Source organism: Gigantopelta aegis, chromosome 15, assembly GCF_016097555.1.
Source record: "Gigantopelta aegis isolate Gae_Host chromosome 15, Gae_host_genome, whole genome shotgun sequence".
Classification (NCBI taxonomy): Eukaryota; Metazoa; Mollusca; class Gastropoda; order Neomphalida; family Peltospiridae; genus Gigantopelta; species Gigantopelta aegis.
In genome coordinates this window covers 9,425,713-9,497,801 of record NC_054713.1, presented here as the reverse complement: position 1 = coordinate 9,497,801, position 72,089 = coordinate 9,425,713, and the positions used below count along the sequence as shown (strand labels likewise).

Below are 72,089 nucleotides of genomic sequence, written 5' to 3'. Positions count from 1 at the left end.
ACCGACGTGATTCTCGATAATACAATTCATAATCGATTGTCGCCGAACTGTAGTTTAAATGGCGGGGGGGGGGGGGGGGGGGGGGGCGTTGCCCAGTTGTAAACCCTCCCTTCCCTGATGCGCGGTCGGCCTAGGATTGATCCCCGTCGGTGGTCCCATTGGGCTATTTCTCGTTCTAACAAAAAAACAGAAAGAAAGAAATGTTTTATTTAACGACGCACTCAACACATTTTATTTTTACGGTTATATGGCGTCAGACATATCGTTAAGGACCACACAGATTTTGAGAGGAAACCCGCTGTCGCCACTTCATGGGCTACTCTTTCCGATTAGCAGCAAGGGATCTTTAATCTGCGCTTCCCACAGACAGGATAGCACAAACCATGGCCTTTGTTGAACCAGTTATGAATCACTGGTCGGTGCAAGTGGTTTACACCTACCCATTGAGCCTTGCGGAGCACTCACTCACCCACGACGCCACCGAGGCCGGTCTCGTTCTAACAAGTGCATCACGACTGGTATATCAAAGGCCTTTGTATTCCTTTCTGTGGGATGGTGCACATAAAAGATTCCTTGCTACTAATGGAAAACTATATCGGGTTTACTCTCTGAGATTATATACCGGCCTCGTGGCGTCGTGGTTAGCCATCGGTCTACAGGCTGGTAGGTACTGGGTTCGGATCCCAGTCGAGGCATGGGTTTTTTAATCCAGATACCGACTCCAAACCCAACATTGAGATAGCACCTTTAATACCGGAAAAATAGATCACAAACTCCGAATTGTTCTTTACAGTTTTGCTGAAAAGTTACTTATAAATGACTTATAATTATGTTTTGGAGAGGGATATAGGGGTAAACCATCATCAGAAACAGTCCCTCACATATTGTACATAACAGCAATGAAATTGACACATGTTGACCAAAATATGTTATAGTCTCTTCCAATAAAGTGCACAAATGACCTGTTTACTGACATCTTTCTTTTAATTTCAAGAATAAACACCACCGTATACATCAATGAGAGCCCAAACAAGTAAATGCTAAATTAGGTAGAGTATCATTAAATAGATATTTACAAAATATTTACTTGTCAGTTTATTATATAAGAGATAATCGACGAAAATAATTTTTATTCTATTTCCGACAGTATTTCCGAACTGCGTGAATTTTGAATCTCTAATTGAAAAATACTCTAAAAATAAAATTATCCACATAAAATTTAGATCGTGTATTTTCACAAGATGCTGAGTGTAAAAAAAAAAAGAGTACATTTTTAAAAATATATATTTTATAGTAGTGTATACTGAAAGTGAGAAGAACGTTGTCCGGTCACCAATCTGCTGATGAAAACAGATTTTTGTGGGAAAGAAAGAAATGTTTTATTTAACGACGCACTCAACACATTTTATTTACGGTTATATGGCGTCAGACATATGGTTAAGAACCACACATATATTGAGAGAGGAAACCCGCTGTCGCCACTTCATGGGCTACTCTTTTCGATTAGCAACAGGGGATCTTTTATATGCACCACCCTAGAGACAGGGTAGTACATACCACGGCCTTTGACATACTAGTCGTGGTGCACTGGCTGAAACGAGAAATACCACGGACACATAACGAGTTGTGAGATAAATGGTATCTAACGGACACGAATATATTATTCCATTTCTTACATATCCTCGAAAACCAGGTTTTAAGCAAATTTTAACCTCTTTTTCGACTAAAAGATATTTACAACCCTTTGCACTTGTAGCTGCCTTACGCGTCATAACACATGATTGCCAGGTTAACTATACGTCACAGTGTCATCGTGCTGTTTTGTTTTATTGGACGTATGGCATTGGTGACCTGGGCCCGGTTGTTCGAAGCCTGGGTTAACTTAATCACTGATTAACACTCACTATGAGTTAAATTCCTTAACCCAGGGTTGGCTAATCACTGGTTAAAAAACCGTTGCTGAAACACACTTTTAACTCTGGGTTAGTAAACTCAGGATTAGTTTTCAATAACCCAGGGTTAGTCTTCAATAACTCAGGGTTAAGTGCAGTTAACCAATCAGTGTAAAGTAAATGTACTTCCTGTTGTCAACATTAAATTTGCCTGTCCGTACTGCTAGTGCTTCTGTAATTTTCAAAAATGAACAGCAATAAACAGGAAAGGTGAGCAATACGATTTGCTGATAATGTTAGATAACTGTAGATTATGATGCGTAAAATATTGAGACAATTGGTGAAAACAATGAAACAAAAACTAGCGGGAGAAGGCAGTTGCAAAAACATGCCACATTATATTACTAGAGTTGATGACAGGACATTGCGGCATCATCGTTTTGGTTTCGCACACAATAAATAAATCACATATTACTGTAATATTTTATATGTCATGTTTACAGCTTGTATAGTTTTTAGCTTTCATCATTTAAGCTTTTCTGTACATTATGAAAAAATATAAATATACTAAGTGTCCTTGTCTGATCAATGTGGAACAGACAATTGTTTTGACAGGGGGTGAAGATTACCTAGAAAGCTATGTCCCATCGTTCACACGTGTTTTAATTTCAATGACGTCAGTATTCGAATGACATCACTTTACATGTTCCTACAATAATAATAATAATAAACTAATCTAGATATTTCAATTTTTAAAAGGCTCAAAATCTTTCAGTGTAAAATTGCTTTTTGTTTGTGTGTTTAATAGTTATGAAAACATATGGCTGTAATTAAAAAGCTGCAATAATTTAGGAAATTATATCGTTTGGTGAAAATGGACCTTAAGTGAAATGTTTGATATTGTGTGTAAAAAAGGCTGACCGTGAGCTAGGAATGTCTGATATTTTACCCCCAAGTTAGTTCGCCCCATACCAGTTCGACCCAAACACATTACCAGTTAGCCCAGCAAAACAAAGTTCTGTTCGCCTCCATTTGGGGTTTGGTGTATCTGTTCTTGAACGACAATAAGAATAAACAAACATGAAACACACTACGTGTATTATACAACTAGGTAAAATAAGTTTAATGTCACGTAGAAAAACAAATCAAATTATATTTTGGTCCTTACTTTAAATAAAATGTATAATATTTATATATTAGTACACGTATATATGTAATGCAGATTTTAATAAGCTGGAATAAGAGATTGCCCATTACGGCCGTGACACGACAGGTGCTACTAAGTCAAAAGCCCTTCGATATACACCGACAAAACTGCCGTGCTGATAATTACTAGTTAACTGTAAATTAATCATTACATGCATTTCCTGATGGCGTTTATCTTCTTGATACTTAATTACTAATAACCGCAAATGACCCCATTCGTTAATCTCACTAGTAAGGAAAAGGCATAGAAATACAAATAAATTTTGCACTGTTAATTCTAAAACTGTTACTTGATCACGATGAGTATCTTTTCGTGACCCATAGCTAAATGGCCGATTATAAGCTTTGATTTTTACGTCAGTCAAATAATTACTCATTCGTGTAATTTTCTAGAAGCCCAGCGCCCTTTCTCATGATGAATAAATTCAACATATCAAGATGTCGAAATTATAAAATAATATTGGGTTACAGTTGAATCTCGTTGGCTCGAACCCCGTCGGTGCTCGAGAAAGTGTTCGACCCATCAGGTAGTTCGACCGAACCATTCGGTCAACATCGGATATTTCCGTAACATAAGTTAGAAAGTTGAATTAGATAGGTGTCAGGACGTGTTCGTGTATACAGATATCAATCTACTGATGAAAACAGATTTTTGTGGGAAAGAAAGAAATGTTTTATTTAACGACGCACTCAACACATTTTATTTACGGTTATATGGCGTCAGACATATGGTTAAGAACCACACATATATTGAGAGAGGAAACCCGCTGTCGCCACTTCACGGGCTACTCTTTTCGATTAGCAACAGGGGATATTTTATATGCACCACCCTAGAGACAGGGTAGTACATACCACGGCATTTGACATACTAGTCGTGGTGCACTGGCTGGAACGAGAAATACCACGGACACATAACGAGTTGTGAGATAAATGATATCTAACGGACACGAATATATTATTCTATTTCTTACATATCCTCGAAAACCAGGTTTTAAGCAAATTTTAACCTCTTTTTCGACTAAAAGATATTTACAACCCTTTGCACTTGTAGCTGCCTGACGCGTCATAACACATGATTGCCAGGTTAACTATACGTCACAGTGTCATCGTGCTGTTTTGTTTTATTGGACGTATGGCATTGGTGACCTGGGCCCGGTTGTTCGAAGCCTGGGTTAACTTAATCACTGATTAACACTTACTATGAGTTAAATTCCTTAACCCAGGGTTGGCTAATCACTGGTTAAAAAACCGTTGCTGAAACACACTTTTAACTCTGGGTTAGTAAACTCAGGATTAGTTTTCAATAACCCAGGGTTAGTCTTCAATAACTCAGGGTTAAGTGCAGTTAACCAATCAGTGTAAAGTAAATGTACTTCCTGTTGTCAACATTAAATTTGCCTGTCCGTACTGCTAGTGCTTCTGTAATTTTCAAAAATGAACAGCAATAAACAGGAAAGGTGAGCAATACGATTTGCTGATAATGTTAGATAACTGTAGATTATGATGCGTAAAATATTGAGACAATTGGTGAAAACAATGAAACAAGAACTAGCGGGAGAAGGCAGTTGCAAAAACATGCCACATTATATTACTAGAGTTGATGACAGGACATTGCGGCATCATCGTTTTGGTTTCGCACACAATAAATAAATCACATATTACTGTAATATTTTATATGTCATGTTTACAGCTTGTATAGTTTTTAGCTTTCATCATTTAAGCTTTTCTGTACATTATGAAAAAATATAAATATACTAAGTGTCCTTGTCTGATCAATGTGGAACAGACAATTGTTTTGACAGGGGGTGAAGATTACCTAGAAATCTATGTCCCATCGTTCACACGTGTTTTAATTTCAATGACGTCAGTATTCGAATGACATCACTTTACATGTTCCTACAATAATAATAATAATAAACTAATCTAGATATTTCAATTTTTAAAAGGCTCAAAATCTTTCAGTGTAAAATTGCTTTTTGTTTGTGTGTTTAATAGTTATGAAAACATATGGCTGTAATTAAAAAGCTGCAATAATTTAGGAAATTATATCGTTTGGTGAAAATGGACCTTAAGTGAAATGTTTGATATTGTGTGTAAAAAAGGCTGACCGTGAGCTAGGAATGTCTGATATTTTACCCCCAAGTTAGTTCGCCCCATACCAGTTCGACCCAAACACATTACCAGTTAGCCCAGCAAAACAAAGTTCTGTTCGCCTCCATTTGGGGTTTGGTGTATCTGTTCTTGAACGACAATAAGAATAAACAAACATGAAACACACTACGTGTATTATACAACTAGGTAAAATAAGTTTAATGTCACGTAGAAAAACAAATCAAATTATATTTTGGTCCTTACTTTAAATAAAATGTATAATATTTATATATTAGTACACGTATATATGTAATGCAGATTTTAATAAGCTGGAATAAGAGATTGCCCATTACGGCCGTGACACGACAGGTGCTACTAAGTCAAAAGCCCTTCGATATACACCGACAAAACTGCCGTGCTGATAATTACTAGTTAACTGTAAATTAATCATTACATGCATTTCCTGATGGCGTTTATCTTCTTGATACTTAATTACTAATAACCGCAAATGACCCCATTCGTTAATCTCACTAGTAAGGAAAAGGCATAGAAATACAAATAAATTTTGCACTGTTAATTCTAAAACTGTTACTTGATCACGATGAGTATCTTTTCGTGACCCATAGCTAAATGGCCGATTATAAGCTTTGATTTTTACGTCAGTCAAATAGTTACTCATTCGTGTAATTTTCTAGAAGCCCAGCGCCCTTTCTCATGATGAATAAATTCAACATATCAAGATGTCGAAATTATAAAATAATATTGGGTTACAGTTGAATCTCGTTGGCTCGAACCCCGTCGGTGCTCGAGAAAGTGTTCGACCCATCAGGTAGTTCGACCGAACCATTCGGTCAACATCGGATATTTCCGTAACATAAGTTAGAAAGTTGAATTAGATAGGTGTCAGGACGTGTTCGTGTATACAGATACATGCTGTAATTGGTATAGTAACACCGGTAATAATATAAATAAAATACAAATTTGTAACATTAATTGTCGAATAACATTCATTGCGCGCGCGCGCGCGCACACACATACGTGCGCGCGCATACATACAACAGGCCTACATGCATATTATACACCGTGACACGCACACACATACACATAAACATGTACGTCATCGCGTTCATGTAGAATATCACTGATAAATGATATGGTGATAAAATAAGGAAGCGAAACTTACGTTTAGTATGTTTAGACGTTCATGTTTGTATATTACGTTTTAACATTGTTTCACTAACGATTCAAGCGGTAGAGAGTGATACAAGACAGAACTTACCTAACCCACGATGCCATCACAAACAACTCAGACTAGGTTCAGGAATTGTGCATCCATGTGTTTTTGCTGTTTCTTTTAAATGCTAGAACACTGAGATGTGTGTCCAGGATAGCTTGGTTGAATTTTAATGGGATATAAGCACGAAAATAAAGTTGAACTGAACTGAACTAGAACATGTCTTAATGATGCTACTTTCAATTTACCTACCGGCATCAGTGGCGCAGTGGTTAAGCCATCGGTCTCCAGGCTGGTGGGTACTTGGTTCGGATCCCAGTCGAGGAATGGGATTTTTAATCCAGATACCGACTCCAAACCCTGAGTGAGTGCTCCGCATGGAAAACATTCTTTGTGATCGTACTTAATTTCTGTACATATGTAACCCCTACTGACGTCAAACATCAGTGGTTCCAATTCTAGCCACATGTAAAGCGCCCCTATTATGGGAAGGGTCTACATGGAAATATAATTAAATAGAACAAACGCAAAACAATTTATTGCAATTTATTAAATTGTATTTACGCAAACAAGAAAATCAGTTCATTTTTATTTTTGGATTATCAAAGCTAAATACAGTTTTGGTTGGTTTAACACTCGGATATTATGTTCAATTGAAAATAATAATAATAATCACAAAAAGAGAGAAAGAAAGAAAAAAAGAAAGAGAACGAGAGAAAGAAATTACAATACTTACGATAAAATTTAATAACAAAACACAAGTGACTGAATAATTTGATTTATAAAACAACAATAACCGGGGCCGAAACGTCTGGGGTCGAATGTGTAGCGGGGCCGAAACGTCTCGAAAGCATTAGATACATACTAGTATTATTCGAATCCGGGTCGTTTCGCCCTAAAACCATTTCGAACTCTGCGTTGTTTCGCCCTTAGTCCTATTCACCCAGAGTTGGTTCGCCCTAAATCTCATTCGTACCGAGTCGTTTAACCTCAGCTGGGTATGTAGTATATTTAATGAGAAACCACAGCACATAGTAGTATGCAGTGTGACTGTTCATAAATTAAAGGGACATTCCTGAGTTTGCTGCAACTTGTAATATTAAAGAGGCCGAGGCCAATTGTTTGATTGGTATCACGGTTCATCGAAAAGGCACCGTGACACTAGCTGTACTTGAAAGATTTTTACCGACAGCCGATGGCTGAACACACAACATGACAGGTATGGCAAAGAAAGGATTGCTTGGCTAGTGTCGCGATTCTCCGATCCATCTAAAACTCGTTCCGCCTAAATTATTATAATCCAAAGGTTGTAATAACCAACTGCGCAAGCGCGGCAATTGTTTGTCCTTTTCGGTGGTTTTCCATTTGATATTTGATGTATCACCAGTTTGAGGGAAATATAGTTAAATAACACAACACAGAAGGGACCGATAATTTAGTTCGAGCGAAGCCTTATAGTCGACTCTGGACGTATTCGACCCATCATCAGTTAATATACGGGTTTACCGGACAAAAAACTCGGGACTTCGTTTTTGGTTCGAGCGTTGCGGTGTGATCGACCCTTCTGAGGTGAGCAAACGAGTTTCTACTGTATTTTGTTGTTATGTTTAAGTGAAAAATAAATCAAGGCTCCCTCTTGTTAAAAAAATTCGCCCTCTCAAAATTTGTGAGAGAAGTGACTTCGCTCTATTTGGACCTCGCGTGAGGCATGCATAATAGTGTTATCATCAAAGCAGCAACCTAATTTCTTGATCCTCTTGGTGAAACGAACAAACAACTTTCACCAAAATCATCTTTATTTAATATTGGACATATTAACGGGGGAGGGGGTGGGGGCGAATTCAGAAATAGTTGAGACAGCAAAACATATATTAAAAATAAATCGGAGAATGGGTCTACTGAGGTGATTCGATCCTATGACGCAACTACCTCAGGCTAGCGCTCAACCGACTAAGCTAGATCCCGCCTGGGAAAACTGGGAGCGAACTGACTTGGGGCGAACTGGCTTGGGTACGAAACGTCTGGTACCTTTGACGAATGACTTGGATCATGTGTTTTAATTCTTCATACAATTTAATGATAAGAGACGGTTAATACAGATCGATGTGTTTCCCGATATTGACCACCCTCCACCCTCCCAATCCAAAATTAAAATCAATGAACCTGCTATTCTACGCTATTCATTATTTCAGGACAGTTTTACATTTAAAACGCATCTAAACATACAAATGGAATCAAATTCGCCACTCTTAATCACTGGTTAGACATTTAACCGCAGGTCACAGCTGCTTTAACTTTAACCCAGGGTTAGGGTATATTTAACTCATGGTTAGCGCTAACCAACGTTCGAACAACGCATTTTTCAATCGGTGATTAAATTTAACTCTGGGTTAGGCACTTAACCCAGGGTTAACGCTAACCCAGGTTTCGAACAACCGGGCCCAGGTCATCAATCCCCAGGAGCCAGTCAGTGGTAGGTCTTGAAATTGTTAACATACGTACGTGTGTAAACACTTATGTGTTATCAAAAATAATGCATGTGTGTGTGAGAAAATTAATTTAGACTTGGGACTTTTCAACGAAGACGTAATTAGCTGCACAAATGAACTACAAAAGTTTGTTTTCTTTAAAAAAAAAGTAAGTTTGTTTTACGACACCCCTAGAGCACATTGATTAATTAATCATCGGCTATGATGATAAAACCTATGACCTGACCTAACACTTGCGGCGTAAACATGTTGTTGTATACACGTGACAAGATGGTTGACAGTAAATATATCAATTACAATACATATACACATACACAAACACTTACACAGACAAACATCAATATATTATGTAATAATGCAGATATTTAATACAGATACACGAGTTCTTATAAAGGAATAAATTATGTAAATGGTACAGTACATAATGGTAATAATAATTTTGGTAAATACTTTTTGATATTCGACATCCAGTAGCCGATAATTAATAAATCAATGTGCTCTAGTGGTGTCGTCAAACAACACACACTTTAACTTTTAAAAAGGAACCTTTGTTGTTAATCGTTACGTGTATGCCCTTTGGTGAAAGCTTTTTTATCTCGCACACTCTATACCCTCTTGTCACGGGGTTTCTATAATACCCGTAACTGAATAAAACACGATTGTCCAAATATCTCTCCTAACTGTATATCTATTAGATCTCTCTGTAACAGGCAGTATATACCCGCTTTGGCTCGTCTCTAGGTATGATCAGATATACGATCTTATATAAAGTATATATTATAGCACGTTTAGTTCACTAGAAAACACAACAAAAACACAATACACTTTGGAATCTGTATTAACCTACGCTGACAAATGTACAGCCGCAGTAGTTAATTAATAACAACAATAATAACAACCCAGAACTGATCACTTAATTAGTTAATCTCTAGGTGTCTAGTTTACACAATATGCTAATCACTTCACCGTGACACAACACCCACACGTGTAATAATTGAGAAACGCTTCCAGGGGAACTTAATTAATAAAGGAATTGCAGCTCTATTCCTAACTGGTTAATTTTTAATTAACCCTAACTACTCATTCAGTAACCTTGTAACACAGAATTAATACTGGTACCTATCACAATAAAGACAATAACCTACAGTTTACCTAGGTCTTCTAGGATGACTGGCTAAGCTTTATATGACCAAATACTCGTATAATGTTAGAACAAAAAGTCTACGATTTACTTCGTCAGATGACCGAAGACACTGTCTAAAGAATATTGGTATAATACAGTATTAAAATATTTAAAAGTCACATCAATCACATCAAGGTTATACAACAGAGCAGAAATAAAATATTTACCAAAGTCCAACCGGACTAACGTTCCCCCGGGATACCTTCCTATCGTTCTGTCCTTTTTGCTTCTCCCAGATATCTCTAAACCCTAGCTATTTATTCAAAAATCAGAAAATCGCCTGGGGGTACAAGGCGGTACCTCACGTATCATCTGAATTTCCACAGTGACCAAGACGGCATATCTGTCTCTTAGATCGCCAGACTGGCTGTCGCCAACCGCGAGCAATCCCCTGGCCATAAACAGCACTACCGGAGATATTACGTAACTACTAGCCACATGGCCTCCACACCTGCTCTGGGTGTGTATTAGGCGTACCGATCGAGGACCGTCGCGCAGAAGTATTACGTAACAAGTTACCCACCTGGCTAAATGCAATTTGGAACTGCACACGGCCTTCTAAAACAATTAATATCGCCACAGGCGAAAACAAAATTAAGAGCATGAGTAGTATAAGGGCCTGCCGGGTGCCATGACCTACTTTCCGTGACCTTGCCCTTGGTGTCTGGCCTTGGTGTGAGTCATAGTGGTGTGGCCTACTAGGGTGAACGCTCGCCCGTGTCCCTGACCGACTTAGGTTGGTACTGATGTCCTTGGACTGGCCCTGACCGACTTAGGATGGTACTGATGTCCTTGGACTGGCCCTGACCGATTTAGGTTGGTACTGATGTCCTTGGACTGGTCCTGACCGATTTGTTTAGCATTGATCGACTTAGAAGGCAGTGGCTGGTATACCTGGGCAGGTGTGCGACCTTGGTGTAAGTCATAGCCTTGACGTACTTGGTGTGTGACTCATCGCCTAGCCTTGTCAGGGATGGTGTAAGATCATTAATTGCTACTAATGGGAAAGTGCAGCGGGTTTCCTCTCTAAAACTGTCAGAAGTATGTTTCACATCCAATAGCCGATGATTAATAAATCGAGATGCTCTAGTGGTGCCGTTAACCTACCACGTCTAAGGACTGCCCGACGCGAGGTAGTGTATTTAATTTTAGCGCGCTGAATGATGAATGGTTATCACTGTTTACATCCGGCAAGTGATGGTATCTTGTGTTGTCAGTCTCTAAATAAAATACTCTACGGAACTTCTAGAAGTTAAGTTCTCAAAGTCTGGCAGAAAGACGAAATGATTGAAATAGGTGAAAAAAGGAATTCTCGTTCTACACTATCTGATAGCGCATTCACAAGATTATTATGAACTGACCTATTTCGTCGCTTCATCCCGCGAGCACACACACACCCACACATATATATGGTTTAAATGACAGATTTTGCCAATGTCTCAGTAGCTCAGTCGTTAGCGTAGTCGACTTGAGCGTGAAAGGTACGTCGTTCGTATCTCATGTGGTAGAAGTTTTTTTTTCTATTATTATTTTTAAAATTAGTTTATTTATTTATTTATTTATTTGTTTTTATTTTATTTATTTATTTATTTGTTTATTTATTTATTATGTGTTCAAGCAGAACCCAATACAAGCATCCTCTAATAACCCTGTGTGGACGGGACGTAGCTCAGTGTTCCCTTGATGTGCGGTAGGTCTGGGATCGATCCCCGTTGGTGGGCCCATTGGGCTATATCCAGCCAGTGCTCCACAACTGGACAACGACCGTGGTATGTGCTATCCTGCCTGTGGGAAGCGCAACTAAAAGATCCCTTGCTGCTAATCGGAAGAGTAGCCCATGTAGTGGCGACAGCGGGTTTTCTCTCAAAATCTGTGTGGTCCTTAACCATATGTCCGTATAACCGTAAATAAAATGTGTTGAGTGCGTCGTTAAATAAAACATTTCTTTCTTTCCTCAATCAATATCTGTGTGGTCCTTAACCATATGTCCGTATAACCGTAAATAAAATGTGTTGAGTAAATAAAACATTTCCTTCCTCGTAAAATAAAGATTAATTGAATACAAATATTTATTTTTAGTATTTTGTTTTAGTCATAGGGAAAGAAAGACATATTTGTCTCGAAGAAAGGAATGTTTGTTAAGAAGAAAGGCATATGCGTTAAGGAGAAGAAAGGAATATTTGTTAAGGAGAAGAAAGGGATGTTTGTTAAGGGAAGAAAGGAATGTGTGTGTGTGTGTGTGTGTGTGTGTGTGTGTGTGTGTGTGTGTGTGTGTGTGTGAAACATCCCCATCCCCAGCCCCATTGCTTTGAAGAAAGAACGCGTGACTGCAACTCAACCCTCCAACCTAACCTATGATCTTTTAACTGCATTTTAAACACAAGTATTTCCCTAGAGTACAAGCCTTTTTACAGGGCTTTTTAATTACCAAATGGGTAAATACAGTGGTCGATCTAGGATCGATCCCCGTCGGTGGCCCATTAAGCTATAGCCAACCAGTGTATTATGTCTGGTATATCAAAGGTCGTGGTATTTTCTGTCTTGTACACACAGCTCTTGCTACTATAAAGTAGCGGTAGAAATATCCAATCACAAATCTAGTCATAGAGTAAAAAAAAAAAAAAAAACGCAATGGTTTGGTTTTTCGTTTTTTTTTTTTTTCTAAATTACAATCACTGGTCTCTCTAGAGACAACTACACATGAAATGGACACACATTGGGTTACATCGAGAGGCCTTAATGGCGACATGCGAATAATATGAGTGTTCATTTCTCTTCATCATCGTCGTCCTCCTCATCGTCGGTATCGTCGTCGTCTTGTTCATCCAAATATTCGCCGATCCATGAACGATACTGATTTAATTTAGAACGAATCTGTGGTCTCACATCTTTATCTGGATTCACAAACTGTAAAATTTTCCTGGTGTTGGGACCTTTGTCAAAGTAATGCATATATGTCAGAAAGCGAGAGTACGTGTCTTTAAATAACTTCCATTGCAATGTCTTCATGTTCCTTTCAATGGCATCTTGGGACATGTTTTTTTCTTCGTAGCGTTTCCTCTTGCTTTGGAGATAGTCACGATTGATGTCGAATTCACGTTCCACCATGAGACGAATGCCTTCGTTTTCCAGGTCGGGCGACGGCTCTCCATTTCCCTTTTCGCACGTTTTCACGTGTCGCTGCAAGTCGCTTCCGTCTTTAAAGACTAGACCACACGTATCGCAAGACTGCATCCTCTTGACTTTTTTCAGATAGGGTTCTACCTCATCATCTTCTTCTTCGTCGTCACTTTCGTAGGCGGGTATGCCTGGTAGTTTTCTCTTGAATGCGCCCCTTTGCATAATTTGCAGGTAGAGCTCTTTCTTCGACAGTGGTTGCACGTCTTCTGAGACATTCGCCGTTACGCTCGTGCTTTTATACCATTCGGACGGCCCCGTCTCTAAACCATTAGGCCGAAGACGCCAATATTCGGGTGTGGTCGGTTTCAAGTCCACCAAGAGATGTCCGTAGGGCCTGTGGGTAGCTTCCTCAAACTGATGCATGAAATGACTAGTGTTTTCCGGATACATCTGCCGTGCCAAAGTCAGAACTTGCTGCTTGTCGATGGGGTTGTTGAACAGCGCTAGATAATGGCAGTTTCTTCTCTGTGTCGGGTCCTTGCTGTGATACAGGTTCTGGTTGATAGCGATGACGGATAAGTTTCTGTGATGACTTCCTTCTGTGAACAGGTCGGTGATCCTTGGGTCTTTATTAGCCATACACATCAGGTCGTCCAACACGATGAGATTTCTGACTCTGGGATCCAAATAACGATCCTTTTCCAAATTCTCAGGTATACCTTGAACAAATTTCACTCGAGCAACCTTTTTGATCATATCATAGAGGGGTTGCCATCGTTTGTAGAGCCAGATGATGCGCTGGGGAGGCGGCTGGATTTTACCATCTCTCAACAATTTGTATACCAAAAATGTCTTTCCACACGACGTGGGTCCCGACACGATCATGGTGAAGGGATGTAGCAATCTTAGGGGAGGGGCTGCTGTGGTGGTGGTGGTGGTGGTGGTGGTGGTGGCTGCTGCTGCTGCTGCTGTGGTGGTGGTGGTGGTGGTGGTGGTGGTGGCTGCTGCTGTGGTGGTGGTGGTGGTGGTGGCTGCTGCTGTGGTGGTGGTGGTGGTGGTGGTGGTGGTGGTGGCTGCTGCTGCTGCTGTGGTGGTGGTGGTGGTGGTGGTGGCTGCTGTGGTGGTGGTGGTGGTGGTGGTGGTGGTGGCTGCTGCTGTGGTGGTGGTGGTGGTGGTGGTGGCTGCTGCTGGCTGCTGTGGTGGTGGTGGTGGTGGTGGTGGTGGTGGCTGCTGCTGTGTGGTGGTGGTGGTGGTGGTGGTAGACCTTTAGCATGTTTTTGTTGAAAATGTCTTAACATGGCGTCTCTCCTCGAGAATGTGAAACCACATTCTGAACATGTGCTCTGCATGACGACTCTAAATGAAATGACGATATCTGACCCACATAGTTCCTTTTATAGCTTATTTAGAAATGCTTCTGCAGTTTCGGGGCTTTCCAACCCGTACCACTTTGTTGTTGTTGTTGTTGTTTCCGTTTCAGATCGGCTTTGGCTTGCTCTACCACTTGTTGTGTTGGGGAGACCATGACGACTTTGGGTGTCGGGGACTTGTTCTGTTCCTCTTTTTCTTTTTTCCACGTGGGATCGTAGAGTTCTAGACATCGATCCACACTGTACATGATCTGACTTTCCCCACCACGTTGAATTTCGAAGTGAGGTTGAAGTTTACCTTGTGCCTGCAGTTTATAGAAACGGGTCCACTTATCCACGTCGGGTACATATAACTTGTACTGGTCTGACATGTTGCTCCTCAAATGACGAGTTTTCCAAAACTATTTTACTTATATACCTTATGACGCATAAAGATATGGTACAGGGATGTTTGAATGTGTGTGATACGTATGACCAGTGTCCCTCCTCCCAAGCACAAATCTCATTGTGCGAGCTCCCAAAAATAATCGTTACCAAAATATTACCCTTTACCAGTGTTACTACCATAGGGACACGTCCAGAGACACACTCATGGACCCAGGACATAAATAAGAAAGCAAAACCTGTTATTCACGGTTTTATTCACAACATACAACATGAAAACATAGCACACAAGTGTCTAAAACATTTAATGTCTGAAGAGGTTGTTCACATAAGGACATCTTGGAGAGAGTCTGTAATGTTCCATTACTGGGTCGTCTGTCTTCTTCCATCGGTAGACGCGAAGTCCGCAACAGTAACAGGTGATGGCATCGTGGTCTCCCGTGTAGTAGAAACCGGCCTTGGCAAGTTCTTTTGGTTTTTGACGTAATTGTATGGGCCACCGAGCATACGTCAGCATCCGGGCATAGAAATGTCTCATTTCGGGACGATGACAGAACACGTAACGTCTCGAATAGCAATCTTCCTCACAGGCAGCATCTGTTTCACAGGCAGCATCTGTTTCACAGGCAGCATCCGTCTGATCTGTGAGTTCATCCACGAGTTCGCCATCTTCAGTTCCAACCCCAATGTCACGTGTAGCATCCGTTTGATCCGTATAATGAATACTCTTCTTCTCCTCATCTTGTTTGGTAGTCACTCTTTTGATCGTATGTCTTTCTGAACATTTGCAGACCAAGACGTCGTCCTCGTCGCTACTGCTGCTGCTACTAACACTGCTCGAATATCCCGATGTCATTTTCTTCGTACCAGAATATCTTCAAACTCCAAAGCAAAAATAGATCTCGTTCACAGAACTTTCGGCAAGCGAATGACGCTACTAACAAAACACCCCTTTTTATATCTAAATACGAGCCTACATAGGTCAAGACCAGTCGTAAGTAGGCCAAGGACAGTAGTCTGGGGAACAGTCCAAGGGCACAACGGAACTAGTCTAAGTAGGTCAGGGCATGACTCATACCAAGGCCAGACACCTGCCAAGTATGCCAAGGGCGGTCCATGACTCACACCAAGGCCAGACACCTGCCAAGTGTGCCAAGGTCGTTCTTTCTTCAAAGCAATGGGTTAGGGATGTTTCACACACACACACACACACACACACACACACACACACACACACACACACACACACACACATTCCTTTCTTCCCTTAACAAACATCCCTTTCTTCTCCTTAACAAATATTCCTTTCTTCTCCTTAACGCATATGCCTTTCTTCTTAACAAACATTCCTTTCTTCGAGACAAATATGTCTTTCTTTCCCTATGACTAAAACAAAATACTAAAAATAAATATTTGTATTCAATTAATCTTTATTTTACGAGGAAGGAAATGTTTTATTTACTCAACACATTTTATTTACGGTTATACGGACATATGGTTAAGGACCACACAGATATTGATTGAGGAAAGAAAGAAATGTTTTATTTAACGACGCACTCAACACATTTTATTTACGGTTATACGGACATATGGTTAAGGACCACACAGATTTTGAGAGAAAACCCGCTGTCGCCACTACATGGGCTACTCTTCCGATTAGCAGCAAGGGATCTTTTAGTTGCGCTTCCCACAGGCAGGATAGCACATACCACGGTCGTTGTCCAGTTGTGGAGCACTGGCTGGATATAGCCCAATGGGCCCACCGACGGGGATCGATCCCAGACCTACCGCACATCTAGGGAACACTGAGCTACGTCCCGTCCACACAGGGTTATTAGAGGATGCTTGTATTGGGTTCTGCTTGAACATAATAAATAAATAAACAAATAAATAAATAAATAAAATAAAAACAAATAAATAAATAAATAAATAAATAAACTAATTTTAAAAATAATAATAGAAAAAAAAACTTCTACCACATGAGATACGAACGACGTACCTTTCACGCTCAAGTCGACTACGCTAACGACTGAGCTACTGAGACATTGGCAAAGTCTGTCATTTAAACCATATATATGTGTGGGTGTGTGTGTGCTCGCGGGATGAAGCGACGAAATAGGTCAGTTCATAATAATCTTGTGAATGCGCTATCAGATAGTGTAGAACGAGAATTCCTTTTTTCACCTATTTCAATCATTTCGTCTTTCTGCCAGACTTTGAGAACTTAACGTCTAGAAGTTCCGTAGAGTATTTTATTTAGAGACTGACAACACAAGATACCATCACTTGCCGGATGTAAACAGTGATAACCATTCATCATTCAGCGCGCTAAAATTAAATACACTACCTCGCGTCGGGCAGTCCTTAGACGTGGTAGGTTAACGGCACCACTAGAGCATCTCGATTTATTAATCATCGGCTATTGGATGTGAAACATACTTCTGACAGTTTTAGAGAGGAAACCCGCTGCACTTTCCCATTAGTAGCAATTAATGATCTTACACCATCCCTGACAAGGCTAGGCGATGAGTCACACACCAAGTACGTCAAGGCTATGACTTACACCAAGGTCGCACACCTGCCCAGGTATACCAGCCACTGCCTTCTAAGTCGATCAATGCTAAACAAATCGGTCAGGACCAGTCCAAGGACATCAGTACCAACCTAAATCGGTCAGGGCCAGTCCAAGGACATCAGTACCATCCTAAGTCGGTCAGGGCCAGTCCAAGGACATCAGTACCAACCTAAGTCGGTCAGGGACACGGGCGAGCGTTCACCCTAGTAGGCCACACCACTATGACTCACACCAAGGCCAGACACCAAGGGCAAGGTCACGGAAAGTAGGTCATGGCACCCGGCAGGCCCTTATACTACTAGCATGTACCGTCACACCTCTCAATCATTTCCTGCTAGGTTCCAAGAATTATTAAAGTGACAGACCCTAGTTTTTAGATAGATAGACAACTAGCTTAACGTGTCAAGACAAGACAAGAATTTATTTACACTCGGGCCGTTGCACAACGGCATAGGAGGAATAAACAATTATAACATTTACGTGACAAGATGGTTGATAATGAACATATACAAAGACAAATAAATAGAATTCTATAAGAACAATATGTATAACACAAACTCTAAATGCATTAGATACATGTACATATTTAAGAACATCGAACACAAACCACAAGTTGGTGTTTATATAAATATAATTTGGATATACATCATGTGTGGCCAAGGACCTATAAGCAAACATGTCATCGTAGTAATAGTTATATATTTTTGTTTTGTTTGGTTAGGGACGTTTAAAGTTACTAACAATTACTTTTATAAAATATGCCAATTTCTTTAATATTCCGATTCGCTTACTGTTCATTAATTCTTTAAATTTATAAGTACTTGGTCGTTTACAGTAATATGAATGTATATACTGGACCCTTAAGTCATGAAAAAAAATTACAAACAAAAAGATAATGAAACTCATCGCCAATATCATTGACGTTGCATATTGTACAAAGTCTCTCATCCATATACCACTAGGGTTTCGAACACGCCCATCCCGAGTCCTGCCTCCGATAAGATCGGTGGCCTGACTCGGGACGGGGGGTTGGAGGGTAGAGTTGAAAATGGGCAGAATTTTTAAAATAGCAATTAGTAAAAAAAAGAATTGACTTCTCGGCCGAATATTTATATAATTTGGAACATTTAGAAGGACAGTCCAAAAATAAATAAGAGAAGAAGAGAGGATCAGACTATTTAATTATATTAAAAAAGAAAGTAATTTCGACATAAAAGTTTGAACGAAGGTCTAAAAGTTTAAAGTCCGATCTATACGTCCACGTGAGTGGCCTCGTTAAGGCCGTTTGGGTGCACAGCTTGTAGGGACGAGATGGGTTGCATCCCGTCAAGAAAACCCCTAGATTGGCAGTCATTAGACGTTGAAGGTGAAGTGCTGTGCTGAAATACAGATCTTAAGAAGCCGGATCCGTCTGAACGAGAGAGAGAGTATCAGACAGGTATAGTCCAGTCGTCATGGGTTGGCATAGTGGTGCGGACGAGCCAGACTCCGGAGGATACGAGATGGTATCACTATAAAGCAAAGTAAAGCCTAGAAAAGAGTAGAAGGGGCCGACCCCGCTTCCTATTTCTTCTTAGAGTGGGGTGGTCAATCTTCCAGTGCTGCTAGGACAGGCTCGGACATGTAGAGACTAAACGTGAACAACCGTGGCGTTCTGCAGAATGGCCGTCATACGAATCACGAAAAAACAAGTCGACATAGTCATCCGGAGAAATGACGTGGAGGCAAAGACATATGTTTCATTATTACAGCCGTTTTGATAATTTAAATTAGAAGTACTTACATTCAGGTCAGGTCAGAGAATTTAACGTGCACATATCAAAAGCTGTTGTATCGCACGCATGTCCTGGGCGCAGGTGTCGGCCTCAACTGGCTCCTCCGTCCAGGACAAGAAAGGTTGGGGTAGGTGAAGAAGGGACCGCCTGCACTGGCAGGTGCAAGAGAGCACCGACAGTCCGACCGGGGTCGGTAACAGGTGGAGGGGTGGTTTGGTGCTATGGAAATTTGAGTCCCGGAGGATGAGTCCAAAGAGAAATGGTACGCATTTTTGTGAAGGAAATTGGGCGCGTTTTTGAACGGTTCGCTTAAATAGTAAAGATGGAGCTACGTAAGGTTTTGGAATGAGTAAATCGAGAGTAGCTCGTTAAGGGGACCTAGATGACGTTGAAATCTCTCCTTAGGTTGCCCGTAGGGCCCTTTTAAGGGCCTGAACTATTCATTTCGTGGAATGACAACCCAGGGGGAACTCGTTAGCAATTGACAATTTTATTAGTTAGAATATTAATTTTTGTACATCTGAAGTGGTTCTGGTCATCCAGGTTTTTGTAATACCCGAAAATGCTTTTTTTTATAATTCTAAAAACGCACGTTCGTCTGAGAAATAATGGTTATCGAGACAAGCTTTAGTCAAGTTTAGATGGTATTTCCCTGTTTAAACATAACAGACTTTAGCTTCTATGTGTTACAACCTTATCCAAATGTGTGTTGTGTATTTGTAGATTAACTAAACTTAGTGACCATTTCCACGGGCTGAAACTAGGGTCTGCGCATTTAATAGAGTGTTTGCATGCTTCTGAAATCTTCACGTTAATTTTCAGCAATATCTTTTTCTCCAAACCAGCTGATGACTGCATGAATATATTAAAGATATTTTTGTGCTGTACGTTTTTATTAGCAGCAAGGGACCTTTTATATGCCATCCCACAGACATGATAGCACATACCACGGCCTTTGTTACATCAGTTGTGGAGTACTGGCTGGAGCGAGAAATAGTCCAATGAGTCAACCGACAGGGCTCGATCCCAGACCGACTACGCATAAAGCGAGCGCTGTAATTACAACTGGGCTACGCCCCCGCCCCTCTGATGGACGAATTGATTAAAATTACCTCTACTGATATATGTCAGTAGATCTAACAGCATTGCGTGGACTCCCACGTCCATGTGACATTCCGTCTATAAATAACAATTTAAATATCGACCAATTACACTTCGCCTTTTATAGCGTCATTCGGAAGCATACAAATTCTAAAAATATCGGACGAGACTATTTATGCAATAGGCAAACTTGTTGGTCTATTTCAACATTGAAAAAACGGGGGAAAAGTGCAGCAATAAACTCTGGATTGTATACTGGTATAAACAGATTTCATGGCTATACCAGCACGGGGTTTTTTCGTCTTGAAACGATTTGTATATAAAATTTTATATTGAAATTGGTTTTTGGCATACTTCGTAATTCACCCGAATCATTTCGTATATCCTCGGCATAATCCCGAATGTTTTCAAATTCTTTTCAAATCACTGGCATGATTTTGCAAGTAAGGTTTTGATTGGTCGAATGAAAGGTCAACTGGACATCAGCTCTAACGGGCCCGGGCCCCCTTCCTAAATTTTGCGACAGTTATAATTTTAATATATATTAATTTTTATCCCCTTCCGCCTCATGTCATTGCCCTCCCCCCCCCCCCCCCCCCCCCCCCAAATTTGATTTTCCGGATCCGCCTCTGATAGCTGGCTCCTTGTATAAATAAGCTGTCCTAGTTTTTGTTTAACGACTGTCCTAGTCCTTGTTTAACGACACCACTAGAGCACATTGATTTATTAATCATCGGCTTTAACATATAGTCTTAAATAGGAAACCCGCTACATTATTCCATTAGAAACAAGGGATCTTTGATGATAATACTTTGCCGGTTCAACGCCCCTGCCGCCTGCCGCCATCTAGTTTTAGAAATGGGGTCACAGCAGTGCACGTTGTGGTGCAATATCCTATTGTTCTGTGAATAAAGTGCGCGTCACCCGTACTGACTAGGTCAGAACACTCTATAGTAAATACACGATACCCTTTTAAATCGGATGACAGGTGCTTGCACCTGCGTATTGTATTAATATTGTTTGGCAATGACTTCTTGAATAATTAGTACAAGTGTTATTCCAGTGTATGGTGTGGTGCAGTGTCCAATTATTCTATAAATAAAGTACGCAACACCCCAACTGCATGGCTGGGTCTATTCGGGTCACGCTGTAGTAAATACACGCTACGGGCCGAAACCAGGTCACTGTTGCAGTGTATGTACTTTACTATTTTAGCCAGCTTACCAGTTGAAATCCAACTCGTACAGCGCTATTTAAACAATAATGATGTTTTAGTTTTATATTCTTACGATGTATGATTGTATGTAGTTGTGTCTGAAGTTGTAATACAAACAGTCGTGTGAGAAACAGGGTCTATTGTGATCTGCTGGAATGTGTACATGGGTCTAACTAGGTCACGCTGTGTTGTGCGCTTAACTGACCGCGAGTGTCTCTAATATAAATATTGTCAACATTTCGTTTTTACTTCATTTAATCTAAAACCATGCCCACAGAAGGATGGACACAATATTCATCTGATATTTATTTCAATCCAAAACATCCAGCTTCCTATTCGGGGGTAAATAAACTGTATTATATTGTGAAAAAGGAAGGTAAAATAGACATTAGTTTAAATCATATCAAACAGTGGCTTGCTTCACAAGATGCTTATTCACTTCAGCGAGCGTTACGCTACAAGTTCAAAAGAAACAGGCTTGTGGCCAGTGGGCTGAATGCACGCTGGGATATTGACTTAGCCGATGTGTCTAATCTTGCTTCAGCCAACGACAGCGTGAAATTCCTGCTGATAGCTATTAACGTGTTTACAAGATATCTATGGGTTGAACCCATGAAAAACAAACAACCAGAATCTGTCTTTAAAGCACTGAAGAAAATATTTACCACTGCACCTTTACCAGGGATTATTAGATCAGATAAAGGCCGTGAATTTAATAACAATAAAGTGAAATCCTATTTGAAAGACAAGGGCATAGATTATTACGTCACTCAGAATGAGACCAAAGCTTCATATGCCGAGAGAGTGATACGAACTGAAGGTTGCTATGTACAGATATTTTACTTTTAAACAGACTTATCATTACTTGGATATTTTGCAAGATCTAGTGGATGGTTACAATAATAGACCACACAGGTCGTTAAATCAGCGGTCACCTTCAGAAATAGACGAGCAAAATAAAGCTGTTGTATGGAAAGAACAGTACATTGATCCGTTAAAACCAAAGTCAAAACCCAAAAAGAAACTATTTAAATTTAAGGTTGGGGATCAAGTCAGAATTTCTCATTTGAGGTATACTTTTCAACGAGATTATCAAGAAAAATGGTCTGAAGAAATATTTATAATTAAGAGAAGATACTACAGAGATGGTTTTCCTATATATCAACTGAAAGATTATGCAGATGACCCCATTGAAGGTAGCTTCTACGAAAATGAGTTACAGCAAGTCTTCAAAACGGACAATAACATTTGGAAGGTGGAGAAAGTGCTTAAAAGAAGAAAGAGGAGAGGTGAGAAACAGGTGTTTGTTAAGTGGATGGGCTATCCTAAGAAGTTTAACAGCTGAATTCCAGAAGCAAATCTCCAGTTGGTATAAATAATAGCGAGTGTTGTATTTGAGTTAGTTTATACCTGGACATCATGGGATCAACATCGTGTCCAGATTGTCAGAAAATGTTTTCGAGGAGGGATGCCATGCTCAGACATAGACAGACCAGTCATTCACCACCATCACCACCACCACCACCACCACCACCATCACCACCACCACCACCACCAGGAATGCAAGCTCAGCAGGTACCAGATGAAGAACCGTTTTATTTTACTATACCTTCCAATGTCATTTTCGTGGGCCCTAGTGGATGTGGGAAGACAATGTTTATGTATCATATACTTCGGAAAGGACTCATCAAGCCAACACCTAACAACATTGTATGGTGTTACAACGAGTGGTAACCCCTTTATGATACTATTCGTGAGACCATGCCTCAAATTCAGTTTGTGAAAGGTATCCCTTACAACCTGCAGGACGACAACTACTTTGATGCACACAACAATAATGTTTTAATTCTGGATGATCACATGACCGAGGCCAAGGATGATAAACGTATTTCTCAACTGTTTACTTGTACTTCACATCACAAGAATGTCATTAATTTTTTGCTGTTACAAAATTTGTTTCCGAGAGGCAAGGAGTCACGTGACATTGCTCTGAATTCACCCGTGGACAGGCAACAAGTGAACTTGTTTGCAAGAAGAATTTATCCCAACAGTACTGATCATTTTATGTCTGTGTATGAAGCAGCTGTTCAACAACCTTATGGTAATCTGACTATTGATTTACGACCTTCTACCTCTGAGAATGAGAGACTTAAACCTAATGTTATATCTACTAGTGACAGTGTTTCTCAACAACCTATAAAAGAACCATCAATTCGAGAGTCACTTCAGTTGAATAGTAACAGTCCTCCTGTGAACATCAAACACAACAACTTAAACGACGTGACAGAAACTTCTGAATTGACAGTGAATTTAATTATAGTGATGCTGAGGATATTGATACAGTTGTTAACATGCCTTCCTGTGACGAATGCGGTATTTTGTTTGAGAACAACCATGATCGTCAACGTCATGTAAGAACCTGGTGCCCCGAAAATGGGGGTCAACCTTTAAGGAAACGAGCCAAACTGGATGAAGAACCCATCAATACCGATGTAAAAGATTCCAAATTGGATTACAAAGAATGGGAAGCTGCTGGTCTGACAGAGATGTGGAAGTTGACCTTGAAAACTTGTAAAGAAAGCATTCAGGCAAAGAAAGAAACTTATGAAGATCAAGGGAAGTTTGAAAGATGGATTGAAAGGAAGTTACAAAAATTTTGGGAAAAACTTTCATTGACAGAATGGTTCGAGCCCTACAGTTTGTGACTTATTTCAGTGAAGCACCCTTGTTCAAAACCATACTGTCTAAAGTGAAGAATATGGACCCTGAGACGGACCCAGATGTAATCTCTACCAAGATTGAATTGTGGATGAAACCCAATGTCAAAGATATACTGTCCCAGATAGATTTTTCTGAAGCTGAGGACTTAGTCAATGATCAAGAAGAAGAAAATGAAAATGATACAGATACTGAATAGTTTTGTGTATATGTATATGTAAGATACAGTCAAGAGTTTCCCTTTATCCTTGACACGTATCATAATATATGTATGTTGAGAGAAATAAAATACATTGTAGTAATCAAGCATTTCTCTTGTTATTTATTTATTGTATTAAGTTAAATAAAACAAAACAAAAAAGCATTAAACAAGTTAAGTTTATTACAAGAAAAACAAAATCTATTTTATTAAGAGGGCACCATATAAAAAGGTTAACATATATGCATACACGAAAATCATTATAAGGTATGAAGTGGTTCTCATTTACAATAGACAATATTATGCACATGTGGTTTATAGCCTAATCAATGATTCCAGGATGAGTACGGTAGTGTCCATGGGCTAGAGTATGGATTCCATTTTCAAGGACATAGCGTTTGTCATCGTAGGGAGATAAACTTATCTTGTTAGTAGCTACAATGTAAAGCTGATGATTCACACTCTGAATATTAGTCATGCTATGTCTCAGTTGGGAATGTTCAAACAAACATTTCTTATACATAGTATGCTTCAGGACCTTTTTTATCACAGTTTTACTAACACCTTTAGCTATTTTTTTCTCTTTCCCCTCATACAAAACTGAATACATTTTCGGTCTAAGACCTACAAACTCTTCCATGACAGATCCCCCAAGCTCATCCTTCATTTTACCTAACACTTTGGCATTTACAGTAGAGAAGAGAGGGTGAGAGAGATTATAGTTACTTGTGTCAAACAAGTCTGAAAATCAGAATAGATATCTTCTGTTTCTATCTCATAACACAGTGAATCTGTATCCGTGAATAAAAGCTGGACTTTATTACCATACTTTGCTCTCATGAAATCATAGTGAAATTCATACATAACAATTTTAGACATGTCTAGAATTGAAAATCCGGCATAGATAGGCTGGTTAAGAACGATAGTGGCTTTCTTAAGATGAACTGCAGCCAAATCAGGGTTAAATATTTTAAAGCCTTCAAATGTGGGTTTAGCACAGTTTCTTTAAACGTTTCTTTGAATTGACCAGCTCCACATTCACATGCTTTCTTACATGCATCATGCTTCGACCAAAGCAGGAGTTGTTCATCATTTTTCCGTGTTGAAATCGATATAGGTCTTTAACCATGGAGACTGTCTAAACTGAATCGCTCTATGGATCTTTGTCAACTTTATTCCCTGTCTGAGATAGAATTGTAAGTTTCTGTAATGTAGTACATATTTCTCTTTATCATTGAGGTTTGGAACTAGTTTTCGTACAGGCCGACTTGTAAGACAAAGTTTATCTCTCAGCTGCTGTGAGTGAGGAGAAAGCATAGCATCAGTGACTAGCATAGATTCAGGGGCCAGAGGGTAGTCACTGTGACAGTCATGTAATTCTGTGGGGTATTCAAGATCCACCTCCAAAATATACCCCGTGTTTGAATTCTCTGTCACAGTCATACTGTCAAGACTGTCCAAGTCTTTAACCCACTCGAAATCTCTTTCAGGGAGGTATAGGGACATGCTATGTCCATACAGGTTATTAGCATCCAAATACATAAGATAGGTGGAGGGTTCATTTTCATTAAATGTTTCAAGATAAGGATTGTTAGCTTTGGAAAACATTTTTGATATCATTGAAATTCCACCTCTTAGACCATGCTCTATCATAAGATGCATGTCCAAATCTGTGATAAGTTCAAGTTCCACACCTCCCATCTTGAGCATGGCATCCCACCTTACACCGGGTAAAGTGAAATAATGAGCACTATCCAAATCATAATAATCTAAGCACATGTTTCTAAAATTTTCAAATACATCTGCCAAGAGAAGAACATCTGTTTTCATGTACAAATCGTGGTACTTTCCCATGGTTTTCAAGTCAAACGTTGTCCACACCTGATGAGCATGCTCATAATCCTCGTCCGAGATATCACTATCAGTTAGACTATTATAAAACTCAGCTTGAGCAGGGAGCTGAGACATGTTAAATTTAGACTCGTCATCCATAAAGTCATAAGGGTATACCCCTTTTCTTAGAAGTAAGCTGATTTTCTGTTCATCTGAAAATTCTTTTGTGAGTTGAGTGAATTTATCACTACCGTCTGCTTTCAAATTAGTAACCAGTGTCTCAAGCGATGCGTTCAAAAACTGAAGTGAGTCTATGAACCGTAAACTGCCAACAGAGAATGATATGTATGTTTCCATGTTGTTGGCTAGACAGTGTAGTTTTTGTTTAACAGATTTATCCAAATACCTCATGATCAGGTGGCTATCATAACCTTTAAGGTTGTGAAAAACAACAGGAATAAAGAACTCGTTAAGATTGCTCTGTTTCCCCTTGTTCCTCCTAAACTGGTACTGTAAATTGCATTTATTGTGTGCAGGACCCCTATAAACTCCAGTCAAATGATCATGGTCGCGAACTCGGTCTGACCCTAGCTTTCCTTGACAAATATGACATGTACTAGCGGTTCTAAATGTTCTCTCATCCTCTACTGTCAATTTCATTGGTTCCACGATTTTTAAGATTTCTCCAATATCCAATATGAAATTATTAATAACATTTGGGCCCCTGTATACAACAGCAGGTTTGTAATACGAAGGATCAGAGCTAACAACTTTATAACAGAAGCCAGATGGTTCATGCTTTTGATACTTTGTAGTGGTTGAAAAAGTGGGATCATTCACACAGCCACTGATTTTTCGCGTAAGAGACTCAAAATCCGCAACAATTATGAACGGTACTCTTAACTGTTTGCAAATACTATTAAACTGAACCCACTTGTTGTCTTCTGTGGGGAGTTTTACTTTCTGAAGACCATATGAATTGCAGTATGGTGTGTGATCATCTAACAAATCTTGTCTAGTAAAACCATGTAAACAAGAACGACAATAAAAAATTTGATGTCCATGTTTTGTTCTATTTCCCATCAACCTACTGAAATTGCGAATGAGACAAAAGTGTCTCTTTTCCCCCTGGCTGAGTAGCATTAAATCTACCTCAATTGAACATTTGAGTGTACTTTTGTGTAAGGGAAATACACCATCATTCTCATCAAAAACCAGACATTTACTGAAATACTGTTTAGTTTTTCGAATTTTGATAATTGTGATAAGGGAATGGGCATATCAATTCCATCTAAATTTAGTTCAGTTTCATAAGGTTCATATTTATTTACCCTGTTGGCATGATGCTTGAAAGATAATGGGTGCAGAGCTGCTAAGACAGACCAAATAAAACATTTCTGATCTTCGTTCTGAATGTTCAGTATGGCTTTTTTGTCTGCAAGGACTCTAGGAAGAGGGATATAGCTACTACCAGTCAAAGGAACATATTGAGCTGTATTAACTTCCAAATGTATGATATGATCGATAGCCCATCCACTCCCTTCAGCTTGAAATTCTTGTGATGATGTGTACAATTTTTGAAATCCCTCTGCTAATTGTTTCTCCAATTCAGAGAAATTAGTGGTTAAAAAATTAGTAGTTCTAAGTATAGGTTCTGCCAATATACTTTCATTGTTTTCATCATATTTGATAAATTTCAATTTTAAAGTTAAAAACCACTTCATACCTTTGTTTGCTGTTAAAGAATTATGCAAAATCTGTACAATAATAAACTGTTCATCAGCTAAGAACTGAAGAATGTCAACATCATTTTCTCGGTTGGGTGTCAATGTTGTCGTTGAAATTGCCCCCTCGAGTGCATCTATACGGCCCGCTCCAACCTGGTTTCGTCTTTCTTCGTAGCGTTCACGCCGGTGGATACACCTATCGCACTGGTTGACCCGTTGACTGTAGAACCGCTCGGGTAGTGGTCTATGACATTGGCTGCATTCCCGACCTTTTGTTGAACAACCCTCACAAAAGCGCTTACCGGGAAGTAAACATTTAACGTGACCACACCAATTGACCCCTCCGTATGACGAGTTAACCACGCCCCCCCCCCCCCCCCCCCCCCCCCGTGACACGTGATGCAAGGTTAGACAAACATTCAATAATGGCTGCCAATTCGCATAGGTCGATAGCAAAATCAACCGATCTGCCGATTATGTTTTTGCCTTAATTTATTTACAAATATCGTTGTTTAAATAAAAAGCCGACAAGAGGAGACATTTAAGTATTTCACTACAGGGTACACTTACGATGACAACGTGATTTAAATCGACGAAACCAGTTTTACTTCAGTAAATTTTATCGAAGCACAAGAACCCGGAAGTGAACGTCGAACCAAAAGAACATTTAAAACATCCTATGCTCGGTTTTTTTGTCAGAACTGATAAATTAAAATGTCTTGTTTGTTTCTTTTTTCTTCTTCTTTTTCATCTTAATTTTTGTTGTTGTTGTTGTTCGACTTTTATATTAATGGAATCCCGATATGCCGAGGAACAAGAGAATAGAATACGCGGCGACGACCCGGCCTCGACCCGTTTAAAACCGTGGCGTCTTTATTTTTGGTCGGGTTGCGTTAAATGTTTTGTTTAAAAAAACAAAAGGGAGGGACGTGAGCAGTAACATTAAAATACAAGGCGTGTGGGAATGCTATGAGTGTACCAAAATTGTGTGCACGAAAGGTTACAAAACTATAGCAGGATACAGTCGCCTGTGCCAACATTATGCAGGCAGTGGTTTAGATGTGGGATTGCGATATTTATGGGGGTGTATTCTTACATAGCTGCACTGCTTGAATCAACTGATATACGGCACTTGCCCTATTTATGAAACCAAAGCCATACACGAAAAAAAAAAAAAGAGAAAAAAAAAAAGTAAATTCACAACTGGCGTAGCCAGAGGGTGGGTTGGTGGGGACCACATCTTTGGCCCTCCAGTTATGTATACTGACATATTGGCCCGTCTCCGTTCTGACAAGACATATTAGGGCTGTTTACGTTTGGGTGCCCCATCCCTTTATAAAATCAGGCTGTCTAGCACACTCTTTTGAAAAAGTTCGACACAATTAGGAATGAAAATATAGAAAATGTAGGACAAAAGTTGAAAAACGTAGAATAAAAGTAGAAGAACTAAGTATTCTGAAGAAAAAAGTAGAAAAAATAGGACAAAAACCAAAAAGTACGAAAAAGCAGGATAGCTGGACAGTCTGTAAAATAGTTGCCAATTAAGCCAGTACAACAGTGTTTAAATAAATTATAAACTCGTGTTGTGGCAACAACTGTTGGGAATCAAACTTGAAGCTTCTGTTCCCCCCCCCCCCCCCCATTAGTTATCCTACTGTCACACAAAATGTACTCACAAAGCTTTATCTGTTCTAGAGGCATAGGCAGATAAAAAATAGTAATAAATATTATAAGACAACCCATGCCTTCAGAACAATAATAATAATACAAAATAAAAATTTAATTAAATTTATATATATATATATATATATATATATATATATATATATATATATATATATATATATATAACCAAAACAAAAGAGGCAAAATTATATATATACATATATATAACATGAAACTAAACCACAGATTGCAGTTCGCACAATTTGTTTAATATTTATCAGAATACTTCCTAACATTTTCTTTCTTCTCAAAGAGAGGGCCTTTACGTATTAATCCCCATGCAATCTGGTACAGGTAAATATATCTATTCAAAAATGTATCTTTCTGTGGCATCCATCTCCAAATCATTATCCTCGAAACTTGTACAGTCAACTGAGCAATTAAGGATTACCATTTGATGGGTGGTATCAAACTGAATCTCAAGTCTTGGAAGTCTGAATTAGTCTGAATTAGCAGCAATATGTCAAACACAATTTGTTTTGTTTTTTTAAATATTGTATTAAAAGAAATTGTCGAGTGTTTCATTTTTAGCAGCAATTTCACCCCCTGCCCCAGTTTTTCTTTCACATATCAGTTGAAACTGTTCTATTATTTCTATCATTCTGTTCTCAATATCAAGATGCAATGTAATTTGTTTAATAGTTTGTCTTCGGAATCTCATTTTCGACATCTAAGCAATGACTCCACATCCATTGGTCCAGTTGCTGAAATATATAAAAGCAAAAATGTTAAGTATTTCACATCCATTTGAAGAAGTACATTAGTCTGTAACTTAATTACATATCACTGTATTAATTTAACGTTTAATTTAATTTTAGGAAAAAATTTTTTTAACAGGAAACAAAATCAATGTGACTAAACAAAGTATAAAATTAAAAAGTATAGCAGTAAATTAAGAAAAGTAGTGAACAATGTATTTAACTTTGATGATGTTATTTGATTTCTGTTACAAAGTTGCACAAAGCTACATATAAGATGACATGTGGAAGAAGGAAAATGCCTATGCTTTGCTAAAATTTGGGGTATAAAATAATGATGAAAAACAAAACTACTGTCTCCAAAAGAAAATCATATTTAGGGTAGGTAATAAAAACAAAACAGATGTAAGTGCCTCATCTAGGTGGTTATGGGTTTGAAATGTTTTGAAATTAGGGTTAGAACATTATATTTCAAGCACATGACCATTTTTAATCAGCTGTTCTTTTACTATCGTTTATCTGAACATTAAAAAATATATCTATTAATTTCCAAGATTTTTTTTTTTTTTTTTTTTTTTTTTTTTTGGCTTCAAAACATTTCAGGGTCCCTACATAAAATTTGCCTAATTTATAACTTTCCAGACAATACTCCTTATCCCCCTGAAGCTCACAACCATATAGGTTACTCCCTCACTCCCCCCCCCCCCCCCCCACACACACAAAAGTACATACACAGACTCACGCCTACACACATGCAAACAAAAAGAAAAAGAAAAAATGCTAAGACTTTCAAACGTTCCAGCATGCTTGTTAATACTATCACTAACCCTAAACCTAACTTATGCCTAAATTAACTGAATGCTGGAACGATCGGAAGTCTTGCCAAAACTTTTATTTTGGCCATTCGTCTGACTGTGTATTGTTTAACGACGGATTCTTAACGACAATATATACATCGAAGACTGATTAAATGAGTCAGTAAATTTCATTACATTGGAGGGAAAGTGATTCTTAAACTCTTACCTTCGTAGAATTTATATATTAGTTGAATTTTGATGGATTTCGGCAAAACTTCACTTTCAATACCATGTGACGGTTTCGCAGGAAAACACTGATTTTACGTCAGTCGTAGGCTCCGCATAGTTGTCATCGCTATTAACACTTGTCAGCAGAAGTATATGTTTACTATGATTATAATTCAGTTGGAGGAGACAATTGTTTTAACTAATTTTAATGCTAACTATACAAAAACGTTACACATCGAAAACAATTATGTTGTCTAACCTAATGGCGTCCAAGCAAATTTGGGCCCGCGGTTTTTGAACCGCGAAACATGATTGGTCCAGAGCGGTTGTCAATCACGCCGTACGGAGGGGTCAATTACACTTAGCTAGCCGGGCTGGTACATCACAAGGGTTGGAGTTTTTGTTGACATTGTTACCGAGAGGTCGTAGGCACCGTCGTTTGGCCTGTTGGTTGTCTTCTGATGATGTCCGTTTTAGTGAGCATTGATGACTGTTATAGTTATTCAGACGGGAAAATGAATGTCCACACTTAACACACTGAAATCGTTCATTCCCATGGACTGTACGGGTGTGTCGTAGGAGGTCTTTGTTCCACTTAAAACACCGCTGACATACGTTGCAAACATAGCCGGTTTTTGAAGGTTTATTTTCATTGTTAGAAATCAGTTCTTTAGACAGTAATTCAATGCGTTTAAGATTGACTTCTTGATCATCTTCCAGGGCGTGGTCATGAGCCCACGCTTCAAGTTCTTGTACTGAAGTTACAGTGTTTAAAAATTGCCGTTTATCTACCATTTAAATAAATAAACACCACGCTCAATGTGTCTCTCTTGCTGTCTGTGAATGAACTGATTTAAAAAATATACAATATACGCTCTTTATATACATATTTTAATAAGGGGTTTAAACCAGTTCAAACTGGATTATATCGGTTCTAATATGCTTAGCCTACATATCAATACATGTAGGTACAGCTATCACGCAATGCAGGTGGTTATCAAAACAGTGACCTGGTTAAGCTTAGCGACCTGGTGTAACACACGTCTGTTTATAGGTCAGTAGTGTTATCAAAACACTTCGTCAATTCGGATGACTTGTTTAAGTTATACCACCTTTAAATGAGTGTATATAAAAAGACGTATAGTTAGTTAGGTATGACATGATTTTTAAATAATTATTTTAACACCATGTTAATATAATAGACATACGGAGACACTCGCGGTCAGTTAAGCGCACAACACAGAGTGACCTAGTTAGACCCATGTACACATTCCAGCAGATCACAATAGACCCTGTTTCGCACACGACTGTTTGTATTACAACTTCAGACACAACTACATACAATCATACATCGTAAGAATATAAAACTAAAACATCATTATTGTTTAAATAGCGCTGTACGAGTTGGATTTCAACTGGTAAGCTGGCTAAAATAGTAAAGTACATACACTGCAACAGTGACCTGGTTTTGGCCCGTAGCGTGTATTTACTACAGCGTGACCCGAATAGACCCAGCCATGCAGTTGGGGTGTTGCGTACTTTATTTATAGAATAATTGGACACTGCACCACACCATACACTGGGATAACACTTGTACTAATTATTCAAGAAGTCATTGCCAAACAATATTAATACAATACGCAGGTGCAAGCACCTGTCATCCGATTTAAAAGGGTATCGTGTATTTACTATAGAGTGTTCTGACCTAGTCAGTACGGGTGACGCGCATTTTATTCACAGAACAATAGGATATTGCACCACAACGTGCACTGCTGTGACCCCATTTCTAAAACTAGATGGCGGCAGGCGGCAGGGGAGTTGAACCGGCAAAGTATTATCTTTTATCTGCACCATCCAACAGACAGAACAACACATACCAAGGCATTTGATATACGACTCGTGGTGCACTGACTGGGACGAGAAATAGCCCACTTCATGGGCTACTCTTTTCGAATAGCAGCAAGGGATCTTTTGTATGCACCATCCCTCATACAGGATAGTACATACCACGGCATTTGATATACTAGTCGTGGTGCACTGGCTGGAATAAGAAATAGCCCCACGGGCCCAATAACGGGGATCGAACCCAAACCGTCCGCGCATCAAGCGAGCGCTTTACCACTGTGCTACGTCCCGTTTCTACTGGTAATCAAAGCTTCCCTACAAATATTGTTTGCGAGGATAGTTGGATCCTCATATGAATATGTTGTCATAGTGGGGGTTTTAAAGTTTGTTTTGTTTAACGACACCACTAGAGCACATTGATTGATCAATCATCGGCTATTCGATGTCAAACATTTGGTAATTTTAACATAATATGGTCTTATTATTCCTTTAGTAGCTAGGGATCTTTTATAATACACTTTCCCACAGACAGGAAAGCACATACCACGGCATTTGAAAAGGTGTGCGGTGCACTGGATGGAACGAGAGGGGGGGGGGGGGGGAGTTGAACAGATCCACCGAAGTGGTTCGATCCTAAAATGCAAGCACGTCAACCGACAGAGCTAAATCTTGACTCCCCCCACCCCCATATGAATATGTTGTCATAGATACACATGGCAGATGCATCTGCTAAACGTTAACTCATTATGCACATAGCTGTGCATCACTACCTACAGAAATTCATACTTGAGCTAACATGATTCAGTGAAACGGAATCTGATTGGTATGTTTCATTTCAACTTATTTTCGTGCTTATATCCAATCAAGGTTCAAGCACGCTGTCCTGGACACACACTCCAGCTATCAGTGGGTTAGCTGTTAGTTGGTTAGTGGTTAGGCAGAAAGAAGAGGGTGTAGTGGCCTTACACCTACCCGCTGAGCCCATAACAACTCGCTCTGGGTTGGAGCCGGTACCGAGCTGCGAAACCTGTACCTACCAGCCTGTAGTCCGATGGCTTAACCACGCCGGTGAAATTGGTATATCTACAATCTCCACATGCCATTTTTGCCTGTTCTGCCCATTTGTTAACGAAACCACTAGTGCACATTGAATAATTAATCATCAGCTATTTGATTTCAAACGTGTTAATTCTGACACATAGTCATTAGAGGAAACCCGCTACATAGTCATCAGAGGAAACCCGCTACATTTATTTTCAAATGCAGTAAGGGATCTTTTACATGCTGTATATAAGGAAGGAGGAAGTGTTTTATTTAACGACGCACTCAACACATTTTATTTACGGTTATATGGTGTCAGATATAATATTATGGTTAAGGACCACACAGATATTGAGAGAGAAAACCCGCTGTCGCCACTTCATGGGCTACTCTTTTTGATTAGCAGCAAGGGATCTTTTATATGCACCATCCCACAGACAGGATAGTACATACTACGGCCTTTGTTATACTAGTTGTGGATCACTGTCTGGAGCGAGAAATAGCCTAATGGGTCCACCGACGGGGATCGATCCTACACCGACCACGCATCAAGCGAACGCTTTACCACTGGGCTAAGTCCCGCCCTGTTGTATATATGCACTTGCCCACAGACAGGAAAGCACATACCACGGTCTTCAACCAGTTGTGGTACACTGATTAGGTGAGATACAAAGCAGTAGCTTTGTATCTCACCTAATCATTTCTACATACAGTGTACGTATATATGTATAGATTGTAGAATCAGTTTTAATAGTTGGAAAAAACAACAACGCCGTAGTGTTTAAAAAAAAAAAAAAAACTAGAGTATGTTGATTTAACACTCAATTGCCGTAGAGCCCACGCCAGTCACGTTCTGTCTCTAACTGCACGTGCTAACTGCTGGCATCAAAATAAAGTGAGTTGGGCGTGACAACCATTAGCATTTACCTCTTGAAACTGCACTTGAACGGAGCTTGAAGCAATAATACCAGGTAGGTTATTGTTCATTTGGTCTGTTAATTGTTGTTTTGTTCTGGTGGGTAAACATTTACTTACACATGAAAGCTATGTTATTTTGTTATTGATTTAAAAACACATTTTTTTAAAACGTCGGATTGACAGGCGCAGGAATTTATGTCGGGGAGGAGGTGGGAGGGTTGAGTCTTTGACTGTCGAGTCGAGATCTCCCAGATTTTTTTTCCACCCCTTGAACACTAATCTCGATTGAGATTCAAAACTTCTACTGGCGTCGTTTGAATCTCGACGGCGAGTAAATAAATCAGCACTGGAAATTTTACAGGACGGATTCTGACACTAATATCGAACGTTCGTAAAATTCCAAACACCTGTTGTCGGCAAATATACTACTCAAAAGAATTTAAGGGTCAGACGATATTTTCGACATTATTTTCTGAATGTCAATTATATTAGCTAGACCATAATGTCACGCATGGTATTGTTCCATTTTGACGAAAGTGGGTCTAAGCAACCCATAAATGAATTAAAATCCACTGTCATTGACACTGTCGACTAGTTCTAATGGCGAAAACATGCTTACATTTGCACGTAAATTAGGGCGAAAGCGAAAGGTCTGCTAAGTGCCCATAACTTGCTTTTTCACAAAGGGCTTCATTTGCACGCTTTGCATGTGTATTCCATGTTCCCAATGCTGAATTTCCGTATAATTGGAGCTTGCGTTCGTGTACGGTGCACACTCCAAATTCGACAATGGTACGACATCAACTGACTATCGAAGATCGAGGAAGGGCTATTGCTTGGCTTCAGGATGGCAATACGCAAAGAAATGTTGCTCTGAGACTTGGTGTCAGTCAGAGTGTCGTTGGCCGACTGTGGCAACGGTACCAAGCAACGAATTCTGTTCGAAATGTCCACGTTCGGGAAGACCCCGAAGCACTACAAATAGAGAGGACCGCTACATCACCAATGTGGCTCTACATCAACGCACAACCACTGCACGCCGATTACGTCACAATCTGCGGACTGCGACTGGAACTCGAGTGTCTGATCAAACCATACGCAATCGTCTGAGAGCCAATAATCTACGCTGCCGTCGCCAGGCTGTTCGACCACCACTCCTACCACGTCACAGAACGGCCAGACGTCACTGGTGCACGCTTCATCTGCGGTGGCAACGTGTTCAGTGGGGTCGAGTGATGTTCACTGATGAGTCCAGGTTTAGTCTCCAGTTCAACGACGGTCGGCTTCGTGTCTACAGACGTCCTGGGGAGCGCTTCGCTGACGTTAACGTTAGACAACGTCACCGGTTCGGTGGTGGCAGCGTCATGGTGTGGGGCGGCATCTCTATCCACCACAGGACCCCCCTCTATGTGGTGGATGGCAATCTGAATGGAATCTGCTATCTGAATGAGATTATCCGGCCGTAGGTTCTCCCAGGCCTTCAGCAGATTGGCGGCGGGGCAGGGTGGTACCTGTCTTTCTCAGACAACAAGGTATCGCCAGGATGGATTTGCCAGCATATTCGCCTGACTTGGCCCCAATAGAGCACGCCTGGGACGAATTAGGCAGGAGAGTTCGGGATAACCATGCCCCTCCGGCCAACCTTCATGATCTGGGTCAACTTCTTATGGCAGAGTGGCAGGCCATTCCCCAAGAGTTCTTCAGACGTCTGATCAACAAAATGAGGCAACGTTGTGTCGAGTGTATTCGCGCCAGGGGTGGATTCACACACTATTAAACGAATGTTCTAATGTGTAAAATCCATGTTTGACAACCTTCAACTTTGACAGCATGTCATGTGACTTTCTTGTATACAGTGACGTTTATTTGTGTTTTTTTGTAAATATGGAACAATAAATTAAATTTTTGGTGTAGTTTACATCATCAATCTAATACACTCGGAAACTTATTTGGTTATAAATTTTTGACCCTTAAACTTTTTTGAGTAGTATATATGTTCCTCCAACATGATAATTTTTTACATACCTGACAATGTCAAGATTAGTAAATTTCCAAGCTTTTAATCCTTCTGACGTTCAAAGTGACTCCATTTTTGTTTTTTTAATGGCTGAATATCATCCTATAGTCTGTTCTAAAGATTGTTATTATTATTGTGTACATTCCACCTTTATTGGCGGTCCATTTTTTCTAGTGAAATTGTATGTTTTGACTTGCATCTTATGAGTCATTTGCATTAATGCTAAACATTAAATAAATTTATACAAATAACTGGAAAAGAATAATATATATAGTCATTTATTAGTAGTTGGACTATCACATAGTGAAAATATATACAATTAAAGCACATTTTTATTACATTTTTATATATTGTGTGTGTGTGTGTGTGTGTGTGTGTGTGTGTGTGTGTGTGTGTGTGTGTGTGTGTGTGTGTGTGTGTGTGTGTGTGTGTGTGTGTGTGTGTGTGTGTGTGTAAAGCTAAAAATGTGTTTTTCATGGGACAAAGAAATAGATATCACACCAATAATACAAATAAAAATATTAATAAAAATATTAACATGTATAATACATGTATCAAATTGTAACTGAAACTTAGTTTTTAAAAATACATGGGTTACACCCAACAACCTCTGCTACACCACCCCACCCCACCCCCCCCCTACATCTCCCCCCCCCCCCCCCCCCCCCATATGCATTACATGGATAATATCAATAAGTATAACGAAAATGCCTGCCTAGCCTGCCTGCGAGTATATTAGTGACAGCCTGTCACCTATATCCGACCGGTCTCGGTGGCGCAGTGGTTAAGCCATCGGTCTCCAGACTGGTAGTTAATGGGTTCGTATCCTAGTCAAGGCATGGTACGTTTAATCCAGATACCGACGCCAAACCCTGAGCGAGTGGTCCGCAAGGCTCAATGGCTAGGTGTAACCCACTTGCACCGACCAGTGTTCCATAACTGGTTCAACAAAGGCCAGGGTTTGTGCTATCCTGTCTGTGGGAAGCGTATATAAAATATACCTTGCTGCCTATCGTATAAGAGTAGCATATGTGGCGACAGCAAGGGGCGGATCCGGAATGTTCTGTAAGGGGGGGGGGGGGGGGGGGGGCGCAGATGTGATTTCGAAATTCGAACATGTGCGCTGAAGGCGCCCGCTCCCCGTGTGATGGGTTGAATGAATTTCCCAGACATTTTTTGAAATGAAAGTGCCGCAGATACGATATCCTGCAATCTGAGAGTAAAATATAACCTAGCAAAACTACATGATTAGGGTGGGCGTGCGGACCATGCGCCCCCACCCCACCTGGATCCGCCTATGACAGCGGATTTTCTCTCTCTCCTACTAACACTAACCACTGTCAAGAAACTGACAGTGCTTTAACATTAATTGAAAATAGATTTAACCAACCAACCACCCTATCTGTCTTATATAGGCTAGTGAAATTTTACACACATGAGATTAATACCCAACTAGTGGTCCACACTTTACTACCCTCTAGGTTCGCCCCAGGGGACCGTAGCATGGATGAAAGATATACGTCCGAAAGTATGATTGCAGTGTGTAAGGGTGTGACAGCGGGCGAAAAGTGTGCACGAATGGAAGTTCTGCGAGCGTTGTCTGTTAAATGAATGAATGCCACAGAACTGCAAATAGCTGGTACATGTGATGGGAAATGTATGACAAAGTGTGCATGTTGCCTTTGTGTTTGTTGTAGTGTATTTTTTAAAACTAAGTTTCAGTTACATTTTGATACATGTATTATACATGTTAATATTTTTATTTGTATTATTGGTGTCTGATAATATCTATTTTTGTCCCATGAAAAACACATTTTTAGCTTTGTTCATATTTATGCGCGCGCGCACACACACGCACACGCACACACGCACACAATATAATATATATATATATATTTATTTTTTTCCAGTTATTTATATACATTTATTTAATGTTTAGCATTGTCACGGGGATCCGATAATACCCGTAACCGAATAAAACACGATTATCCAAATATATCTCCTAACTGTATATCTATTAGATCTCTCTGTAACAGGCAGTTCAAAACCCGCGTGGCTCAGTTCTAGGTATATCAGAGATAAGATCTTATATAAATACATGGTATTATAGCACGTTTAGTTCACTAGAAAACACAACAAAAACACAATACACTTTGGAATCTGTATTATACTACGCTGACAAATGTACTGCCGCAGTAGTTAATTAACAACAACAAATAATAACAACCCAGAACTGATCACTTAATTAGTTAATCTCTAGGTGTCTAGTTTGCACAATATTATAATCACTTCACCGTGACACAACACACACACGTGTGATAATTGAGAAACGCTTCCAGGGGAACTTAATTAATAAAGGAATTACAACTCTATTCCTAACTGGTTAATTTTTAATTAACCCTTAACTACTCATTCAGTAACCTTGTAATACAGAATTAATACTGGTACCTATCACAATAAAGACAATAACCTACAGTTTACCTAGGTCCTCTAGGATGACTGGTTAAGCTTTATATATATTCAGTGAGCCTACAGTTTACTGCGTCAGATTACCGGCAGCACCGTCTAAATAATATTGGTATAATACAGTATTAAAATATTTAAAGTCACATCAATCGCATCACGGTTATACAACAGAGCAGAAATAATATTTACCAAGTCCAAACGGACGCGTTCCGTGCAAGCCTTCGAATATGTTTCTCCCTGATATCTCTAAAACCCTAGCTATTTATTATATAAAAGCCGAATATCGCCTGGGGGCACATCGCGGCACCGAATACCTACAAGTGATATTTCCACAGCGACCAAGACGGCATCTCTTTCTTAGAAGCCTAGACTGGTCGTCGCCTAGTTCGCCGAAATCACGGTCGTAAAAACCGCACTCGCGGAGGTATTACATAACTACTGGCCACATGGCCTCCGCACCTAGTCTGGGTGTGTATTGAAAACAGCACGACCACCGTCGCGCAGAGGTATTACGTAACAAAGTGCCCACCTGCGCTTAAGTGCATATTGAAACTGCACACGGCCCCCTAAAACAATTAATATCGCCACAGGCGAAAACAAATTTAAGAGCATGTTCCGTCACAAGCATTAATGCAAAGTGACTCATATAAGATGCAAGTCAAAACATACAATTTCACTACAAAAAATGGACCGCCAATAAAGGTGGAATGTACACAATAATAATAACAATCTTTGGAACAGACTATAGGATGATATTCAGCCATTAAAAAAGTCACATTGAACGTCAGAAGGATTAAAAGCTTGGAAATTTACTAATCTTGACATTGTCAGGTATGTAAATAAACGATCATGTTGGGAGGAACATATTTTTGCCGACAACAGGTGTTTGGAATTTTACGAACGTTCGATATGTGTCAGAATCCGTCCTGTAATATTTCCAGTGCTGATTGATTTACTCGCCGTCGAGATTCAAATGACGCCAGTAGAAGTTTTGAATCTCAATCGAGATTACTTGAACACGTGTCTGAGTGATTATTTGTTGAGTGTGATCTTTAAAGGGACAGTCCTGAGTTTGCTTCAATTTTAAAGATGTTATCGACTAACGAGACTTTTTAACGATTGTAATCACATATCAAATATATTTTCTGAATAAAATATTAGTGGCTGTATATTAAACGTGTTTCTGATCGTTCTAATGTTTGTACAAGGTTAAATTTCATCTTGTTTCCTAAAATATTGTTTTATCGTACGTACGAAATTATTTGAAGACAAAATCCAGTTTGGGCTTCTTACAGATATTAAGACGACCAGAAACACATTGAATATACAGACACTAATATTCTAAACCAGAAAATATATTTAATATGCAAGTTTAATCGTAGAAATATTTTATTAGTCGGAAACATCTGACAATGCAACAAATTCAGGAATTCTCCTTTAAGGATTAAAATAGAAATTCTAATTCAACACATTTAACAATTTGTAACAACTTATTTGACTGGATTTCTCCCTTCTGTTTTTTTGTGGGTTTTTTAATTTAATTTGTGTATTGCCCTATCCTTGAACTCTTTATGTGACCATATCCTATTTGGATCGTAGTCATAACGGCCCCAGTGCTAAACGGCCCTAACAATAATTGGTCAAAACGGCCCTAAAAAAGTCAAAACGGCCAAAGTGAAAGTCAAAACGGCCCGTAACAAAAGTCAAAACGGCCAAAGTGAAAAAGTCATAACGGCCCTTGAAAAAAGTCAAGACGGCCTTAGATATAATACTCTAAAAATGTATTTACCTCAAAGGCCAAACCCTAAAAATAAGAGGGAACGCTAACAAATACATTTACGATGAAAACTATTTATTACAAACTATTGGGATTGGGAACTCTATTTACGTGCCCATATCCACAGAGGTTCAGGCACGCCCACCCCGGACTTAGCCTCTGACTTCGCCAGTGACCAATTCCGGGGCGGGGGGGGGGGGGGGGGGGGGGGGGGGGGTGGGTGTGTGTGTTAAAATGAAGGGGAAGTAATTTTGTATTAATATGGTATGACCATTATAAGAGCCGAAAAGATGAAATGGTTTTGGCGTTTATTATCGCATGAACGTCAAAAATATAACGTTCAAAAAATTGTTATAATTCCAAATGCATTAATATTGCCATTATACAAAACTATATTAAAAAACCCAATCAAACTATTCCACAATGATTTACAACTGTATCAATACACAAATAAGAGAATTCCCTTAGAAAGTTACATCCTCGGGGATTTCGTTGTTGACGTAATTGATAAAAATTAGATATGGTAATAACATTCTGTTTTTATTTGTTTACCAAAAAAGTGCAGTTTTCGCGTTCATTGAAGAATGAACGTTGGTTTTTTTTAGATCACGTGATAGCGTTTTAACTAATCCAGACGCCTATTACAAAACAGTAATTATAAAATGGCATTATTTAAGAATTGAACGTGAAATTTTTTGAGTTTCATGCTAGTATGAAACGCAAAACCGCTTTACACACTGTAAGAAATTAAAGATAATAAAAAATAGCATTAATTAATTAATAGAAATGAAATAAAAATTATGATTCACACACACATCATAATTTTTATTTCATTTCTATTAAATTAATGTTGTTGGGGGTTTTTTAATTATCTTTAATTAATTTTTAGTTTTATGGTTTTTGTTTTATTCATTATGGAACGAGAAATGACTTCACCGATCCTTTTCCACATACCGGTACACGATTGCTCAGTTTCATTTTTCTCCCATAATTCACAGCGCGTTTTAAACACAAGTCATACAGTCGGTCGTTTTTCCTTTAATTCAAAGTGAAGATCGTTTCAAAGTAAGTATTTCTTAGTGTCCATATGCTCCAAATAGATCACAGTACACGATTTGGGTGGGAAAACGTGATGACAGTCGTTTTTCTTTTAGTTTGACCGCAATTCGGATTGAATTCCGTTCCGAGCAAAACTGCTCGGAAGGGCGCTAATGGCGTTGTTCGTCCCCAGGATTAACTTTGGTAGTACTTATGTTTTAGTTATTTTTAGAGACATTAATGAACTGTTTTTTTCTTTAAAAAAAACAAAAGTGTGTGTGTGTGTGTGTGTGTGTGTGTGTGTGTGTGTGTGTGTGTGTATTATGAATACATTTATTGTGGCCCTGACACATCTGTTAGGGAATCACATAAAAATAATTCCTATAACCACATCTTTATAATTAACAGATGTAGAACAAAATGTCAAGTCAAAATATCAACTATTATAGTAGAAGGAAGGAAATGTTTTATTTAACAACGCAATCAACACATTTTATTTACGGTTATATGGCGTCAGACATATGGTTAAGAACCACACAGATATTGTGAGAGGAAACACGCTGTCACCACTTCATGGGCTACTCTTTTTCGATTAGCATCAAGGGATCTTTTATATGCACCATCCCACCGACAGGATAGTACACACCACGGCCTTTGTTACACCAGTTGTGGAGCACTGGCTGTAATCAATTAAAGTGGTACCCAGGTAAAAATGTAAACTTTGACATTATACTTAATGTGTAAAAAAAACTTTTTAAAATCCTAACCATGTATTCTACGACTTTGTTTCACCAATTAAACCACTGTTTGCACACCTTTGACAATGACAGCACTAAATGTGTATATAATTGTCTCAAAAACACAGCATGTGTGATGTAATTTTGTTTTTTAATGCCACTAACTTATTTTTAAAAAATCAAAGACAGGCTGGCAAATAAGCCATACAAACGACAATGAAGCATTCTCTAATTATTCCAAATTTTGTAATTATGAAGAAACTCAATTTCCCAAAACCTAACACATACATCTGTTACCTCTCTTGCTCTGTCCTTCTTTTCCTCTCTCCCTCCTCTTTCACTGTCTCTCTGTCTCATTTCTCTCTTCTATCTCTCATATAACACACACACACACACGTTGACATTTTGACAGATACAACATTAATGGTACACATTTTGTCCTCTTACATATTGATCATTGACCTGTATATCACTTTTTCCCATGGCCGACTGATGCTCTTTACTCTGTACAATTGAATGCTGTAATATGAATGCTGTGATAATGTGGGTAACGAATGAGGAGTTACATGTAGCACATGACGATGATGGTAATGTTCATTTGTAATGCACAAATGAGTTTTATTACATTCCACATGTTGTATGATATATGCTTATGCAACAAAAATGGCCGTTTTCTTATGTTGAACCTTTTTGGGGATGGATGGGTATTATAATGACCAATTAGTCGATTATACTGATTATATTAATGGTACTGAAAGTATTTTATTTGAAAATAATGAATACATTCCTACAATTTTGAGTGCCAAACGTTTTTTTTTGTTTTTTTAGCAAAACGGAGTTACCTACCCTGATTACAATTTTTTTTTTTTTGGGGGGGGGGGTGGGGGGTGTCAGGGCTAATTGAATTTTTTTTTTTTGAATTTTTTAGAATTCTTTTAAAGGTATTTCTTCAGTATAACAATCAATATCATTCTTGTCATATTTAAGAAGTGTTCGCGGTCCCTACTGGCAGATGCATCTGTTAAAAATTAAATTAAACTTATTATGCACACAGCTGTTTATGTTAATATGGTATTTACCAATAGAAATGCCGATTAACTAGACGATGTTGATATTATACATATTAAAACCCCCCACGGCTAGTGAGTTCTATTTTATCACATAAAACACTCTTAAGACTGAATGCTATCAATGTGCTTTAGTGGTGTTAAACAAAGCAAGCTTTACTTTTCTCTAAGACTGTAAACATGACTAAATGTTTGACATCCAGTGGCCGATGAATACTAAATCACTGCCCCCCCCCCCCCCCCCCCCCCCCCCCCCCCCACACACACACAAAAGATGTGCGCCCTCGTGTCTCGGCCCGCCAGGATTTGGACGCCCCCTCCCTTGAAAACGTCCCTGCACACGCCTGGAAAATATTACACCAGGAAGCCTGAAAATAAAATGTTATAATCCAGATCAGTTAACAAAACTAAATGTCACTTATGTCAAGTAGTTTTGAAGTTTATAATCCAAACAATACACAAGCACCATTACAGTATACACTCGGTAACAGTAAGTAACGGTAAACAATATCATACGAGACGAATATTTTGAAAACAAAAGTGCATTGACAAACATACAGGACTTCACTATGCAGTTCCATATTATCTACGACTGTTAACGTTGTGTATATTCAAGCACAAACGTTGTGTATATTCAAGCACAAACATGAAAATTGAAATTTTATTTCAACAGAAACGCAAGATGTTATCCTTGGCACTCAGGTTGGTTGTCATGTGCTTGACAGTGGTGCCCTCTACCGCCCAACTCTGTCCATCCAAGAAGCTGCTTACATTCAATGTTGGACTGAATCCGCGGGTGACGAAATACGAAAGCCGGAAGAAGATAGTACCGGATGCGCTCAAAGAACACACCGATGTTGACGTCATGTGTCTGCAAGAAGTGTGGTAAGAAATATACTACTATACTTTTACATCGATCATTTTCGAGTTAATTGATTTTTAAAAATCCGCATATTAATCACTAATACACACTACAGAAAGAAACCCGACAGCACCCACATTTAGCTAAGCTTTGGCAAACTCCGGACAGCAGAATTCTCAGTTCGCCGACCTATATCGTGACGTTGCGTCACATGATCGCCCACTCAGCCATTCCGTTTACTGGGCGAAATCGCCCAGTGGGCGATCACGTGATCTACGTCACGAAATAGTCACCGAGCTTTGTAATTCTTGCGACGGAGTGTCCCGAAGCGTAGCTGAATGTGGGTGCTGTCGGATTTCTTTCTGTACTATGTGTATTAGTGATTAATATGTGAACTTTTTTTTAATCAGTTAACTTGAAAATGCTCGATGTAAAGGTATTTGATGTTAAACATAGGATTGTTATGGTATTAGAGCGGAAATCTTTGCCAACTTTTTAGTTGTCGGGAATTGCCAAAAAAATACATAGCTTGGTCTCTGACTGTAATGAGAGCGTATTTATGTCCAAATGTCCATCTAGCTCTCTTACAGTCGGAGTACTCGGGCTATTTTTAAATGAAAATCCAATGGTGAAACAGACCACCAACGGCAGTTTTGAGTCTGCCTATGGCAATTTGTAAAAAGTGAAATATGTAGCAAATACACATGATTTAAAGGGTTATTTTGCTGTATGAAGACATATTTTAAATGTACAAATGTTAAATATTGGCAGATAATGTACACCAGGGCCCGTGCTTATAAAAAGTTTTTAGAGTCCAGACTCGATCTCTAATGACGTCACACGCATACAATTTGTATGGCGTTGTCATGACATTACTGCCTTAGTCTCTATTAAGTCTCGAGTTTAGACAAAAGTTTTATAAGCACCAGGCCTGGTGTATACATTTTGTCATTGTCGAGGAGTTTTACCGATGGCACAAAAGTGCCGTCGGTGATGCTCTCTACCTACAGCAATTTTTATCTTAAAGACGGCAATTTGTTCGAGCATCAAATTCTACCGTACTTTGTTTTGGGTTTTTTAAAAATGAAGCAAAAATCAGGGGCGGTGTAAGCTAATAACAGAATGAATCAGAATGAATGAATGTTTAAAGAAAGAAAGACATGTTTTATTTAACGACGCACTCAACACGTTTTATTTACGGTTACACGACGCCATATAACCGTAAATAAAATGTGTTGAGTGAGTCGTTAAATAAAACATTTCCTAACCTTCTATTTCAGGTACGAAAAGGACATGACGAACTTCCTGAATGCGTTGAAACCGACGTACCCCTACCATTACAGCTTCATCCACCACGCCCCGAGCCAGCTGCGGTCCAGCTCCGGCATCTTTTCCTGGATCTTTGGCCGCTTCCGGACCGCGCCGTGTCTATCGGCGTCCATCTTTCCTCTGGGATACTGCATGGTGAGACAATGTAAAGGAGTCAAAGGTAACGCCATGCTCGGTTGCCTCACGCAGAAATGTACGGAGCAGTTAGAAGCCATTTCACAAGACTGTATTGCTTGTCTGTTGATGAGGTGAGTGTTTTTATATGCCCATCTAAGATGGACCGTATTGTGGTATGGCGTTGTCCGTCCATCCGTCTGTCCGTATGTCCGTCTGTTAACTTGTCCGAACCATATCTTGCATACAGATGCATACAGGACCATCAAGCCTCATACGTAGGGACAACTTGGAATGGCGGTGTGTCACGTTCTAGTATTTGGTCACTGTGACCTACTTTTCACGGTCTACTGCACATAACGGTAAATCCTTGTCTGGACCATATATTGCATACAGATGCATACAGGACCATCAAACTAAACATGTAGGAACAACTTGGGATAGCGGTGTGTCGCATTCAATTACTAGGTAACTCTGACCTACTGTTCACGGTCTACTGCACATATCTTGCATACAGGACCATCAAACCACGTATAGGAACAACTTGGGATGGTGGTTGGTCCAAAACAAACTGTTCACCTAATTAGACTTGAATCATACCCGTAACACATTCAGTAATATAGATATGGTTTTCCGTCAAACGCTTGATGGACGTATCATGTATCTAACTGGTACTCTTGTTTTAAAGGGACATACCCTAGTTTTTAAACACTAAGGCATATTTTTTTTACTATTGGAGCCGTTTTTGTTAACCGATATCATATTTTACTTATATTATCCATTGCTTATATTATCCATTGCCGTACATTCGAAGTGTTTTTTGGTTATCCTGGTGTTTTTAATATCACAAAATTCATTTCTCATATGTTTAAAAACATGCGTGCGTCTGAGAAGTAACCGTCATGGAGTCGAGTTTTAGTTTATTTTTAGAGGGTATTTCACCATTTCAAAGTCACTCATGTTTCACTTAGTTGTATCTTTATCCAAATGTGTTACAGGTTTGTAGATTTACTAAACTTAGTTTGCATTTTCATGGGCTGAAACTAGGGTCTGTCCCTTTAAATGGGGCGGGAGGTAACTCGGTGGTAAAGTTCTCGCCTGATGCGCGGTTGGTCTGAGATCGACCGACCCCTGTCGGGTGGGCCAGTTGAGCTTTTTCTCGTTCTAGCCAGTGCACCATAACTGGTATATCAAAGGTCGTGGTATGTGCTATCCGGTCTGTGGAATGGTGCATATAAATGATCCTTGCTACTAATGGACATAATGTCTCAAAGACTGTCAAAATTACCAAATGTTTGACATCCAATAGCCAATGATTAATAAATCAATGTGCTTTTGTGGTGTCGGTAAATAAAACAAAACTTTTTTTGAAATCTGAAATTTGATAATTTCGGTTTTCAGTAATTCATGAGACCATCCAGTCTTCACATCTCCTTGGAGGGGGAGGGGGGGGGGAGTTAGGTTAGTCGGTTGATTGCTCGCTTGAGGTGCTCGCGTGGTAGGATGATTTGGCTGATTGGGTTTTTTCTCGTTCCAGCGCGCCCTGTGAACTAACGTTTTCCCTCGTATTTTAGTTATTTTGATTGCAATATCTTGTGTTCTGTGTATAGATACCTCTATGGTGACGCCTGTTCTTGTGTATGTTAATTATGTATCTGAATTGTCCTTGTTAATGTCCCAGTGTTTATTAAATATGGAAATCAGAAATCAGAGGCGGATCTAGGGCCCCCCCCCCCCCCCCCCCATATTTGCGACAATTACAATTTGATTATATATATTTTTTTTTTACGATCCCCCTCCAAACCTCAACCAAAGATGCCTTAGCATTCCGCCTCGTGTCATTGGGGCCCGCCTAAATGGATTTTCTGGACCCGCCACTGGAAGTCACGTGTTTAAAACAGTTTTTCATCTTGGTGGTAAACGTGGGCTGGTAGCATTCACTGCATAGATATGTCATTTCACAACAAAAAGTAAGTTTGTTTTGTTTAACGACACCACTAGAGCACATTGATTTGTTAATCATCGGCTATTGGATGTCAAACATTTGCTTAGTTTGACATATTCTTACAACGGAAACACGCCACATTTTTCCATAGGGTTTTACGTGCACGTTCAGAACACGCTGTTGTAGCACACGCCTGTCATGGGCGCAGGTGTCGACTCCTCCGTCCAGGACAGGGGGGAAGTTTTCCCCCATTAGTAGTAAGGGATCCTTTATATACACCATCCCACAGACAGGATAGCATATACCAGTCGTAGTCCACTGGCTGAAACAAGAAATAGCCCAATGGGCCCTCCGATGGGGATCGATCTTAAAACTGACTGCGTATCAAGCGAGGACTTTACCACTGGGCTACGTCCCGCCCTTGCTTGTATCTGGTTGAGCTGAATGTTTTAAAATTTAAACGCCCTTGACTACAAACAACGGTGGTGTTGTGGTTAAACCTTCGGACTTGAGGCTGGTACGTTCTGTGTTCGCCTCCCGGTACCTTCTCCGACCCAGAGCTAAGGCTACTGGATCGACAAATCTCGAACATCTAACCAGTAACCCTCTTTCCTGGAAGGGGCAGGACGTGGCTCAGTGGTACAGCGCTCGCCTGTTGCGCGATCGATCTAGGATCGATTCTAGTAGGTGGACCCATTGGGCTATTTCTCGTTGCAGCCAGTGCACCACAACTGGTATATCAAAGGCCGTGGTATGTGCTATTCTGTCTGTGGGATGATGCATATAAAAGATCCCTTGCTACTAATGGAAAATTGTAGCGGGTTTCCTCTCTAAGACACTTGTCAAAATTACCATGTTTGACACCCAAGTCTATGATTAATAATCAATCAATGTGCTCTAGTGGTGTCGTTAAACAAAACAAACTTGGTATCGGTATCTTTATCGATTTGGTATCAATACCAAATGCCATACCGATACCGAGGTAAATCAGTTGAATGGATCTACCGAGCTGGTTCGATCCTGCGACGCAAACACATTAAGCGAGGACTCAACCGATCGAGTTAATCCCGCCCCACAATTATAAGTAGTGCAAGTTATATAATATTTGCATACTCTAGGTGGCGTTTTTGTCCTTGTTTTTTTTTTTTTGGGGGGGGGGGGGGGGGGGTTTGGGGGGGGGGTGGGGGGGGTTGGCATCCAATAGCCGATGATTTATAAATGAATGCGCTCTAGTGGTGGTGTTTAAACATAACAAACTGGTTTTTGTTGGAGGGGTTTTGTTGGGGTCGTTTTTTGTGTTGGTGTTTGGGGGAGGTGTTCTCTTAATAATTTGAGGTTTGTCCGGGGGGGGAGGGGGGGGGGGGGGGGGGGGGGGGGGGGGACGGGGGGGGTGGGGAGGGGTGGGGGGTGGGGGGGGGGGGGGGGGGGGGGGGGGGGGGGGGGGGGGGGGGAGGGGGGTATCCCACTGCCCCTTTCCTTGTTCTCTGTGAATTCCATCTTATTTTTTCATGATCTGACAACTCCTCAACGTCTTTCGCTGTCAACCCCCACATCCCAGTCCTTGTCTCTACAACCAAGGCAGGTGCTTGTCTCTTGTGGCTATCCGTGCCACACACCTGTCATTCTCTCATCAGCTTTAGCTGTGGGCTTTGTCTGACCACTCCGGAGAGTGTGCAGTAGTTACTTCTGGCCTTAAGAAGCACGTGTAACCACCTACTATGTTCCACTACTACAGCCGGTCGTGGGTCAGACCAGCTTTATTAGCGACCGAGGACGAGGAGGCCATGTGGCTGCAGGGTTAGTACAGAGACTGCACCCGTGGAGGAGGAAGTTGAGACAGACAGGCTATGGGGTAGACCGCTCTGAAGATAGTTGGAGGAAACGGAGAGAAAGGGTCGAATCAGATTGAAATCGTAGGAGAAATTGGGAATTTTTTTTTTATATTAAGATAATGAGAATTGTAGGCAGAGGGTGATAGATTAGAAAGATTAACGTGTGAGCCAGCTTTGACGGGATTTGAACCACTGTCGTCAGCTTGTCCAGCAGGCTTATCTACTAGACCAATATATAATTTGAGTTTATAATTGGTATAATTTGTTTTTAACAGTGAGGGTAAAAACATTTCTAACGCGACGTGTTTGCCCTTTTAATAACTGGTGATACATAACATGACTTGTTCTTTCAGTTCTATCGACCCGCTGTCTGCCCTGAGCAAGTGTGTCAATGTACTGAGTTACTACAACAAGATGAACGGACAGGGACTGTTGCTGCTAAGTAAGAAACCGATCTTGAACGTGCAAAAGACTTTATTCTTTCCAGGAGTGAAACAAATGTTGGCAAGAGGCTTTATTACTGCAGACGTGAGTTCATACTTTACAGTAGCCCCTATTACAGTCTAGGGGGGGGGGGGGGGGGGGGGGGGCGTAGCCCAGTGGTATAACGTTCGCTTGATGCGCGGTCGGTCTAGGGTCGATCCCTGTCAGTGGACCCATTGGGCTATTTCTCGTCCCAGCCAGTGCACCAAGACTGGTATATGAAAGGCTGTGGTATGTGCTATCCTGTCTATGGGATGGTGCTTATAAAGAAACGCATTAAACCCTGAGATATGTGTATTTTTTTAAGTGAGATTCTCATACTTCTCCGGGGGGTACGGCCCTTGTATGACGTAACTCGTCACAAGTGATATCCTGCTAGTAGCAGGGCCCATATTTTCGAAGCAATCTTAGCCTACGATATCGTAAAATCGTTCTAAACTATAACGTCACTGTGGCGTGTGCTGTAGTGACGCCACTAACTTCGATCATTTTACAATTTCGTAGCGCTAACATAGCTTCGAAAACATGGGCCCTGGATATGACTTTGCTTTATCCGTCATCATATTCAGTGGCGCATCCAGAAAATCCATTTATGGGGGCCCCAGTGACATGATGTGGAATGCCAAGGGAACTTTGGGGGAGGTTTGGAGGGGGATCGTAAAAAAAAAAATCTACCATCCCCTAGATCGGCCTCTGATATTCGGTCAATAGAGAACGGTGATTGCAGGATTAACATGTATAAATCTTAATTTGTTTTTCAGGTCGCTGGCCTTGGAAAGGTTGTATGTACTCACTTGACTGCAAATATTCATCTACCTTACATAGAATGTAAGTATCACTGCAGGGGTGGGTGGGATTTGGCTCAGTCGGTCGAGTGTTCGCTCGAGGTACTTGCGTCGCAGGATCCAACTACCTCAGTGGATCCATTCAACTGATTAGATTTGTTCTCGTTCCAACTAGTGTACCACAACTTAAGGGTTGAAAATTAGCAGTTGCCCGTGGCGACCTTTATTGGCTATAGGCGACCATCGATATTAGGGTCTGGCGAGTATGGTATTAGTTTAAAAAAAAAAAACACCAAACTGAATCGAATGTGACAAAACACACAGCGTCCGTGTTGGCGTGAACTACAGCAGCAGAAGACCTGGAACATGTTCTATATTTTAACAGCGCCAGATACAGCTTCTGTGGCTTTGGGCCCGGTCTTCTAAAAAAAATAGAGCCCAAAACGTATTGAAGACATTGCATGTATTTTTTAAGTCGTCGGCTTATTAGAATGGACTGGATACGCCATAATTATCTAGTAGAGCTACTATTTGACAATTGTTATTCAATGTTATGGTAAAAAGGAATCATTAAATTAGCTTACGTTATTCTGGGACAAAATCAAAATCTATCTTGTAGTTTTAACTCGCACATACGTGAGCGCATGCGCATATATACAAATAACTATTACCTATTCCATGCTCGAAACACTAGTGGTATATGAGCATATAAATTAATATTGGTAATTGGTACCTATTCCATTACTACAGCCCATGGCTTATTCCAATGACTAAAGAGACAGAATTGCCAAATGTTTGACATCCGATAGCCGACGATTAATTAAGCAATGTGATCTAGTAGTGTCGTTAAACAAAACAACTTTAACTTTATTAATGCAGCTACTTTGAATAGCTGACTAGTATGTTTGTCACCAACAGCTATAGCTCGAGTGTCCTCTAGCCCTCCCCTCTTTATATGATGATAGGAAGGGCTAGAGATGGATGTATGTAACCAAATGGTTACCAGCTATGTCAATTCTTTTCATCCTAAATCTGATGCCACATATCTTTAGTTCACCGTGTGACGATATGATACGGCCTCTACAAGTAAACGCGCTAGGCGTGTCACGTGGGCACACACTTTTCTCTACGTCACCACAAGAATATACAGTTCAGTTTTGTTTAGCATATGGGTGTGGGGTTTCGTGTAGCGTTGGTAAACAGTATGTAAGATTAATGTCCTGATTAGACTCGTGAATAATCAACTAAAGCTCTGTGGCGTCAGATTTAGGAAACAAAATGTATTTTAGACCAGTAGCTGGCGACCATATAGTTGCGTATTTACCGGATTTATTGCACACATTCATCTCTAGCCCTCCCTAAACAGGGGAGGGCTAGAGAACACTCGAGCTACAACAGCTCCAGCCAGAGTGGGCTTTTCTGTGTCTCACATAATTTTCTGTACATGATTTTTTGCAAAGTCTCCATATATTGAGCTGATATTTTGTGCATAGCGTTATCATGTATAGTTGCAAAGCGTTTGATTTTCATGGGGATTTGCTTATTTTTAACTGTTATAAAAAGATCAAAGTTTGACTTTCGTGACCATTTATTCAAGGGCCATAACTCGTCAAAAATGGAATTTATTGGTTTCATAGTCATGCCTCTTAAACTTGGGTGATACGAAAATGTGTGGAAAACGGTAATGGTAACGTATTGCAGTGCAATAAAAATGCTTGTTGAAAGATAGAAATTTTGTTTTGTTTAAAGACACTATTAGAGCACATTGATTTATTAATCATCAGCTATTGGATGTGAAAGATATGGTAATTTTGACACTCATAGAGATGAAACCCGTTAAATTGTTTTCCATTAGTAGCAAGGGATCTTTTATATGCACCATCCCATAGACAGGATGGCATATACTACGGCCTTTGATACCAGTCGTGGTGCACTGGCTGGAACGAGAAAAAACCAATGGGCCCACCGACGGAGATCGATCCCAAACCGATCGCGCATCAAACGAGCGCTTTACCACTGGGCTACGTCCCGCCCCTAAATGCATGTTGAATGTAAAGATTATCACTCGTTCCCCATCGCTTCCAGGAGACTAGTTCAAGGACAGTAATATTTACCTCCCCTTAGCATGTCATCAGAACGACAAAACCGGAATACATGGTCAGGGCCGTATCTCCACGCTCGATGAGCTCATCATTTGTCGGGTACTAGTAATCAATTAATAACATACCTTCTATTATTCCGTCGAGTTCTGGGGCGGGATTTAGCTCAGTCGGTTGATTGCTCGTTTGAGGTGCTTGCATCGCAGGATCGAACCACCTCGGTGGACCCATTTTAACAACTGATATTTTTCTCGTTCCATCTAGAGCACCACAACTGGACAAAGGCCGTGGTGTTTTTCTGTCTGTGGGAAAGTGCATGTAAAAGATCCCTTTCTGCATTAGGAAAAAAATGAGCGGGTTTCCCCTGATGACTAAGTTAGAATAACCAAATAGTTGACATCCAATAGCCGATGATTAATTAATCAATGTGCTCCAGTTGTGTCGTTAAACAAAACAAAAACTTTCCGCAGAGTTCTGGGTTCAGGTCTGTATTTAGTGTTAAACTGCAAATGTGCGAGTTGGCCCAGGGGCGGCACATTGTAAAAAAAAACACAGCGGTACGGCTCATGGTTGCCAGACTCGCCTTTCAAATTGCATGTACGGACATTTTCACAGATGTAATAAATGTAACACACACACACGCACACACACACACACATACACGCACGCACACACAGTCTGGCCATATTCCAATCATTAATCAGTAGGTCTATGCCTTTTTTATGGATCTTTGCTTGCCTGTGGGCAACCTACCCTAAAAAGGACAACCCTTGTTGTCGAGCTCTTTCTCACAGAATATTGGTCTAAACAAACACACCCACTAAACCTGGCCGGAGTACGGGCGAGACGCAGCCCAGTGGTAAAGCACTCGTTTGATGCGCGGTCGGTTTCGGATCGATCCTCGACAGTGGGCCCATTGGGCTATTTTTCGTTCCAGCCAGTGCAACACGACTGGTATATCAAAGGCCGTGGTATGTGCTATCCTCTCTATGGGATGGTGCATATAAAAGATCCCTTGCTGCTAATCGAAAAGAGTAACCCATGAAGTGGCGACAGTGGGTTTCGTCCCTCAATATCCGTATGGTCCTTAGCCATATGCCCGACGCCATATTACCATAAATAATGTGTTGAATGCGTCGTTAAATAACCATTTCCTTCCATTTTCTTCTTTGGTCGGAGTACATCTATTTTATACTAACATTATTGCATTTGCATGGGCTGAAATTACCTCGAAATGTCTTCAACGTTAACAAGTTAAACAATTTGTAAACTACATGCCACTTCAAAGCTGACTGCCATGAAATAATCAGTCCGTAAAACAGCAGACTACGTTTGTGGATACATTTCCGGATTTTGGTCAGCCGGATGGGAAGATAACCGTAATCTCTGATCAGATTAATGTGGCATGGCGAAAGACATATGATATCGGTCAAACGGTACGCGAGCGCTCGCCTGCCCTCCCTCCTGAACGCGCCTTTAGTGTAGCTTGTGAGCGTTATACTCAAGGGGCGGTATGTAGCTCAGTGGTACAGCGCCCGCCTGATGCGCGATCGATCTAGAATAGATTCCCGTCGGTGGGCCTTATTGGGCTATTTCTCAATCCAGGCAGTGCTCCACAACTGGTGTAACAAGGGCTGTGGTATGTACTATCCTGTCTGTGGGATGGTGCTAATAAAAAGATCAAAACGAATAGCCCCATGAAGTGTCGACAGCGGGTATCCTCTCTTGATATGTGTGGTCTTTCACCGTATGTCCAACGCCATATAACCGTAAATACAATGTTGAGTGCGTCGTTAAATAAAACCATTTCCTTCCTTCGTTATGCTAGACTGGGACTGTTAACTTCGAGCAGAAAGTTGGGCCAACACGACGGTTGCGTTGTGATTTTTCCTCAAATCCTGATTTACGACGGGTGCACTCAAGACTAACAATTAATTGGTCGTTGGACTTGGACAGTCGTAGAAGTCGTTGAGTTCAGTCTTGAGACCGCATACGACGAGAATAGTTGTAAGAGTGCTCAAACTAGCAACTGTACAGTCGTGACAGCAGAAAGTTGTCCACATTTCTGCTGGCCGTTGGCAGTGTGAGCCTAGCATAATGGGTTATACATGAGAATCGAGTTGTAAGAGCGCTCAGACTACCAACTGGACCGTCGTAAATTCGTGACAGCAGAAAGTTGTCCAAATTTCAGTTGGTAGTATGTTTTGATTTTGTTTAACAACACCACTAGAGAACATTGATTTATTAATCATTGGCTATTAGACAACCATTTGGTAATTTGGACATATAGTCTTACAGAAGAAACCTGATACATTTTTGCATTAGTAACCAGGGATCTGTTTACATGCACCATCCCACAGCCAGGATAGTACACACCACAGCCTTTGTTACACCAGTTGCGGAACAGGAACTACACCACTGGAGCACATTGATTTAATTAAACATCGGCAAGGGATCTTCTATATGCACATCCCACACAGGATATCACAACCTTTATACTAGCCGTGGTGCACTGGCTGGAATGAGAAATGACCCAATGAGCCGCCGATGGGGGTCGAACCCAAATCGACAGCTCAGCAAGCGAGCGCTTTACCACAGGCTACGCCCTGCCCCCGTTGGTAGTCTTGAGATTAGTATTAGGTGTACGAGTTACCACACACATTCTTATTTCGATACTGTTTTCGTTTTACATGAATAGGGAACAAGGATGAACTGAAAGCCATGTCTTGGGAAGAACAGCAGCGGAACGAGATAAACAATATCCACTATCATCTTGATGGTCGTAAACACATCTTGATGGGAGACCTCAACACTGGCCCAGCAATCACTAATCCAGGTAATTATAGGGGCGGTATCCGGGTGGTGGTGGGCTTGGGGCAGTTAGGTGCCCAGCAATCACTAATCCAGGTAATTATAGGGGTGGTATTCGGGTGGTGGTGGGCTTGGGGCAGTTAGGTGCCCAGCAATCACTAATCCAGGTAATTATAGGGGCGGTATCCGGGTGGTGGTGGGCTTGGGACAGTTGGTACCCAGCAATCACTAATCCAGGTAATTATAGGGGCGGTATCCGGGTGGTGTGGTGGGCTTGGGGCAGTTAGGTGCATTAACGTAGCTAGGATTTTATAATTATTTCAGTCGGGGGCGGTGGCATCTACACTATGAGAAGTGCTAAAATGACGACCCTAGTTTTTAAACACTACGACGTATTTTTCACTATAAAAGCAAGTTTTGGAAAAGCTGTTTGGGGTAAAGAACTGACCCAACACCCGGTTTTGCCAGTGGTTGGGTGGCAGTATCGACAGTGATCTTAAGCTAATTAAAATCTGATCTTCTTGACTTGTCAACTTGGGTCTCTACCTGTAATCCAATTAAAGCCAGCGTTGTCACTAGACCAATGATAATTCTATTCAACCAGTCAAAAGCCCGCTGGCAATTTGCTGCCTGGCCTGCGTTAAATTTGATCCCTGAATTATAGATTGTGAACTCTCGTTATTAGTCACCTGCCGGAAGGAACTATAGGTTTCATCTCCCGCCCATCTGTCCGTCCGGCTGTACGTCAGTCTGTCCCACATACAGTTTGCCGGACAGTTTTTCCCCGCAATGCCTTGAGATACTTTTTGTGTATAGCCTTATCATGTACTGTTACAGTTAAAGTTTGAATTTTTTGGCGATTTTCCCCAAAATCGTGACAGTTATAGACCTTGAACTTCGGAGATACAAAAATGTGTTTATTACCCATATGGTTCTTGGTACATATCAAAGTGATACCTCCCACGAGAACGCCAAGTGGGACGTCACACGATGACGTCATCGATTGGCCCACTACAACCTTACAGAAAATCAACCAAACGAGTTGAGCGATATAAATTAAGATCAATTATGGGTAATAAATAGGATATTAAACTCGTTACCATTTCGTATTATGTTTATGTCCTTCGTTAAAAATAATGTTCACTGTCACTCGCTAAAGCTGAAAATACAATTGAATTTTTTTTTCACTCGGGATATGATCAGGATACAAAATGGAAGCTGGTTTAATATCCTGTAATTTCCGCTTCTTTGTCGCAATGCCTTGAGATAATTGACCTCAAATTTTGTTGTGCTCTGTAGGGGGCATGTGTTGCTTTAGCAGTATTCTCAGAATGCTTGTGTTGTAGGTGAAGAGCCTATCGTTGGCGAGTACCCTTCTAATTTTGCGGCTCTCTTGACGTATGGCTACACGAGTCTGTACGAAGGCGAAGATGGCCGCTGCACGTGGTGCCGAGACAACCCCCTCCACCAGCAGAGATCTCCGAGCAAGATCCTAGACCACATCATGATGACTGGATTCAACGGCAGAAATGCCACGGTACGTGGGGATGCGCTAATGGAGTTAGATTTCTGTACATGAGCTTCCGCATTACGCATCATACGTGTGACGTGTATTTGTTGTTAAACCGAAGAAAACAATTGCCGTGACGCCACCCACAACCATGCACACCCCACCGTACCCCTAATATTTTTTTTTTAATAATAATAATAATCCACCAATGTGGGTGGAATCTAATTTCCAAGGCAAATTACTATTTACTGTCACAATTGCTGGCAAGAAATTTAAACGTAAACGATGAATGTATGGGTTAAATGACTTTCTTACACACCCGTTGGTGAGATCATGTGTTATTTTTGATAGCACATAGATGTTTACACACGTAAGTGTGTTAACAATTTCAAGACCTTCTACTGGCTGCTCCTAGGTGATGACCAGGTCACCAATGCAATACGTCCAATAAAAAGCAACGCGATGGAAATCGATTACACTGTGACGTATAGTTAACCTGACATTCATGTGTCTGTGACGCGTAAGTCAGCTACAAGTGCAACGGCTGTAAATGACTTTTAATCGAAAAAGATGTTAAAATGTGCTTAAAACCTGGTTTTTGAGGATATGTAAGAAATAAAATAATACATTCGTGTACGCTAGATACAATTTATCTGGCCAGACCACAATTAATTTCGCTATGTTTTTATATAGCCTTAGTGGCTATAACATTTTTATTAATATCAGCAGGCCCGTGGATTTTTGTATGTACCTTTGCCTGCCTGGGGGACACATACCCTGAAAAGGACAACCCCTGTTGTCCAGCCCTTTCTCCCAGCATATTGGCTTAAACAAAAACACCCATTTTACACACAAAGCACTACTTTTACATGGGCCGAAATTAAAACAAACAATTCAATGTCGACACGTTACACATGTTTACAAACTACATGCTCTCCCGTGTCACTTAAGTCAAATAGTTGCCACTTCATAGCTGTCAGCCATAAAATAATCAGTCAAACGGCAGACTACTTGCGCGGACAAATTTCCGGAAGATAACTAATCTGAGGCCATCTCATAACTCGTTGTTGAAAACATATCAAACTCGCTTTCGCTTGTTGGATACATTATAAAACCACTCGCTGTGATATAAATGGTATCCTAACAGCCACTCATGTATTAATCTCTATGTACAGTTTTTTCTCATATAATTAATCATATTCCATCAGTGCTTTTCTTCAACATGGTCCTGGGGTGGCCACATTCTTGGAGTTTTCCTTGGTTGGCTAATATAACTGATGTCTCGTGGATGTTTTTAAATTTTCGGAAACCATTGACCGTAGATAATTATACACTATTTATTTTCATTCAGTATGTGATGCTTTTAATGTTTCGGGGACAGGACGTAGCCCAGTGCTAAATCGCTCGCTTGGTGCGCGGTTGGTTTCGAGATCGATCCTCGTACGTCGGCCCATTGGGCTATTTCTTGTTCCAGACAGTGCACCACGACTGGCATATCAAAGGCCGTGGTATGTGCTGTCCTTTCTGTGGGAAAGTGAATATAAAAGATAATTGCTGCCAATGGAAAAATGTAGCGGGTTTCCTTTGTTTGATATCCAATAACCGATGATGATTAATAAATCAATGTGCTCTAGTGGTGTCATTTAACAAACTTTTAAACTAGTTTCAGAGGGGGATGGGGAGCGAATCTGAAGTGAATGTTCGTAGGTGCAAATCTGTTTATGGTAGGCGACACATTTTATCTCAGAGTATATCCGTTTGTTTTGTTTTTAACGACACAACTTAAAGCACATTGATTTATTAATTGTATGTCAAATATTTGGTAAGTTTGACATATAGTCTTAAAGAAGAAACCCACTACATTTTTCAGTTAGTAGCAAGGGATTTTTTATGCGCACCTTCCCACGAACAAGGATAGCACATACCACGGCCTTTGATATACCAGTCGTGGTGCAATGGCTTGAACGAGAAATAGCCCAGTGGGCCCACCGACAGGGATCGATCCCAAACCGACCTCGCATCAAGCGCGCGCTTTACCACTGGGCTCCGCCCCCATCCCCCTCCCCCCGAGTATATCTTATTACATTTTACCAATAATTAAGCGATGATTATCACTTTAATTTCACTGTCTGTTTTCACTGTCTGTTTTCAGAGGACGATGGGCGTCTACCGTGGACAACAGCTTTCGGATCATTACGGTATGACACTTAATGTCTGTCACAACATATTTTACTGATCTGTGGACACCATGGGAAATAAATTTTAATGGTTCGGATTTTCCTGTGTTTCGTGTTCATTTCGCTTCATTTTGCTTCATTTTATCAGCTGACGCCATATAACCGTAAATAAAATGTGTGTTGAGTGCGTCGTTAAATAAAACATTAACTTCATTCATTCATTTTATCAGCTGATGCCATATAACCGTAAATAAAATGTGTTGAGTGCATTAACTTCATTCATTTTATCAGCATTCAAAGAAAGTGGGAGAGACGTAGCCCAGAGGTAAAGCGTTCGCTCGATGCGCAGCCGGTCTTGGGTCGATCCCGGTCGGTGGGCCCATTGGGCTATTTCTTTGGTATATCAAAGGCCGTGGTATGTACTACCCTGTCTGTGGGATGGTGCATATAAAAGATCCTGCTAATCGAAAAGAGTAGCCCATGAAGTGGCGACAGCGGGATTCCTCTCTCAATATCCGTGTAGTCTTTTAACCATATGTCTGACGCCATATAGCCGTAAATAGTATTGAGTGCGTCGTTAAATGAAACATTTCCTTCCTTTCCCATAGACGGGGTATTTGACCAGTTGTAGTGTACTGGTTGGAACGAGACAAAAATCCAATCGGTTGAATGAATCCACCGATGTGATTAGATCCTGCAACGTAAGCACCTCGGGCGAACGCTCAACCGACTGAGCTAGATCACTGTTACAAATAAAGTTCGACTTTAATGACGATTACACATTTTTGTCAGTTATGGCCCTTGAACTTAGGAGATACGAAAATGTGTTCGCGTTCACTTGCATTTTAAACTGGTTTAGTTATACCAGTTTAAGCGTACGAGACTAGGGAGGGAACAATGGGGGGGAATTCTCTTAATTTGGACAAAAACGATAGATATTGGGGCAAAATGAGCTGGGGCCTAATTCACAAAGATCTCTTAAGCTGTGCTAGACAACAAAGCATACTCTTTGCAAGTCTTTTAGCATTGCATTGCGAGATCGCAAAGTTGCAAGAGTTAATGAATTAGGCCCCTGGCCTCAAACCATTTCACTATGTACTTCCATCATTCTACCCACAATATTAGTTATATAAACAAATGCTTAGCTATTCATTTGCAATCATATATATATATATATATATATATATACACACACACACACACACACACACAAACACTCACTCTTATATACTTATATACTTATATACTGAACAAAATAAGAAACTTCCGCTAACTTTGCTTGAACATAACTTGATGAAAACAAACCGGGGGAATAATTGTTATATATGCGTTTAAAGTGTTCCATGATGCATCGTTTGGTGCAAAAATCATGGCCATAGGTTAACAAAAACTGGGAGAAATTTTGACCAAGTGTGGTAGGGGTTAGAAAAAGAAAAAAAACACTTAATAACGGGTATGACCACCTCTTGAATTGACCACTGCAGTGCATCGCAGGTGCATAGAATTGACTAAAGTGTTGATTTCTGCCTGTGGAATATTGTTCCATTCCTGAATGAGCGCTTGACGAAGTTCGTTGACGTTAGCGGGTGGGTTGGGACGACGCCTCAATCGTCTGTCCAGACTATCCCAGACATGCTCGATGGGGTTGAGATCAGGATTTTTAGCGGGCCAGTCATCAATGAACTCAGTGTTATTTGTCCTAAGAATATTTACAGTGTGTCTAGCTGTATGAGAGGTGGCATTATCATACTGAAAAATCGATGTTGGCGTTGTTATGGAACAGAGGAATGACGTGATGAGCGAGAATGTTATGGCGGTAACGTTGAGCATTTAAATTGCCATCAATGACGACTAGTGGTGAACGATAACCATGGGCAATGGCTGCCCAGACCATGACACAACCCCCACCCCCGAAACGATCTCGTTCAAGAACACAACAGTCAGCATAGCGTTCATTTCTCCTACGGTAGACGCGCACCCAGCCATCACCACGTAAAGAAAATCTGGATTCATCAGAAAAAAGAACGGTATTCCAGCGTCGCCGTATCCAACGAATGTGTACACGTGCCCAATTAAGACCATTTAGACGATGTCGTTGCGTTAAAACGCATCCGACGTAAGGACGTCGTGCATGTAAACCGTTCTCCCGCAGACGATTACGAACAGTTTGCCCACTGATTCGGTTATTATGAAGCCCAGGTGTGTTAGCAGCAGTAGCAGTGGCAGTTTGGAATCGATTGCGCAAATGCGTGTTCATGATATAGCGTCTTGACCACGCGTTGTAACACGCGGACGTCCACGATGTGGCAAGTCGTTGGTGCTTCCTGTCGTTCGAAATCTTACGCGAAGATTCCGTATCGCTCGACTAGAACTCCCAACATGCCTTGCAACGTCTTCTGTCGACATGCCAGCATCAAGCATGCCAATAGCCCGTTCGCGTAAATTATTGGGTATTCTTGGCATACTAAAAATGCTACAATGTAAAAAAAAATTACAGATTTTTAAGCGTTTTTGTTCACTTGACAACAATGTCAGTAAGACAAGTAAAACAAATTGACCAAATACTACACGGGACATGTCAAACCAGGCATGCACGTGCAAATTGAATTTCACGTTGTCGACGATTAACAGTGCAAAAATAATCGATGAATCCTGATAATACAGCTCAAGGCTAATACTACCTATATAATTTCATCACACAATAAATACTATATGTACAAATCGGAAGTTTCTTTTTTTATTCAGTATATATATATATATATATATATATATATATATATATATAAATATAAATATAAATAAATAAAATATACTCTTCAAAAAAGTAGGGGAACCTGAAATATTAATGTTAATATCAACTATTAGATCGAACATAAGTTTTGACCAGACATTCTAGTAAAGAACGTTTAGGTCTGCTTATCAACGCACCGAAACACATTCCATAGTTTGCACGTGCATCACGCAGTTGCCCCGTACGTGGGGCGTCATTCTCGGTTTTGACAATTTCCAGGAAGGTCCATTAATCACTGTGGAACATTATTTCTGTCAATATTTTTTCATTCTGTTGATCATAGTTATTGTTTTATTTTTAGTCATGTTTATTGTTTGAATTTGCGACTTACTGATAATAAAAAACCCCGTCAAATTTCACTTCTGACCCCAATAGTCCTTCAAGATCTTTGGTGGTCATAAAACCTACTGTAATACTGAACTACCGGTTGTAATGTTTGCCCAATTAATTCACTATTATCATATAACTATTCCCCTAGCTAATATATACTACTCAAAAGAATTTAAGGGTCAGACGATATTTTCGACATTATTTTCTGAATGTCAATTATATTAGCTAGACCATAATGTCACGCATGGTATTGTTCCATTTTGACGAAAGTGGGTCTAAGCAACCCATAAATGAATTAAAATCCACTGACATTGACACTGTCGACTAGTTCTAATGGCGAAAACATGCTTACATTTGCACGTAAATTAGGGCGAAAGCGAAAGGTCTGCTAAGTGCCCATAACTTGCTTTTTCACAAAGCGCTTCATTTTCTCGCTTTGCACGTGTATTCCATGTTCCCAATGCTGAATTTCCGTATAATTGGAGCTTGCGTTCGTGTACGGTGCACACTCCAAATTCGACAATGGTACGACTTCAACTGACTATCGAAGATCGAGGAAGGGCTATTGCTTGGCTTCAGGATGGCAATAGCAAAGAAATGTTGCTCTGAGACTTGGTGTCAGTCAGAGTGTCGTTGGCCGACTGTGGCAACGGTACCAAGCAACGAATTCTGTTCGAAATTGTCCACGTTCGGGAAGACCCCGAAGCACTACAAATAGAGAGGACCGCTACATCACCAATATGTCAACGCACAACCACTGCACGCCGATTACGTGACAATCTGCGGACTGCGACTGGAACTCGAGTGTCTGATCAAACCATATGCAATCGTCTGAGAGCCAATAATCTACGCTGCCGTCGCCAGGCTGTTCGACCACCACTCCTACCACGTCACAGAACGGCCAGACGTCACTGGTGCACACTTCATCTGCGGTGGCAACGTGTTTAGTGGGGTCGAGTGATGTTCACTGATGAATCCTGGTTTAGTCTCCAGTTCAACGACGGTCGGGTTCGTGTCTACAGACGTCCTGGGGAGCGCTTCGCTGACGTTAACGTTAGACAACGTCACCGGTTCGGTGGTGGCAGCGTCATGGTGTGGGGCGGCATCTCTATCCACCACAGGACCCCCCTCTATGTGGTGGATGGCAATCTGAATGGAATCCGCTATCTGAATGAGATTATCCGGGCGTTGGTTCTCCCAGGCCTTCAGCAGATTGGCGGCGGGGCAGTTCTGCAGGATGACAATGCCAGACCCCACCGCGCCAGGGTGGTAACGGACTTTCTCAGACAACAAGGTATCGTCAGGATGGATTAGCCAGCATATTCGCCTGACTTGGCCCCAATAGAGCACGCCTGGGACGAATTAGGCAGGAGAGTTCGGGATAACCATGCCCCTCCGGCCAACCTTCATGATCTGGGTCAACTTCTTATGGCAGAGTGGCAGGCCATTCCCCAAGAGTTCTTCAGACGTCTGATCAACAGCATGAGGCAACGCTGTGTCGAGTGTATTCGCGCCAGGGGTGGATTCACACACTATTAAACGAATGTTCTAATGTGTAAAATCCATGTTTGACAACCTTCAACTTTGACAGCATGTCATGTGACTTTCTTGTATACAGTGACGTTTATTTGTGTTTTTTTGTAAATATGGAACAATAAATTAAATTTTTGGTGTAGTTTACATCATCAATCTAATACACTTTGAAACTTATTTGGTTATAAATTTTTGACCCTTAAATTCTTTTGAGTAGTATACTTTACAATTTTGGCAATTGTAAATTCTTATTAGACTTCCCCTACTTTTTTTTCTTTTTTTTTTAAAGAGTATAGTTGTTTGGTAGTAATGTTAATATGAATAAATGATGTTATTCAGATTCAGGCATTTTCGTTTAATTCGGGGGAACAGCAACTTGTCCCCTACGAAAATTGGGAGTCCGTAGTATGTTAATTACTTTAAAATGAGTAAGTGCGAACGCAGTTATATATTTAAATAATTTTATATATCGTACATTAGTGAACAATAATTTAATGGTACTAATATATAAATTAAAACTATACAATAATGATAATATTTATTAAATAATAAATAAAAACATGCGCAAAAATATTTTATTTTCTTCGGTCCACTATAAACCTGAATGAAATTTCCCTCATTTACATGTTGATCAGGGGCCCCAATTCATAAAGCTCGTTTAAACTCTTTTTTTACGCATTACACTGCGGTATCGCAAAGATGCGAGAGTTATAGGTCCCTGGTATTTGTCCTCTATATATAATATTACACAGCCATAAACTCTTTTATTGACGCAATTAAATTGCTCTTTACATACAGTTCAACACCCATACAATAATTGGAAGCCACATTCATATAATACGCACGAGTTGTCTCCCGTGATTGCACTGGTTCTAGCACTAAACGTGTTCGGAGCGGGGAGGGGCGAGTGCTTGCAAGGAGTTCGACTGGTACCACCATCTTCTATCACATTACGTGTTTTTAATATTAGGCGCAAAAACCAGTGACGAGAGACCGCGATCGCACGTCGTCCTGACGGGCCTCGGTTATGGCTTCCTAAGATACAGAAAAGGCACGTGTGTAGGGGGTGGGTTTCGGGCATTCAACCCATCCACCCATCCCACCCCTACCCCCGCTCAAGCTGTTTTTTGTTCTTTCTCTTTTTCAATACATTATCTTTGGAACATGTCTCGCCCTCCCCTCTCCCCACAAACACATAAACTTCGCTAGCCAAACTCTAACCCACCACCCCCTGCTAAATTTCTTGCACACGCGCTTGCATAGTCATTTTCCTCTGGAAGTAGGTCCTTTGTCATTTATGGACGATTTCAGTTCACTAGTTCTGATTTTTCCAGTTCCAATTTGCTCCGCTTGATACCATAGAAAAAGTAAACCAGAAATCCTGAAAGAAAGGGGGGGAAAAAATGAGTATTATTTATTTGTTTGTCTATTTATCTACTAACTTAGTATTTGTTGATTCTTCAGTCCGACGCCATATAACCGTAAATAAAATGTCCTTCCTGTTGATTCTTTAAGGATATAGGGCATACCTAGTCTCGACAATCCATACACTTATCGAAACAATCATTACTTTTTTTTTAAAAAGCAAAATTCTTGATATATGTATTTGTTATTATTGTTAACAATAAGTTAACAATATTCGCATTTACTATACTATTTAGGGGCGGGACGTAGTCCAGTAGTAAAGCGCTCGTTTGGTGCGCGGTCGGTCTGGAATCGATCCCCGTCGGTGGGCCCATTGGGCTATTTGTCCTCCCAGCCAGTGCACTACGACTGGTATATCAAAGGCCGTGGTACGTTCTATCCCATCTGTGGGATGGTGCATATAAATGATCCCTTGCTACTAATAGAGAAAAATGTAGCGGGTTTCATCTCTAAGACTGTCAAAATTACCAAATGTTTGACATCCAGTAGCCGATGATTAATAAATCAGTGTGCTCTAGTGGTGTTGTTAAACAAAACAAACTCTTTCCCCCTCGAATATATGTTGTCGTTGTCAAGCCAAAGATCTACCTCCATTGGAAGGAAGGAAATGTTTTATTTAACGACGTACTCAACACATTTTATTTACGGTTATATGGTTAAGGACCACACACATTAAAAGAGGAAACCCGCTGTCGCCACTTCATGGGCTACTCTTTTCGATTAGGTCAGATCAGGTCATAAGGTTTAATGTGCACATTCAGAACAAGCTGATGTAGCACACGCCTGTCATGGGCGCAGGTGTCGGCCTGGGCCGGCTCCTCCGTCCAGGACAAGAATTTTTCAATTAGCAGCAAGGAATCTTTTATATGCACCATCCCACAGACAAGATAGCACATACCACGGCCTTTGATAAACCAGTTGGTGTGCACTGGCTGGAACGAGAAATGGCCCAATGGGCCATCCAATGGGAATTGATCCCAAAGTGAGCGCTTTACCACTGGTCTACGTCCCGCCCCTACTTTCATTGGTGTTTTTTTTTAATTTGGATTAAATCTGACTTTATATTACGGAATTTCGTTTTGTTTTTGTTTGCGGATACTCATCACAATTAGCGTTTAGAAAAACAAAAAACAAATCATACGTACCTATTGTCATCCACACTGCAAACGCACACCAGGTGGCGGCACTGAGTGACACCATTAGGTAGATGTTGAAGAATGTCACTCCTACAGGTAGGGCGGGCACACAGGGGGACTGGAACGTAGTGACAACACTGAGGAGGCAAAATAAACACAGGTTACACATTAGATAGTTTAAGATTTATTTACATGAGCTCCCGCGTAACAAGCCTTATACGTGTGACGTGTATATAGGTCAGGAAAATTATACAGTTTTAAGATTTCTCAAAGTGATCTCCTGCGTAACGCGCGTCATACATGTGACGTGTATCTAGGTCGGGGAAATATTTTTAAATTTCTCAACGTGAACCCCCGCGTATGTTGAGGAAAGGAACTGCATATCTTTATTTATTTCGTTAGCAGCTTTTGACAAAATGTTAGTTTGTTTTGCTTAACGACACCACTAGAGCATATTGTTGTGTTAATCATCGGCTATTGGATGTTATACATTTTGGTAATTTTGACATGTCTTAGAGAGGAAACCCGCTACATCTTTCCATTAGTAACAAGGAATATTATATATGCACCATTCCACAGACAGGATAGCGCATGACACGACCTTTGATATACCATTCGTGGTGCACTGGCTGGAACGAGAAATAGTCCAATGGGCCCACCGACGGGGATCGATCCTAGAGTCAGCGCTTTACCTCTGGGCTACGTCCCGCCCGTGACACGATATGCTTAAAAGGACAACAATCCAAAAATGTCGCATAAATCTATATTGAATTATTTTCCTCGTTAGATGGGCCCGTTAGGCCTGGTAGACCGTGGTTCAAATAAATCGACTGCGCGCCTTAAGGAAATGAATAATGATTGAAAAAGGAGATACATGCAGACTGATAACTGAATCCATAAACAAATCTATAACTAAAAAATATAGGTCCTACGGTTTTGTTGCTTGTAGGAATGCTGATTTCAATATTCTGTATGGTAAATTTTGTTTTATTTAACGACGCCACTAGAACACATTGATTTTTTATCTTATCATCGGCTACTGGACGTCAAACATATGGTCATTCTGACACTAGGCTACTCTTTTACGACAGGCAGCAAACATCTTTTATTTGCGCTTCCCACAGGCAGGATAGCACAAACCATGGCCTTTGTTGAACCAGTTATGGATCACTGATCGGTGCAAGTGCTTTACACCTACCCATTGAGTCTTGCGGAGCACTCACTCAGGGTTTGGAGTCGGTATCTGGATTAAAAATCGCATGCCTCGACTGGGATCCGAACCCAGTACCTACTAGCCTGTAGACCGATGGCCTCAATCACGACGCCACCGAGGCCGGTTTCTGTATGGTAGTAACAAAGAACACTACACGATGGCCTGTTACACACCATTTATTTTACCAGTTCGTTTCAAGCTCATCTAACGAACGAAAGCGAATTGGATACATTTGTAAGCAACGAGATTTAAGATAAAATTAATCGTGTTTAACGGACACGATTGTTGTATCTATTTCGTACATATCTTTTAAAAACAGTTTTAAACGAACACGATTGTTGTATTCTGTTTCTTACTTTACTTTTAAAAGCAGGTGTAAACGAAATTTAAACGTATTTTGCAACTAAAATGTTTTGACGACGTGTACGTCAGCTAGCAGTTAACGTGTACGTCGCCGATCAATCAATATCGGTCGTTTTTATGTTATGTCACTGAATTAGTATATGTTTGGCGTCATAGTCATCACCGCGAAGCAGCCAATCAGATCTCTTTAAATTGATATCACACGTGCGTTGGAAATCGCCGTGTGATATTAAATAAAATTCTCTTCAGGAGCTACCTTTCGATCAACCAAGTCAAATCAACCAATTAGCTCCATTTTCAGTTTTGATTAATCATTCTAAATTATGCGTCAAAATTACCTTCAACACAGTACGCAACATTTTCCACTTGGCTGTAATCCTACGGGAAATTTGCAAATTCAATAGGACCAAAACCAACTCTCGGCCGATACCGACCATGGTCGGGCTGCGTGTGCTCTCCTGTACGTTAAAACCTAATGCTTGACCTGACCTGTGTTCTCTCCAACATGTGTGATGAAAATTAGTCATTTGATAATGATGATGGTAAAGATAATGGAGCCGATGCTGATTGTGGTGGTGGTAATGATGGTGATGATGATGATGATAATAATGATGATGATGGCGACGACGACAATGACTATGATGTTCATGATCATAATCATGATGTTCATGACAATAATCACCGTAATAACGATTATGATGATGGTACAATAGTGATGATAATGATGGTAGTGGTGGTGCAGATGATGGTGGTGATGGTGGTGGTGATGATGATGATGATAGTAGTGGTGGTGCAGGTGGTGGTGGTGATGATGGTAGTGGTGGTACAAGTGGTGGAGGTGGTGGTGATTATGATGACAATGATCATGATGATGGTGGATATGACAATAAATGCTATGTTGAAGATAAAGACAATTATGATGATCGTGATAACTACCACGTACGACAATCTTATCATCAACTCACCCTGTCTGTGGACACAGCAGCAGAAAACAGAAACAGATCACAAATATTGTTATTAGGATGACCGTCAACGTCAACAGGGCAACGTTCGCTAGAAACAGCAGCTCGAAGAATTTGGCCAGTAGCACACTTATCCCAACCTCGCACACTAACAACACGGTCAGGAGGAAACCAGGGTCTCTAAAGTGGTGCAGCATTTTATAACAGCGCTGCTTGGCAACGTCCACTTTGAAAACATTGTCCTCTGAGACTTCCAATAGCGGGGTTTTCATCGAAGGGGTCGAGCTGTCGATCATCCACGACGGAAGGTTTTCTTTATGTCCGTCGCCGACCTGATTTCCGCCATTTAAGATTATATCACTTCCGGTGTCTCGGTCACTTCCGGTTACCTGATCCACATCCGGTTCTAGATGATGATTTGCTATTAAATCTGACTCCGACTGTTTTTTGTCGCTTGTTTTCCTGTATCTCAGCAGTAGGACGCACACAGCTACTAGGACATACGCCATTAGGGTTCCTGAAAACAAAACGTAACAATAAAATATTCCATTAAGGGCCGTCAAACAATTACGTAACGTTCTATTTATTTTCCCCTCCATCCACCCACCCCCCGCTCTGCACACAAACACCTGACAAGCCCATCGGTGATAAATCAACATGCAATTTGGCTTTCCACCATAAAATATTTATTTATTTATTTATGTGTCCTCCCATTTTTGTCACCTTCCTACGCCACTGTTCATATTTGACAGATTTCTGTACGGAGAGGTAATGCATTCAGTTATCAGTTTGTATGTAATCTCCCTTTTGAGACATCGTTAATTTCCTCAACGCACGCGTTCGATTCATAAAAATTACGGTCCACCAGTCCTAACGGCTCCAAGTAATGAACCATCGCTGCTGCTACTGGATAAAAAAAGATGGTGGACACATACTTTATTTACGGTTATATGGCGTCAGACATATGGTTAAGGACCACACAGATTTTGAGAGGAAACCCGCTGTCGCCACTTCATGGGCTACTCTTTCCGATTAGCAGCAAGGGATCTTTTATTTGCGCTTCCCACACGCAGGATAGCACAAACCATGGCCTTTATTGAACCAGTTATGGATCACAGGTCGGTGTAAGTGGTTTACACCTACCCATGGAGTCTTGCGGAGCACTCACTCAGGGTTTGGAGTCGGTATCTGGATTAAAATTCCCATGCCTCGACTGGGATCCGAACCCAGTACCTACCAGCCTGTTGACCGATGGCCTAACCACGACGCCACCGAGGCCGGTCGGCCGGTTAGGATACAGATTTTAGCTGCAAACATATATTAACTAATAAAACAACTTTTACTCGGCGGTTTCAACTGTTGATAACAATTTTAAAAAGAAGATTGTCGTTATGGTCGTGTCTGTTTGGGATATGAATGTCGCTCGTCGCTCGAGTCGCTATCGTCCAGTTAGGAAGGAAGGAAGGAAATGTTTTATTTAACGACGAAATCAACACATTTTATTTACGGTTATATGGCCTCAGACATATGGTTATGGACCACACAGATATTGAGAGAGGAAACCTGCTGTCGCCACTTCATGGGCTACTCTTTTCGATTATCAACAAGGGATCTTTTATCTGCACTATCCCATAGACAGGATAGCACATACCACGGCCTTTGATGTACCAGTCGTGGCGTCCGGTTAGGATACTGCTTTGGTCATTTAACCGTACTGAAACTAATATAAATAACTACGTATGTTCAGTGTTTTTGATAAAGAGAAGGACAATAAACCGAAAAACAACAAGAACAAGAACACCAAGAACATGAACAACAAAGAGAAGAAGAAGAATGGCACTGCAAATAATAATAATAATAATAATAATAATAATAATAATACATGTCTGGTATTTGCTTCAGGTTAGCAAACATCTTGTGCA

At 40.4% G+C, this 72,089-nt stretch overlaps 2 protein-coding genes across 7 annotated transcripts in view; one reads left to right on the top strand and one right to left on the bottom strand.

Annotated features, from left to right (window-relative positions):
- Nucleotides 1–35,265: 35,265 nt before the first annotated feature.
- Nucleotides 35,266–60,529, top strand: LOC121390193. Of its 2 annotated transcripts, none has more exons than XM_041521951.1 (8): nt 35,266–35,418; nt 45,141–45,352; nt 46,610–46,906; nt 50,903–51,077; nt 51,794–51,860; nt 56,615–56,752; nt 58,074–58,264; nt 60,390–60,529. In XM_041521951.1, the coding sequence occupies exons 2-8, from the start codon at nt 45,150–45,152 to the stop codon at nt 60,471–60,473; spliced, it is 1,155 nt and encodes a 384-aa protein (XP_041377885.1). In that variant the 5' UTR covers nt 35,266–35,418; nt 45,141–45,149; the 3' UTR covers nt 60,474–60,529. The 2 variants fall into 2 exon arrangements, with proteins under 2 accessions (XP_041377885.1, XP_041377886.1); XM_041521952.1 differs by lacking the exon at nt 35,266–35,418 and adding an exon at nt 40,656–40,679.
- Nucleotides 60,530–65,592: 5,063 nt separating this feature from the next.
- Nucleotides 65,593–72,089, bottom strand: part of LOC121390066 (probable cationic amino acid transporter) — a 32,491-nt gene continuing 25,994 nt past the window's right edge. For all 5 annotated transcript variants that reach the window (XM_041521776.1, XM_041521777.1, XM_041521774.1 and 2 more), the window contains exons 7-9: nt 70,171–70,684; nt 67,639–67,766; nt 65,593–66,449 (exon numbers count right to left, since the gene is read on the bottom strand). In XM_041521776.1, coding sequence (XP_041377710.1) covers nt 66,376–66,449; nt 67,639–67,766; nt 70,171–70,684 — 716 coding nt within the window. In that variant the 3' untranslated portion in view covers nt 65,593–66,375. The remainder of the gene's footprint in view (nt 66,450–67,638; nt 67,767–70,170; nt 70,685–72,089) is intronic.

What these genes read in the sequence shown, in the direction of transcription:
- LOC121390193 (XM_041521951.1), top strand. Translation starts at nt 45,150, where the DNA reads ATGTTATCCTTGGCACTCAGGTTGGTTGTCATGTGCTTGACAGTGGTG. An exon ending in ATGTGTCTGCAAGAAGTGTG is followed by an intron (nt 45,353 to 46,609) that starts GTAAGAAATATA and finishes CTTCTATTTCAG; the next exon opens with GTACGAAAAGGACATGACGA. An exon ending in TCATCTACCTTACATAGAAT is followed by an intron (nt 51,861 to 56,614) that starts GTAAGTATCACT and finishes TTACATGAATAG; the next exon opens with GGAACAAGGATGAACTGAAA.